Source organism: Scyliorhinus canicula, chromosome 12 (assembly GCF_902713615.1).
Source record: "Scyliorhinus canicula chromosome 12, sScyCan1.1, whole genome shotgun sequence".
NCBI classification, from domain to species: domain Eukaryota; kingdom Metazoa; phylum Chordata; class Chondrichthyes; order Carcharhiniformes; family Scyliorhinidae; genus Scyliorhinus; species Scyliorhinus canicula.
In genome coordinates, this window is record NC_052157.1 from 55,362,654 (window position 1) to 55,433,607 (window position 70,954).

At 50.1% G+C, this 70,954-nt stretch overlaps 1 protein-coding gene across 1 annotated transcript; it reads right to left on the reverse strand.

Annotated features, from left to right (window-relative positions):
* Positions 1 to 12,285: 12,285 nt before the first annotated feature.
* Positions 12,286 to 51,409, reverse strand: LOC119974873 (CD276 antigen-like). Its single transcript, XM_038814198.1, has 3 exons — positions 51,073 to 51,409; positions 24,423 to 24,567; positions 12,286 to 12,762 (listed from the first exon to the last, which is right to left on the reverse strand). The coding sequence occupies exons 2-3, from the start codon at positions 24,493 to 24,495 to the stop codon at positions 12,356 to 12,358; spliced, it is 480 nt and encodes a 159-aa protein (XP_038670126.1). The 5' UTR covers positions 24,496 to 24,567; positions 51,073 to 51,409; the 3' UTR covers positions 12,286 to 12,355.
* Between the last annotated feature and the right edge of the window lie 19,545 nt (positions 51,410 to 70,954).

Here is a 70,954-nt window from a genome sequence, read left to right on the forward strand (position 1 = left end):
CGGCGCTAGGTCCCGGAGGGATACAGTGTCCTGACGGCCGTCAGGGTACTCTATAAAGGCGTATTGGGGGTTTGAGTGTAGTAGAAGCACTTTCTCTATGAGTGGGTCAGTTTTGTGTGCCCTGACGTGCTTCCGGAGGAGTACCGGGCCCGGTGTCTTCAACCATGCTGGGAGCGAAGCCCCCGTGGTAGTGCCCCTGGGAAACACAAAGAGCCGCTCGTGAGGGGTCTGGTTAGTGGCGGTACATGGGAGGGACCTAATAGCATGGAGCGTGTCGGGGAGGACTTCCTGCCAATGGGAAACTGGGAGATTCCTGGACCGGAGGGTCAGTAGGACAGTCTTCCAGACCGTCCCATTCTCCCTCTCCACCTGCCCGTTCCCCCTGGGGTTATAGCTGGTAGTCCTGCTCGAGGCGATGCCTTGTCGAGCAGGTACTGACGCAGATCGTCGCTCATGAAGGACGAACCCCGGTCGCTGTGTACGTAGCTGGGGAAACCAAACAGGTTGAAGATACTATGCAGGGCCCTAATGACTGTGTGGGAGGTCATGTCGGGGCACAGGAAAGCAAAAGGGAAGCGGGAGAACTCGTTGATGACATTCAGGAAGTACACATTCCGATTATTCGAGGGAAGTGGCCCTTTGAAATCGATGGCGAGGCGTTCAAAGGGCCGAGAAGCCTTGACCAGGTGGGCCCTGTCTGGTCTATAGAAGTGCGGTTTGCACTCCGCACAGATTGGGCAATCCCTGGTGATGGCTTTTACCTCCTCAGTGGAGAAAGGTAGATTTCGGGCTTTGACGTAGTGGGCGAGCCGGGTGACCCCCGGGTGGCAGAGGTCATTGTGGTTGGCTTTCAGGCGGTCGCTCTGCGTGCTGGCACACGTGCCGCGGGACAGGGCATCTGGGGACTCGTTGAGCTTCCCTGGTCAATATGTGATATTGTATTTGTAGGTGGAGAGTTCGATCCTTCACCTCAGGATTTTATCATTTTAAATTTTGCCCCTTTGCGAGTTGTCAAACATGAAGGCAACCAATCTTTGGTCGGTGATGAGGGTGAACCTTCTACCTGCGAGGTAGTGCCTCCAGTGACGAACAGCCTCCACGATGGCTTGTGCTTCCTTCTCGACTGAGGAGTGTCGGAGTTCTGAAGCGGAGAGGGTTCGGGGGAAAAAGGCGACTGGTCTCCCTGCCTGATTCAGAGTGGCGGCGAGAGCGACCTCTGAGGCATCACTCGCCACCTGAAAGGGGACGGATTCATCCACCGCCTGCATGGCCGCTTTGGCGATGTCCTCCTTAATACGAGTGATGGCCTGACAAGCCTCATCCGATAGAGGGAAGAGTGTGACCTTAAATAGTGGGCGGGCTTTGTCCGCATATTGAGGGACCCACTGGGCATAGTATGAAAAGAATCCTAGGCACCGTTTGAGGGCCCTGGGACAATGAGGGAGAGGGAATTCTAAGAGGGGGCGCATACAGTCCGGGTCGGGGCCCTGGACTCCGTTTTCCACGACATAGCCGAGGATGGCTAGCCTGGTCGTGCGGAAAACGCATTTCTCCATGTTGTAAGTGAGGTTGAGTTTCTGGGCCGTCCGGAGAAATCGATGGAGGTTGGCATCGTGGTCCTGCTGATCATAGCCGCAGATGGTGACGTTATCCAAGTACGGAAACGTGGCCCGCAGCCTGTACTGGTCCACCATTCGGTCCATTGCTCGTTGGAGCACCGAGACCCCGTTCGTGACGCCAAAGGGGACCCGGAGGAAATGGAACAGGCGGCCATCGGCCTCGAACGCCGTGAAGTGGCGGTCCTCCAGGCGGATTGGGAGCTGGTGGTATGTAGGCTTCAGATCCACCGTGGAGAAAATACGATACTGGCCGATCTGATTCACCATGTCTGCAATCCTGGGGAGGGGGTACGCATCGAGGAGCGTAAGCAGATTAATGGTCTGACTATAGTCTATGACCATGCGGAATTTTTCCCCGGTCTTAACGACCACCACCTGAGCTCTCCAGGGGCTGTTACTGGCCTCTATGATCCCCTCACGTAGGAGCCTCCAGACCTCGGTTCTGATAAACACCCTGTCCTGTAGGCTGTACCGCCTGCTGCGAGTGGCTACGGGTTTACAGTCCGGAGTGAGATTGGCAAAGAGTGGAGGGGGGGGGGGGGAGATTCGCAGCGTGGCTAGGCTGCAGATGGTGAGTGGGGGTAGGGGTCCACCAAAGCTGAGGGTGAGACTTTTGAGGTTACACTGGAAATCGAGTCCCAGTAAGAGTGGGGCGCAGAGTTCGGGCAGGACGTATAGTTGAAAAGTAGAGTAGCTAACGCCTTGGATCGTTAGGGTCGCAACGGTGCGCCCTTGGAGGTGAACAGAGTGGGAGCCCGAAGCGAGGGAGATAGTTTGCCGTGCAGGAACAACAGGGAGCGAACAGCGTCTTACCAGATCTGGGTGTACGAAGCTCTCGGTGCTCCCGGAGTCGAAGAGGCACGGTGTACTGTACCCGTTGATTTTAACGGTCATCATGGAGTTGCGGAGGTGTTTCGGACGCGACTAGTCCAACGTGACCGCGCTGAGTTGTGGGTAGTCGGTGACTCGATCAGCTGTGCTGGAGTGGCCCCGTGATGAATGCCCGCTGAGGTCGCAGTCTTCGATCTGGGTTGCTGAGTTTAGAGAGGATGGAGCCCAAGATGGCCGCTCCCGTGGATCGCACGTGGTGGGTGGTGAGGAAGATGGCGTCCAAGATGGCGGCCCCCATGAGTCGCACGTAGCCAGCCGCGTGGTAGGTGTTTGCCAAGATGGTGGCCCCCATGGGTCGCACGTGGTGGGTGGGGGCAGAGTCAGAGTACAGGCGTTACGGGGCCTGCGAATTTAGGGAGCGAGTGCTCTGGGCTGCGGGAGGGTTTAAGGCTGGAGCTTTCTTCGCCAGACATACTCTGGCATAGTGTCCTTTGCGACCGCAGCTGCTGCAGGTCGCGTTGCGGGTGCTGGGGCTGGCCACAAAAGTGGCAGGCTGGAGTAGCATAGTGGATGGGTGGCCGCGCGGCGTTGGCCTGGGGTAGTCGCTGGTCAGGGGCCCATGACGGGGTCGCGGAGTCCGCGGGGAACGAGGTGAGGCTGCGGAACGAGACCTCCATAGTTGTGGCAAGTTCTACAGTGTCTTCTAAGTTTTGGGCCCCCTTCTCAAGCAACCGCTGGCGCGCGTAATTGGATCCGAGGCCTGCAACAAATACATCGCGGACAGCGAGTTCCCTAGGTTCTGCAGCATTTACAGCTTGGTAATTACAGTCCCGGGATAAGGTTTTTAAGTCTCTTAGGAATTCTTCTAGCGATTCTGTGGGGCGCTGGTGGCGAGTAGTAAAAACGTGGCGCGCGTAGACCTCATTGACGGGCCTCACATACATTCTGTCGAGTAGGGCCAGGGCCTCTGTATATGAGCCGGTACAATTAAGTTGAGTAGATATACGATGGCTCACCCTTGCGTGCAGTAGGCTGAGTTTCTGCTCCTCCGTAGTTTCTGTGGTGCTTGCTTCAGCCAGGTAGGCCTTAAAACATCGGAGCCAGTGTGAAAAGATTTATTTCGCCTTTGCATCCTGTGGGTCGAGTTCCAGTCGATCAGGTTTGAGGGCTGATTCCATGGTCATTCCTTACTGTTTCTTAAGACGATTAAATTGATGAGACCATCAATTCACGCGACACGTGGTTAGAAGCGAACAGTGGTTTTAATCGTCTTACAACAGAGCCTGCCTGTGACGAAGTGAACTCCAGATGAACTGGCAGGCAGGCTCACAACAGCAACCTATATACTTCCGGTTAGGGGGAGGAGCCATGGGTGGAGCCAAGGGTGGAGCCCAGGACAAGCTCCTCATCTCCCCCTATGGGTAGAGCCGCGCAACTACATATAATCTAGTACAGGTACAGGCTCAACACGTGTGGTACAATACAGTGTGGATTATTAGTGTTTATAATTCACCACACTCTCTCACTCTCCAGCCATTGCTCTCTCCAGCCATCTCTCTCTCTCTCCAGTCATCTCTCTCTCTCTCTCTCCAGCCACCTCTCTCTCTCTAGCCATCTCTCTCTCTCTCTCCAGCCATCTCTCTCTCTCTCCAGCCATCTCTCTCTCTCTCCAGCCATCTCTCTCTCTCTCCAGCCATCTCTCTCTCTCTCCAGCCATCTCTCTCTCTCTCCAGTTTCCCATCTCTCTCTCTCCAGCCATCTCTCTCTCTCTCCAGACATCTCTCTCTCTCCAGACATTTCTCTTTCTCTCCAGCAATCTCTCTCTCTCTCCAGCCATCTCTCTCTCTCTCTCGTCATCTCTCTCTCTCTCTCCAGTCATCTCTCTCTCTCCAGCCATCTCTCTCTCTCTCCAGCCATCTCTCTCTCTCCAGCCATCTCTCTCTCTCTCCAGCCATCTCTCTCCAACCATCTCTCTCTCTCTCTCTCCAGCCATCTATCTCTCTCTCTCCAGCCATCTCTCTCTCTATCTCTCCAGCCATCTCTCTCTCTCTCTCCAGCCATCTCGCTCTCTCTCTCTCCAGCCATCTCTCTCTCTCTCTCTCTCCAGCCATCTCTCTCTCTCTCCAGCCATATCTCTCTCTCTCTCCCCAGCCATCTCTCTCTCTCTCTCTCTCTCTCCAGCCATCTCTCTCTCTCTCTCTCCTGTTATATTACATGCTGCAATACATGTTACTCATTTGCTTTCTACCAAGATGATCTTAAACTTGATGTTGATTAACACTCGTAGACGTCCAATAAAAGCAAATAATTTATTGAGTAACTAAATAAATAAACTTGTGAGTTTGATGCTTCAATACTTTGACTAGCTATTAAATGAACAAGATAGAATAAGAATAAACTATGATTAACTACACTTGCACTCTGAGCTAACTCTCTCCACCTCTGGTCACTAGTCACACTACACACGAATAGGCAGGAACACAGATTGAATCTGTCTTTATACCCCTTGTTAGTGCTGGCATTTAGTGATCACTTAGCTGTAATGACTGTACATTAACCCCTTATGTGTATATATAGATCACTACATCTGCATATTCCCTCCTTCTCTATTCTTTCTCTCTTTCGGACTTCTCTGTCTCTGTCAGATGGCTCAGATCAAACGGGGAACTTCATTAAAAGGTAGAAACTGGATAGACAATGGCTAATATTTCAGGAACAAATGTATACATTGCAACAGGTCTACATTCCTTTCTGGTGCAAAGACACACCAAGAAAAGTGGCCCAATCATTGCTAACAAAATACATGAAGGATAGTATAGGATCCAAAAAGAAATCATAAACAGTGTGTTTCTGTCAATGTAAGTGTGTTTTTGTCAGTGTGAGTGTGTGTCCATGTCAGTGTGAGTGTGTGTCCATGTCATTGTGAGTGTGTTTGTGTGTCAGTGTGAGTGTGTTTGTGTGTGTGTCAGTGTGAGTGTGTTTGTGTGTGTGTCAGTCTGATTGTGTTTGTGTGTGTCATTGTGAGTGTGTTTGTGTGTGTGTCATTGAGAGTGTGTTTGTGTCAGTCTGAGTGTGTGTGTTTGTGAGTGTGTTTGTGTGTCTGTCAAGGTGACTGCGTTTGTGTGCCTGTGTCAGTGTGTGTTTTTGTGTGTCAGTGTGAATGTGTTTGTGTGTGTTGTCATTGAGTATGTTGTCTGTGTGTGTCAGTGTGTGTTTTTGTGTGTGTCAGTGTGTGTGTTTGTGTGTGTTGTCATTGTGAGTATATTGTGTGTGTGTCAGTGTGAGTGTATTTGTCTATATGTGTCAATGTGAGCATGCTTGTGTGTCTGTGTCAATGTGAGTGTTTGTGTCTGTGTTAATGTGAGTGTTTGTGTGTCTGTTAATGTGAGTGTGCTTGTGTGTCTGTCAATGTGAGTGTGTTTGTGTGTCTGTGTCAATGTGAGTGTTTGTGTGTCTGTGTTAATGCGAGTGTTTGTGTGTCTGTTAATGTGAGTGTGCCTGTGTGTCTGTGTCAATGTGAGTGTGTTTGTGTGTCTGTGTCAATGTGAGTGTGTTTGTATGTGTCAGTGTCTGTCAGTGTCTGTCAATGTGAGTGTGTTTGTGTGCCTGTGTCAATGTGAGTGTGTTTGTGTGTCAGTGTGATTGTGTTTGTGACTTGTGTGTCAGTGTGAATGTGTTTGTGTGTGTGTGTCTATGAGTGTGTTTGTGTGTGTCAGTGTGAGTGTTTGTGTGTGTCAGTGAGAGTGTTTGTGTGTCAGTGTGAGTGTTTGTGTGTGTGTGTGTGTCAGTGTGAGTGGGTTTGTGTGTGTGTGTCATTGTGTGTGTGTGTCATTGTGAGTGTGTTGTGTGTGTCAGTGTGAGTGGGTTTGTGTGTGTGTGTCATTGTGTGTTTGTGTGAGTGTGTTTGTGTGACAGTGTGAGTGTGTTTGTGTGTCTGTGTCAATGTGAGTGTGTTTGTGTGTGTCAGTGTGTGTGTTTGTGACTTGTGTGTCAGTGTGAATGTGTTTGTGTGTCTGTGAGTGTGTTTGTGTGTCTGTCAATGTGAGTATGTTTGTATGCCTGTGTCAACGTGAGTGTGTCAGTGTGTGTGTTTGTGTGTCAGTGTGATTGTGTTTGTGATTTGTGTCAGTGTGAATGTGTTTGTGGGCGCCTGTGAGTGTGTTTGTGTGAGTGTGTTTGTGTGACAGTGTGAGTGTGTTTGTGTGCCTGTGTCATGTGAGTGTGTTTGTGTGTGTCAGTGTGTGTGTTTGTGACTTGTGTGTCAGTGTGAATGTGTTTGTGTGTGTGTCTGTGAGTGTGTTTGTGTGTCTGTCAATGTGAGTGTATTTGTATGCCTGTGTCAATGTGAGTGTGTTTGTGTGTGTCAGTGTGTGTGTTTGTGTGTCAGTGTGAGTGTTTGTGTGTGTGTGTCATTGTGAGTGTGCCATGTGTGTGTGTCAGTGTGAATGTGTTTGTGTGTGTGTCTGTGTGTTTGTGTGTCCATATCAATGTGAGTGTTTGTGTGTCTGTCAATGTGAGTATGTTTGTATGCCTGTGTCAACGTGAGTGTGTTTTTGTGCCTGTGTCAGTGTGAGTGGGTTTGTGTGTGTGTGTCATTGTGAGTGTGTTGTGTGTGTGACAGTGTGAGTGTGTTTGTGTGTCTGTGTCAAAGTGAGTGTGTTTGTGTGTCTGTATCATCATGAGTGTGTTGTGTGTCAGTGTGAATGTGTTTGTGTGCCTGTGTCAGTGTGAGTGTGTTTGTGTGTGTGTTTGTGGGTGTGTATATGAGTGCGTTTGTGTGCCTGTGTCAGTGTGAGTGCGTTTGTGTGTGTGTGTCAGTGTGTATTTTTGTGTGTCAGTGAGTGTGTTGTGTGTCTATGAGTGTGTTTGTGAGTGTGTTTGCGTGTCCGTGTCAATCTGAGTGTGTTTTTTGTGCCTGTATCAGTGTGAGTGGGTTTGTGTGTGTGTGCCATTGAGAGTGTGTCTGTCAATGTGAGTGTATTTGTGTGTCTATATCATCATGTGTGTTGTGTGTGTGTCAGTGTGAATGTGTTTGTGTGTGTGTCAGTGTGTGTGTTTGTGTGTCTGTGTCAATGTGAATGTGTTTGTGTGCCTGTGTCAGTGTGAGTGTGTTTGTGTGTGTGTTTGTGGGTGTGTATATGAGTGCGTTTGTGTGCCTGTGTCAGTGTGAGTGCGTTTGTGTGTGTGTGTGTCAGTGTGTATTTTTGTGTGTCAGTGAGTGTGTTGTGTGTCTATGAGTGTGTTTGTGAGTGTGTTTGCGTGTCCGTGTCAATCTGAGTGTGTTTTTTGTGCCTGTATCAGTGTGAGTGGGTTTGTGTGTGTGTGCCATTGAGAGTGTGTCTGTCAATGTGAGTGTATTTGTGTGTCTATATCATCATGTGTGTTGTGTGTGTGTCAGTGTGAATGTGTTTGTGTGTGTGTCAGTGTGTGTGTTTGTGTGTCTGTGTCAATGTGAATGTGTTTGTGTGCCTGTGTCAATGTGAATGTGTTTGTGTGCCTGTGTCAGTGTGTTTGTTTGTGTGTGTGGTTGTGAGTGCATTTGTGTGCCTGTGTCAGTGTGAGTGCATTTGTGTGTGTGTGTCAGTGTGTGTTTTTGTGTGTCAGTGAGTGTGTTTGTGTGTTGTCATTGTGAGTATGTTGTGTGTGTGTGTGTCAGTGTGAGTGTGTTTGTGTGTCTGTGTCAATGTGAGTGTCTGTGTGTCTGTGTTAATGTGAGTGTGTTTGTGTGTCTGTGTCAATGTGAGTGTCTTTGTGTGTCTGTGTCAGTGTGTTTGTGTGTGTGTCAGTGTCAGTGTGGGTGTGTTTCAGTGTCTGTCAATGTGAGTGTGTTTGTGTGCCTGTGTCAAAGTGAATGCGTTTGATGTGTGTGTCTGTGTGAGTGTGTTTGTGTGTCTGTATCAATGTGTTGCGTTTGTCTGCCTGTGTCAGTGTGAATGTGTTTGTGGCTATGTCAGTGTGCGTGTTTTTGTGTGTGTCATTGTGAGTGTGTTGTGTGTGTCAGTGTGTGTGTGTTTGTGTGTCAGTGTGATTGTAATTGTGACTTGTGTTTCAGTGTGAATGTGTTTGTGTATGTGTCAATGTGAGTGTATTTGAGCACTCAGTGTGATTGTGTCTGAGTTGTGTGTCAGTATGAATGTGTTTGTGTATGTGTCAGTGCGTTTTTGTGTGTGTCTGTGTAAATGTGAGTGTGTTTGTGTGTCTGTCAATGTGAGTGTGTTTGTGTGTCTGTGTCAGTGTGAGTGTGTTTGTGTGTCTGGGTCAGCGTTAGTGTGTTTGTGTGCATGTGTCATTGTGTGTTTGTGTGTCTGTCAGCGTTAGTGTGTTTGTGTGCATGTGTCATTGTGTGTGTTTGTGTGTCTGTGTCAGCGTGAGTGTGTTTGTGCGCCTGTGTCAGTGTGAGTGTGTTTGTGTGTCTGGGTCAGCATGTATGTTTGTGTGCATGTCAGTGTATGTAGTTGTGTGTTGTTTTGTGTGTCAGTGTGTTGTTGTGTGTGTCAGTGCGAGTGAGTTTCTGTGTGTGTCAGTGCTAGTGTGTTTCTGTGTGTGTCAGTGCAAGTGTGTTTGTGTGTCTGTCTCTGTGAGTGTGTTGTGTGTCTGTGCCTGTGTTGTGTGAGTGTGTGTGCCTGTGTCAGTGTGAATGTGGTTCTGTGTGTGTTTGTGTGTGTGTCAGTGTGAGTGTGACTGTGTGTGTGTAAATGTGAGTGTGTTTGTGTGTCTGTGAGTGTGTTTGTGTGTCTGTGTCAATGTGAGTGTTTGTGTGTCTGGGGCAGCATTAGTGTGTTTGTGTGCATGTATCATTGTGTGTGTTTGTGTATGTGTAGCAGTGTGAGTGTGTTTGTGTGTCTGGGTCAGCATGTGTGTTTGTGTGCGTGTCAGTGTGTGTAGTTGTGTGTTGTGTGTGTCAGTGTGTGTTGTGTATGGCAGTGCGAGTGTGTTTCTGTGTGTCTCTGAGTGTGTTTGTATCTCTGTGTCAATGTGTGTTTGTGTCCTTGTGTGAGTGTGTTTGTGTGTGTGTCAATGTGAGTGTATTTGTGTGACAGTGTGATTGTGCCTGTGAGATGTGTGTCAGTGTGAATGTGTTTGTGTATGTGTCAGTGCGTTTTTTTATGTGTCTGTGTCAATGTGAGTGTGTTTGTGTGTCTGTGTCTGTGTGAGTGTGTTTGTGTGTCTGGGTCAGCGTTAGTGTGTTTATGTGCATCTGTCATTGTGTGTGTTTGTGTGCCTGTGTCAGTGTGAGTGTGTTTGTGTGTCTGGGTCAGCATGTGTGTTTGTGTGCATGTCAGTGTGTGTAGTTGTGTGTTGTTTTGTGTGCCAGTGTGTGTTGTGTGTGTCAGTGCGAGTGTGTTTCTGTGTGTGTGTCAGTGCAAGTGTGTTTGTGTGTCTGTGCCTGTGTGTGTGAGTGTGTTTGTGTGCCTGTGTCAGTGTCAGTGTGTTTGTGTGTATGTGTCAGTGTGAATGTGGTTGTGTGTGTATGTGTCAATGTGAGTGTGACTGTGTGTTTGTGTGTCTGGGGCAGCGTTAGTGTGTTTGTGTCGTGTGTGTTTGTGTGCATTTCAGTGTGTGTTGTGTGTGTCAGTGTGTGTTGTGTGTCAGTGCGAGTGTGTTTCTGTGTGTGTTTCAGAGTGTTTGTGTCTCTGTGTCATAGAATTCATAGACTTTACAGTGCAGAAGGAGGCCATTCAGCCCATCGAGTCTGCACCGGGTCTTGGAAAGAGCACCCTACCCAAGGTCAACACCTCCACCCTATCCCCATAACCCAGTAACCCCACCCAACACTAAGGGCAATTTTGGACACTAAGGGCAATTTATCATGGCCAATCCACCTAACCTGCACATCTTTGGACTTTGGACTGTGGGAGGAAACCGGAGCACCCGGAGGAAACCCACGCACACACGGGGAGGATGTGCAGACTCCACACAGACAGTGACCCAAGCCGGAATCGAACCTGGGATCCTGGAGCTGTCAAGCATTTATGCTATCCACAATGCTACCGTGCTGCCCTAATGTGAGTGTGTTTGTGTCCTTGTGTGAGTGTGTGTTGTGTGTATGTCAGAGTGTGTTTGTGTATGTCAATGTGAGTGTATTTGTGAGTTTGTATCAATGTGAGTATATTTGTGTGTCAGTGTGATTGTGTCTGTGAGTTGTGTGTCAGTGTGAATTTGTTTGTGTATGTGTCAGTGCGTTTTTTGTGTGTCTGTCAGTGTGTTTGTGTGTCTGGGTCAGCATGTGTGTTTGTGTGCATGTCAGTGTGTGTAGTTGTGTGTTTTGTGTGGCAGTGTGTGTTGTATGTGTCAGTGCGAGTGTGTTTCTGTGTGTGTCAGTGCAAGTGTGTTTGTGTGTCTGTGTCTCTGAGTGTGTTGTGTGAGTGTGTTTTTGTGCCTGTGTCAGTGTGTGTGTTTGTGTGTCTGTGTCAGTGTCAATGTGGTTGTGTGTGTATGTCAGTGTGTGTGTCTCAGTGAGTGTGTTGTGTGTCTGTATCAATGTGAGTGCGTGTGTGCCTGTGTAAGTGTGACTGTATTTGTGTGTGTGTGTGTAAGTGTGCATTTTTGTGTGTGCCAGTGTGAGTGTGCGTCATTTGATTGTGTTGTGTGTTTTTGTCTGAGTGTGTTTGTGTGTCTGTCTGAGTGTGTTTGTGTGTCTGCGTCAGCGTGTTTGTGTGCCTGCGTCAACGTGAGTGTGTTTGTGTGTCTGTGCCAGCTTGTGCGTTTTTGTGTGTGTCAGTGTGTGTGTTTGTGTCAGTGTGTGTGTTTGTGTATGTGTCAGTCTTGTCTGTTTTTGTGTGTCAGTGTGAGTATATTTGTGTGTCTCTCATTGTGTGTGTTTGTATGTGTCTGCGTCAGTATGAATTTGTCTGTGTGTGTGTCAGTGTGTGTTTTTATGTGTCAGTGTGTGTGTGTGTATTTGTGTGTGTGTCAGCGCGAGTGTGTTTGTGTGTCTGGGTCAATGTGAAGGTGAGTGTGTGTGTGTCTGTGTCAGTGTATGTGTGTGTCTGTGTGAGTGTGTTTGTGTGTCTGTGTCAGTGTGAATGTGTATGTCCGCGTCAGCGTGAGTGTTTGTGTGTCAATGTGAATGTGCTTGTGTGACAGTATACTTATGTGTGTGTCATGTGAGGGTGTGAATGTGTGTCTGCGTGAGTTGAGTGTATGTATGTGTCTGAATGTGTACATGTATGTACTTCTCTCTGTAACCTCCTCCAGCCCCACGACCTTCCCTATCTCTATGACTTCCTCCTGCCCCTACAATCCTCCTCATCACTGTAACCTCCTACAGCCCCTAAAACTCTCCCTATCTGTGTAACCTCCTCCAGCCCCTACAAGACTCCATATCTGTGTAACCTCCTCCAGCCCCTACAAGACTCCATATCTCTGTAACCTCCTCCAGCCCCTACAAGACTCCCTATCAGTGTAACCTCCTCCAGTCCCTACAAGACTCCATATCTGTGTAACCTCCTCCAGTCCCTACAAGACTCCCTATCTGTGTAACCTCCTCCAGCCCCTACAAGACTCCCTATCTGTGTAACCTCCTCCAGTCCCTACAAGACTCCCTATCTCTGGAACCTCCTCCAGCCCCACAACCCACCCTGTCTCTGGAACCTCCTCGAGTACCACAACTGTCCCTATCTAACCTCCTCCAGCCACTACATCCCTCCGAGATCTCTGCGCTCTTCCAATTATCATAGAATCATAGAGTTCCGGCCTCTTGAGCATCCCCGATTCCCATCGGTCCACCATTGGCAGCTGTGCCTTCAGCTGCCTGGGGGGTTGGAGAGGGTGTCTCAGTTCTTGTACTCCCTCCCTAAACATCTCCGCCCCTCTCTCTCTCTTTCTCTCTCTCACACTGTCTTTCTCTCTCCTTTTTGGTTCAAAGTTGGGCATGTGGTCCCTAATGCATGTATGACTCTAGGTTAAATGCATAATGTAAATGTAAGGTGTGGACTGTCAAATATCCACAGGTCACCTGCGACGAGCAGCTTCACGGTCCCAGAGCTGCTGCCAAACTCATTGCTGACCGTACACATGTACTGGGCCTCATCGTCCAGGCGCACAATGTTCAGTTGGAGCGAGGCATTCCCCTCCAGCAGCTCTTCTGGGAAGAGTTTGGTCCGGTGCAAATAGGCGGGATCCTGTCGGTCCAGTTGGTCTCGCTGGTAATAATAGCTGTGCACCACTGTGTCCGTGTCCAACAGTTGCCAGGTGACCACCATCCGGAGTAGGGTCATGCTGGGGTGAGGGGTGAAGGAGCAGGGTAGGATGACGTCACGGCCAAACAGGGCAACCATCGTCGAGGGAGCGAGTGATGCAATGGTAAAACCTAGAGACAGCAAGAGGAAACGGTCATCATGTTATCACATAATGTTACAGAGGGAGCTTTACTCTGTATCTAACCCCGTGCTGAACCTGTCCTGGGAGTGTTTGATGGGGACAGTGTAGAGGGATCATTACTCTGTATCTAACCCCGTGCTGAACCTGTCCTGGGAGTGTTTGATGGGCACAGTATAGAGAGAGCTTTACTCTGTATCTAACCCCGTGCTGAACCTGTCCTGGGAGTGTTTGATGGGGGACAGTGTAGAGGGAGCTTTACTCTTTTTCTAACCCGTGCTGTACCTATCCTGGGAGTGTTTGATGGAGACAGTGTGGAGGGAGCTTTACTCTGTATCTAACCCCGTGCTGTATCTGTCCAGGGAGTGTTTGATGGGGACAGTGTAGAGGGAGCTTTCCTCTGTATCTAACCCCATGCTGTGCGTGTCATGGTAGTGTTTGTTGGGGACAGTGTAGAGGGAGCTTTACTCTGTATCTAAAGCCGTGCTGTACCTGTCCTGCGAGTGTTTGATCGGGACAGTGTAGAGATAGCTTAATAATAATAACTTATTGTCACAAGTAGACTTCAAATGACATTACTGTGAAAAGTCCCTAGTCGCCGCATTCCGGCGCCTGTTTGTGAGGCCGGTACAGGAATTGAACCTGCGCTGCTGGCATTGTTCTGCATTACAAGACAGCTGTTTTGCTCACTGTGCTAAACCATCCCCTTAGCTTTACTCTGTATTTTATCCTGTGCTGTACGTGTCCTGGGAGTGTTCGATGGGGACAGTGTACAGGGAGCTTTACACTGTATCTACCCCAAGGACAGGTAGAGGACAGAGTTAGATACAGAGTAAAGCTCCTTCGATACTGCCCCCATCTAACACTCCCTAGACAGATACAGCATGGGGTCAGGTACAGAGTAAAGATCTCTCTACCCCCGTTCTGTACATGTGCTGGGAGTGTTTGATGGGGACAGTGTAGAGGGAGCTTTACTCTGTATCTAACCCCGTGCTGTACCTGTCCGGGAAGTGTTTGATGATTGTGTCTATTAAGAGGAAATTGTTTTGTTAATCAAAATTGTTCAAAATTTGACACAGGGTGTGCTGCTGGATACTGCAAAGGCTATGGATTCTGATAATATTCCGGCAATACTACTGAAGACTTGTGCTCCAGAACTTGCTGCACCCCTAGCCAAGTTGTTCCTGTACAGCTACAACACTGGCATCTACCCAGCAATGTGGAAAATTGTCCAGGTTTGTCCTGTACACAAGAAACTTAGGAGTTCATGTCTTGGTTCCAAAATGGACAAAAGAGCTGAATTCAAGAGGTGAGGTGAGAGTGACTGCCCTTGACATCGAGGCAACATTTCACCGAGTATGGTATCAAGGAGCTGTCCTCCCCAGCAGCAGTATGTGTACTGACACCACAGAGGGAGATAGAAATAGCTTCCCGGAATTGCTAAGGAATCATGGGTGTAGCGAAAAGGAGGAATTGAATTAAATTAGTATTACTGACAAAATAGTGGTGGAGAATTTTTCTTTTGTTATTTACAACACAGAAGGAGGCCATTTGGCCCGTCATGTCTGTACCAGCTCCCAAAAGAGCTACCCAGTTAGTCCCATTCTCCAGTCCTATCTCTGTAGCCCTCTAAATTAATCATTTACAAATATATATCCAGCTCTCTTTTGGAACCTCCTATGGAATCCACCTCCACCACTCTCCCTGGCAGCGCATTCCAAACCCCAACAACTCTGAGTAAAGTGACTTCTCCTCATCTCACTCCAAGCTCTGTTGCTGAACATCTTGAAATTGTGACCCCCTTAGTCACTGACACACCAACTAGTGGAAACGTAATGTCCTTCTTTACCGTCTAAATTGTTCATAATTTTAAACACCTCAATCAGGTCACCTTTTAAACCTCTCTGCTCCAAGGAGAACAAGCCTAATTTATCCAATCTTTCCTTGTATCTAAAATACCTCATTCCTTTTTTTTAATAAATTTAGATTAGCCAATAATTTTTTCCAATTAAGGGCAATTTTGCGTGGCCAATCCACCTACTCTGCACATTTTTGGGTTGTGGGGGCGAAACCCACGCAAACACGGGGAGAATGTGCAAACTCCACACGGACAGTGACCCAGAGCCGGGATCGAACCTGGGACCTCAGCGCCGTGAGGTGGTTGTGCTAACCACTAGGCCACCGTGCTGCCAAATACCTCATTCCTGGTATCATTCGTAAATCTCCTCTGCACTCTCTCTCGGGCTTTAACAGCCTTCCTTAAATAAGGTGCCCAGAACTGAACACAATACTCCAAATGTGGTCTGACCAATGATTCATAGAGGTGCAGTGTCCCTTCCTTGATTTTATACTTGTCACGAGAATGTTACTTTAAGAAATGTTTGTCTGCTCAAGTTACTGCAGTGATGTCAGAGTGTGGGTGGAGCTGAGCTCTGGCTCTGCTTTTTAGTTTCACTTTGAGAAAAGCTTGAGTGTGTCTGTGTCTTTTTGCTTTCGTTTCAGTGTTGGAGCTGAAGCCAGCCAAAGAAGCCAGCCAAAGAATGTGTAATGTTGTTCTCTCTGTCATGTAAAGACTATCTCTTGATCATTTGGTGAATTCAGAGTGATAACTGTTCTCAGTAGTGAATTTCAACCTGATGTGCTTCTGTTAAAAGTTCTTTTTAATGTCTTATGGATGTTAAAAGGAAAGCTTAAGGAATACTTAGTGTTGTATTCTTTGGGGGTTGTTGAATTTTATTTTATTTTTTTATAAATTTAGCATACCCAATTATTTTTTTCCAATTAAGGGGCAATTTAGCGTAGCCAATCCACCTAACCTGCACATCTTTTGGGTTGTGGGGGTGAAACCCATGCAGGCACGGGGAGAATGTGCAAACTCCACACAGACAGTGACCCAGGGCCGGGATTCGAACCCGGGTCCTCAGTACCGTAGGCAGCAATGCTAACCACTGTGCCACCGTGCTGCCCTTGGGGGTTGTTGAATTGATTGTTGCTAAGATGTTCACTATATGTTTTAAAAAGGTTAACTTGAGTTCATAGAATAAACATTGTTTTGCTTTAAAAAATACTTTTCGGCTTCTGCGGTACCACACCTGGAGAGTGGGCTGTGTGCTCCCCATACCACAATCTATTAAAAGTCATGGGTCAGGTGAACTCCATGATACACTTTTGGGTTCTCTAAACCCTGGCCCATAACAAACTGGGGGGTCGAGGGGGATAAAAGTCTATCTATTGGATTGGCTTAGTGAACTTAAAGACAGTGAGGGGTGAGCACATTGTGGTTGCTTTTCAGCTGTGGTATTCCAGTTTTAAGTAGGGAGTGTGTTGTGGACAATGGCTCTTTCAGAGGCTCTGAAGTTTTTGGGGGTGGAGACGGTCACATGCAGTACCTTACAGACAGAGACTAAAAGCAGACTGTTAGATTTGGCAAAAACAGTGCAGTTAACATTACCTGACAAAATGCAAAAAGATGAGGTAATTATGGCGGTGGCTAAGCATTTAAAATTGCCTGAGATACAGTCTGACTCATTGGAAATAGCAAAAGTTCAGTTACAAATTAAACAAATGGAGCATGAGAAAGAATTAAAGCAGCTTCAATACGAAAGAGATAGGAGGCAAAAGAAAGAGAGAGAGAGGAAAAAAAGAGAAAGTTTGAACTTCAGAAAATCGCCATGAAACATGACAGTCAGTTAAATTGGCGAATTTAAAGGGAAATGTTCAATTTGACAATAGTGATGAGGATAAAGAGAAAGAGGACCAAAGATGAAGGCTTGGTGGGGATCTATTTAAATATGTCCAAGCATTGCTAAGGTTTGATGAGAAGGAGGGAGAAGCCTTTTTCATTTCATTTGAGAAGGTGGCTAAACAAATGAAATGGCCACAGGACATGTGGGTATTACTGATTCAAATAAAGCTGTTAGGTAGGGCTAGTAAAGTTTCTGCATTACTACCGGAGGAGGTATCTGAGACGTATGAGGAGGTGAAAAAATCTATCTGAGGTGCATATGAACTAGTGCCTGAAGCTTACAGACAAAGGTTTAGAAATGTAAGCAAAGAATTTGGTTAAACATACATGGAGTTTGAAAGGATCAAACAGAGTAATTTTGATCGGTGGATGAGGGCTTTGAAAATAGACCAAACGTATGAAGCTCTCAGAGAAATTATACTTTTGGAGGAGTTTAAAAATACAATTCCTGATGTAGTGAGAACTCGTGTGGAAGTGCAGAGGGTTAAAACTGCGAGATTCGCAGCAGAAATGGCAGATGATTATGAATTAGTTCATAAATCAAAGTTTGGTTTCAGCCTGTGAGGGATGGAAACAGGGGACATGAGAAATACTCAAGTGGTAAAGGCAAAAGTGATCTGATGGGAGATAATAAGGAGAGTGTACCTCAGATTAAAAAATAAATCCAGGAGGGTGGAAAAGAAATGAAAAATTTCAATTTTTTTCACTGTAATAAACTAGGCCATGTAAAGTCACAGTGTTGGTGGTTGAAGAAAAGCACTGGAAAGGCTGATATGGTAAAACAGGATAAGTGGTAAAGGAAAGTGGTAAAGGAAAGCTCAAGTGAAGTGAAGGAGGTGCAAAAGATTGTACAGCCTGATCAACAGGTGATTGATAAGAAGATGCCAGACCTCTTTAAAGAATTTACTTGGGTGGGTAAAGGTTACTCATGTGTATCAGGAGGAGCAGGTAAAGCAGTGACAATTTTAAAAGATACGGAAGCTAGTCAATCTTTAATGGTAAGAGGTGAGGGGTTATGTAGTTTGGGAAGAATATTGCCAGAAAAGGTGGTAATATGTGGAATTCAGGGTGAGAGGAGTAGTGTTCCATTATATAAGGTAAGGTTGGAAAGTCCAGTGAGGAGTGGTTAAGTGGTAATAGGAGTAATAGAGAAACTATCTTGTCCAGGAATACAGTTTATTTTGGCTAATTACATAGCTGGATTGCAGGTGGGAGTGATGCCTACTGTGGTTGATAAGCCAGTGGAAAATCAGACAACTGAAGTGTTGAAGGACGAATATCCTGGGATTTCTCCGGATTGTGTAGTAACCCAGTCGCAACGGCACAGGTTAAGACAAGAGGAGAAATCAAAGAGTGAAGATAAAGTTGAAGTGCAATTATCAGAAATGATTTTTGATCAGATGGTTGAAAAAGAACAAGAACAGGTGGAGAATGAGGCGGATATTTTTAGGTCAGGAAAATTGGCAGAGTTACAACAAAAAAATGTAGAAATAAAACGGATGTATCAGAAAGCATATACGGAAGAGGAATCTGAGTGTATACCAGAGTATTATTGCCGGAAAGTGATGTCTTGATGAGAAAATGGAGACATTTACATATGCAGGCGGATGAAAAGTGGGCAGAGGTTCATCAAGTAATATTGCCGGTAGGGTAGAGAAAGGAGATGTTGCGAGTTGCACATGAGGGACCAATGAGAGGTCATTTGGGAGTAAGGAAAACTCAAGCTAAAATATGAAAACATTTTGATTGGCCTGGACTACATAAACCTGCAGTTAAATTTTGTCAATCATGTCACACATGTCTAGTGATAGGGAAACCTCAAGCAGTGATAAAACCAGCACCCTTAATACCCATTCCAGCATTTGAGGAGCCTTTTACAAGGGTCTTAATTGACTGCGTAGGACCGCTTCCAAAAACGAAAAATGGGAATCAATATATTTTGTCTATAATGGATGTGTCTACTAGGTTTCCAGAGGCCATTCCAGTACATAATATTACAGCTAAAAAGATGGTGGAGGAGTTACTTAAATTCTTTACTAGATATGGACTACCCACAGACATACAATCGGATCAAGGATTAAATTTTACCTCAAGGTTATTCAAAGAAGTTATGGATAGCTTAGGAATAAAACAATTTAAATCTACTGCATAACATCCAGAATCGTAGGGAGCGTTAGAAAGGTGGCATCAGACATTAAAGACAATGTTGAGGGCTTATTTTCAAGATTATCCAGAAGATTGGGATGAAGGAATTCCATTCGTGCTGTTTGCAATTAGGGATGCACCTAATGAGTCTACCAAATTCAGTCCTTTTGAACTATTTTTTGGTCATGAGGTAAGAGGACCACTTAAATTGATTGAGGAAAATTGGTGAGTGAGAAATCGGAAATTACATTATCGGATTACGTGTCAAATTTTAGGGAACGATTAAATAGAGCAGGTGAATTGGCTAGACAGCATTTAAAAGGTGAACAACATGTGATGAAACGGGTAGCGGACAAGAAATCCAAAGTTCTTAGATTTGCCAGTGGAGATAAAGTGTTAGTGTTGTTACCAGTGGTAGGTGAACCTTTAAAAGCAAAGTTTTGTGGACCTTATCAGATTGAAAGGAAATTAAGTGAGGTGAAATATATAGTACAAATGCCAGATAGAAGGAAAACTCACCGAGTGTGTCATGTGAATATGCTTAATAGGTACTTTGAAAGGGAAGGAGAGAAAAAGGAAGTTTTAATGATTCTAACTCAAAGTGTCGAACCAAATCCAGATGACCTGGAATTTGACATACCTCAGATTAAATTGGAAAATGAGGATGTTCTTAAAAATTGGGATAAATTGTTGAGTTACCTTCCAGAGGAAAAACGGACTGACCTGAAAGAGTTATTGATATCACGTGGGCAAGTTTGTAGAGATAAATTGGGAAGTACTAAAATGGCTATGGATGGTGTAGATGTGGGAAATGCTGTTCCAATCAAACATCCATATAGACTTAACCCTTTAAAATTGGCACAGGTTAACAAAGAGATTGAGAGTATGCTTAAAAATGGCATAATTGAAGTGGGTTACAGCCAATGGAGCTCACCCATAGTGATGGTACCTAAACCAGACGGTACCCAACGTTTGTGTGTGGACTATAGAAAGGTTAATGCAGTTACAAGAATGGACTCTTATCCTTTCCCACGTTTGGAGGATCGTATTGAGAAAGTGGGACAATCAGTTTTTATTTCCAAACTGGATTTACTTAAAGGTTACTGGCAGGTACCTTTATCCGAAAGGGCAAAGGAGATTTCAGCTTTTGTGGCTCCAAATGGTATATACCAATTCAAAGTTATGCCATTTAGCATGAAAAACGCACCAGCCACATTTCAACGGTTAACTAACAAAGCTGTAAACTGGTAAAGGAGATACTACAGGTCCACAGGAGGTATGCGGAGACTCCAGAGTAAGGGCTTTTAAGGTAACGGCGGAGGCTACAGGCGGAGTTCGGCTTGTTAACCACAGCAAGGACGGTAGAGCTGCTGAGAAAGGCGAGGGGGGCGATTTATGAGCATGGAGAGATGGCCAGCAGAATGCTGGCACAGCAGCTTAGAAAGAGGGAGGCAGCCAGGGAGATAGAGAAAGTAAAGGATGGAGATGGGAACCTGGTGGGAGACTCAGCAGGGGTGAACAAGGCGTTTAGGGATTTCTACAGTAGGCAGTGTGGGTCGGAACCCCCACCTGAGCCAGAGAGGATGAGGCACTTCCAAGGGGGGCTGAATTTCCCGAAGGTGGACGGAGAGCTGGTAGAAGGGCTGGGGGCCCTGATCAGGATCGAAGAGATAGCGGAGGGTCTGAAGGCCATGCAGTCGGGTAAAGCCCCGGGGCCGGATGGGTACCCAGTGGCGTTTTATAAAAAGTTATTTGAGATATCGGGGCCTTTGTTGATGAGGACATTCAATGAGGCAAAGGAGAGAGGGAGGCTTACCCCGACGATATCACAGGTCACAATTTCACTGATCCTGAAACGGGACAAGGATCTGGAGCTGTGTGGGTCCTACAGGCCGATATCCCTATTGAATGTGGACGCCAAATTGCTGGCCAAAATTGTGTCCTCTAGGATTGAATACTGTGTTCTGGACGTGATTGGGAGGACCAGACGGGGTTCGTTAAGGGAAGGCAGTTGGTGACCAATGTAAGAAGGTTGCTAAATGCGATCATGATGCCCCCAGAAGGTAGGGAGGTGGAGGTAGTGGTCGCAATGGACGCAGAGGAGGCTTTTGATCGAGTAGAATGGGAATATCTGTGGGAGGTACCGGGGCAGTTTGGGTTTGGGAGGGGCTTTATTGACTGGGTCAGGTTGCTGTATCAGGCTCCTGTGGCGAGTGTACGGACGAATAGGACAACATCGGACTATTTTAATCTACATCGGGGGACGAGACAGGGATGCCCCCCTATTCCCACTGTTGTTCGCGTTATCTATGGAACCACTGGCAATTGCACTAAGAGCCTCAAAAGGCTGGAAGGGGCTGGTCCGAGGGGGGGGGGGGGGGGGGGGTGGAACACAGTCTCGTTTTACACAAACAACCTACTCCTGTATGTATCGGACCCAGTAGAGGGGACGGATGAAATCATGAGGATTCTGGAGGAATTTGGCCGGTTTTCGGGGTACAAACTAAATATGGGGACAAGAGAGATGTTTGCAATCTAGGCGAGGGGGCAGGAGAGGTGACTGGAAGAGAATCCTGAACTAGAAATCCTAGGTCCCTTTTGTGCTTCAGATTTCTGAAACCTTTCCCCATTTAGAAAATAGCCTATGCCTCTACTCTTCCTCCCAAAGTGCTTTTTTCATTTTTTCAACTGCCGTTTAGAGTGGTGGAGGGGGGGGGGGGGGGGGGGGAAGCTTTAGGTGTCTAGACATCCAAGTGGCGCGGGAATGGGACCGGCTGCACAAACTTATTCTGGCCCAACCAGTAGACCAAATGAAGGATGATTTCCGAAGGTGGGACGCGCTCCCGTTGTCATTAGCTGGGAGGGTCCAGACGGTGAAGATGACGGTCCTTCCAAGATTCCTGTTTGTGTTCCGGTGCCTCCCCATCTTTATTCCGTGGTTCTTTTTTAAATGGGTCAAAAAAGTTATCACTGGCTTTGTCTGGGCGGGCAAGACCCCGCGAGTAAAAAAGGGGATGCTTGAGCAGAGCCGGGGAGAGGACAGGCTGGCTCTGCCAAACTTCAGTAACTGCTATTGGGCGGTGAATATAGCCATGATCAGGAAGTGGGTGGTGGAGGAGGGTCGGCATGGGAGCATATGGAGGCGGCTTCATATAAGAGCACCAGCTTGGGGGTGTTGATAACAGCGCCTCTGCCGTTCCCGCTGGCACAGGACTCCACCAGGCCCGTGGTGGTGGCAGCCCTGAGAGTCTGGGGGCAATGGAGGAGGCAAGTGGGAGCGGAGGGAGCATCTGTCTGGTCTCCAATCTGTAATAATCACTAGTTTGCCCTGGGAAGGATGGATGGGGGGTTTCAGAGAAGGCAGAGGGCAGGATTGAGAGGATGGGGGATATGTTTATAGAGGGGAGCATTCCTAGCTTGTGGGAGCTGGAGGAGAAATTTGGATTGGCAAGGGGGAAACAAATTCAGGTACCTGCAGGTGCGGGACTTCCTATTTAGGCAGGTTTCAACCTTCCCGTTCCTACCACCAAGGGGGATACAGGCAGGGTAGTTTCCAGAGGGTGGGTAGGAGAAGGGAATGTCTCTGACATCTATAAGGAACTCATGGGGTCAGAGAGCACACAGACTGAGGAGCTGAAGCGCAAGTGGGAGGAGGAGTTAGGAGGAGAGATAGAGGATGGTCTCTGGGCAGATGCATTGAGTAGAATCAACGCGTCCACAACATGTGCCAGGCTCAGCCTGATACAATTTACGGTCGTTCACCGGGCTCACATGACAGTGGCCTGGATGAGCAGGTTCTTTGGGGTAGAAGACAGGTGCGCAAGGTGTACGGGAGGACCAGCGAACCATGTCTACATGTTTTGGAAATGTCCAAAGCTCAGGGGATTTTGGCAGGGGTTTGCAGATGTCATGTCCACAGTGTTAAAACAAGGGTAGCACCCGAGTCCGGAGGTGGCGATTTTCAGGATGTCAGAAGATCCGGGAATCCAGGAGGAGAAAGAGGCAGACGTTCTGGCCTTTGCTTCCCTGGTAGCCCGGAGACGGATACTATTAGCTTGGAGGGACTCAAAGCCCCCGAGACATGGCTATCGGACATGGCTAGCTTTCTCTGTTTGGAGAAAATCAAGTTCGCCTTGAGGGGGTCACTGTTAGGGTTCGCCCAGAGATGGCAACCGATCGTTGACTTCTTTGCGGAAAATTAATCGTCAGCAGAAAGGAGGAGGGGGTTAGTTTAGCTTAGAGTAGGGGATTAATAAAGATGGGACCTGTAAGGGAGGAAGCAGGCTTTTTGCACTATGTTTATAGACTCATGTACATTGTTTATTTTGTTGTTGTTGTAAAACCAAAAATACCTCAATAAAATGTTTATTGAAAAAAAACATGTGTTGGAGAATTACAAGGGACTCTATGATCAGATTGAGCTAAAGTATTAGACTTTAAAGAGAAATGCCGAGGCGTAGAGAAATGGACGGACCTTCTTGTTCAAAGAGACTGTCAATCGAGAGGGATTTCAGTTGGAGGAAGAAGTGTGTTATTTTTTGAAACGAAAAGTATATTTACTGTGTGCATTTCTTAAAGGATTGGGGCAGCAGGGTAGCATGGTGGTTAGCATAAATGCTTCACAGCTCCAGGGTCCCAGGTTCGATTCCCGGCTGGGTCACTGTCTGTGTGGAGTCTGCACGTCCTCCCACTGTGTGCGTGGGTTTCCTCCGGGTGCTCCGGTTTCCTCCCACAGTCCAAAGATGTACGGGTTAGGTGGATTGGCCATGCTAAATTGCCCGTGGTGTCCTAAAAAAAAGTAAGGTTAATGGGGGGGGGGTTGTTGGGTTACGGGTATAGGGTGGATACGTGGGTTTGAGTAGGGTGATCATGGCTCGGCACAACATTGAGGGCCGAAGGGCCTGTTCTGTGCTGTACTGTTCTATGTTCTATGATAGTGAAATGGTGAAAAATAAAACCATCTTGAAGTTGATGGTTTATTTTTTTCTTGGGGGGAGGTGTCATGAGAATGTCACTTTCAGAAATGTTTGCCTGCTCATGTTACTGCAGTGATGTTAGAGTGTGGGTGGGTCTTCATTGCAAGTGGATTTGAGGGCGGGGGAAGGATGTCTTACTGCAGCTGTACAGGGCCTTGGTGAGACCACACCTGGAATTTGCGTGTGCTGTTTTTATCTCCTTATCTGAGAAAGGAAATACTTGCCACAGAGGGAGAGCAGCGAAGGTTCATCAGACTAATACTGGGATGGTGGGATTGTTGTACGGGGAGAGATTGGGTTAACTGGGCCTCTATTCACTGGAGTTTAGGAGAATGAGAGGGGATCGATTTGAAATGTATAAAATTCTGACAGTGCTGAACAGACTGGATGCTGGGATGTTGTTCCCTCTGTCTGGGGGCGGGGTCCAGAACAAGGGGTCACAGAGTCAGGATACGGGGCCGGCCATTTAGGACTGAGATGAATACAATCCTCTTCACTCAGAGGCTGGTGAACCTGTTGAATGCTCTGCCAAAGAATGTGGAGGCCAAGCCACTGAATATATTCAAGAAGCAAATAGATAGATTTCTAGAGTCGGAGGGGGTCAAGGGGCATGGGGCGAGCACGGGAATAGAGCTGAGATCGAGGATCGGCCGTAATCAGATTGAATGGCAGAGCCGGCTCGAAGGGCCGAATGGCCTCCTCCTGCTCCAGTGACAGCCACGGCCCGTGGATATTTAATGAAACTATGAATGATTGCGCACCTGGAAACAGAACTGAAATACTCACTGTGACAAAAGAGCAGCGGAAATGCAAAGAGGCATAAGAGGCTCAGGAAATGGCGACGACGGACTCCAGCCATGATCAGCAGCCCAGTGGAGCCCAGTGAAATGCCAGTGGAGCCAACGGTCTTCCGGTGCAAAGTGAGCACCAGCTGGATAGAAAACACAGACTTTTAGTTCTCTCAGTGCGTTCAAGATGTTCCCCAAGTCATTCCACCCAATGGGGGACTTTGACATCGCCAGGTGGAAAGGCAACGCAGCCAAATAGTGCACAGCAGGATCCTACCATTGAGAATTCAGAAACGGGCACATCTGCTTTGAGCAACCTGGACTTAGAGGTGGACTTGAGCCCAGGATACCGGGGAGGAGATCTCACCCCCAAACCAGCAACCCCACCCCCGGACAGTGCAGCACACCCTTGACACCGACATTCCGACAGTGCAGCGCTCCCTCAGTACTCACCCTCTGACAGTGCAGCACTCCCTCAGTACTCACCCTCTGACAGTGCAGCACTCCATCAGTACTGACCCTCTGACAGTGCAGCACTCCCTCAGTACTGACCCTCTGACAGTGCAGCGCTCCCTCAGTACTCACCCTCTGACAGTGCAGCACTCCCTCAGTACTGACCCTCTGACAGTGCAGAATTCCCTCAGTAGTGACCCTCTGACAGTGCAGCACTCCATCAGTACTGACCCTCTGACAGTGCAGAATTCCCTCAGTAGTGACCCTCTGACAGTGCAGCACTCCATCAGTACCGACCCTCTGACAGTGCAGCACTCCCTCAGTACTGACCCTCTGACAGTGCAGCACTCCCTCAGTACTGACACTCTGACAGTGCAGCACTCCCTCAGTACTGACCCTCTGACAGTGCAGCACTCCCTCAGTACTGACACTCTGACAGTGCAGCACTCCATCAGTACTGACCCTCTGACAGTGCAGCACTCCCTCAGTACTGACCCTCTGACAGTGCAGCACTCCCTCAGTACTGACCCTCTGACAGTGCAGCACTCCATCAGCACTGACCCTCTGACAGTGCAGCACTCCCTCAGTACTGACCCTCTGACAGTGCAGCACTCCCTCAGTACTGACCCTCTGACAGTGCAGCACTCCCTCAGTACTGACACTCTGACAGTGCAGCACTCCCTCAGTACTGACCCTCTGACAGTGCAGCACTCCCTCAGTACTGACACTCTGACAGTGCAGCACTCCATCAGTACTGACCCTCTGACAGTGCAGCACTCCCTCAGTACTGACCCTCTGACAGTGCAGCACTCCCTCAGTACTGACCCTCTGACAGTGCAGCACTCCATCAGTACTGACCCTCTGACAGTGCAGCACTCCCTCAGTACTGACCCTCCAACAGTGCAGCACTCCCTCAGTACTGACCCTCTGACAGTGCAGCACTCCTTCAGTACTGACCCTCTGACAGTGCAGCACTCCCTCAGTACTGACCCTCTAACAGTGCAGCACTTCCTCAGTACTGACCTTCGGACAGTGCAGCACTCCCTCAGTACTGACCCTCTGACAGTGCAGCACTTCCTCAGTACTGATCTTCGGACAGTGCAGCACTCCCTCAGTACTGACCCTCTGACAGTGCAGCCTCCCTCAGTACTGACCCTCTGACAGTGCAGCACACCCTCAGTACTGACCCTCTGACAGTGCAGCACTCCCTCAATCCCATCTCGGTCTGGCTTATATCTGGATTGGGAGTCGCAGTCACCAATCTTTCTCTCTTTGAGAGGGAGTAATGCTTGGCGTCTCTCTGATGTGACGGTATAACTAAGAATAAGTCTGACATCCTCAGGTATTCTTTGTATTCAACTCAAAGCCAGGAACTGTGCCAACAACTGTTATCTCAATTCTTTGACCGGGATTTGATGGGAAGCCAGGCAGTATTTTCTGTGTGTTCGCAATGGCTTACATTGAAACATGGAAAATAGGAGAAGCCCTACCACCCTGATCCGCCATTTATTATGATCATGGCTGATCATCCAACTCCATAGCCTGATCCTGCTTTCCTGCATATCCTTTGATCGCCTGAGCCCCAAGTGCAATGTCTAATTGCTTCTTGTGAACATACAGGGCACAATCCTCTGGCCACGCTGCTTCGGAAAAGCAGCTAGCCGCAGCGCAGCGTGGCCATTGAAAGCCGGGTGACACCGCTCCCGGGATCTATCCAGCTCGTAACGGTTTGCGAGATCCAACGCAATGTCATGAGCCGGTGCAATGTGAATCCTGCCCACAATGGGCGAGATCACTTTTTGATAAATCTGCACATTTGAGACAGTCAGCCTCACTGTAATGTGCAGATTCACAAGGTCCCTGAGGTTTTGGGAATCAATGCCTTCGCCTCGTGGACCTCGTGCAAGCGTCGATTGATACTGTTCCCCACAAACGGGGACAAGTGGAAACGGCACTTGTGGGGGGTCTCCAAGGGGATCAGTGGCCCCCAGCTGCATGCCCTTTGGGTGAATGGTGCTCTGGCACCTTTGGGCAGTGTGGTGCCAGCCTGGCATTGTAGCAATGCCAGTCTGGCACCTTGGCAGTGCCACCTGGGTGCCAGCCTGGCACTTCCTAGGTGGCACTGCCAGCTGGCAGGGGCACTGCCAAGGTGCCACTTTGGCATTTTTTGCGTGCTCGCAATTGGGTCGGGGCTGCCCAGTGTGGGTGTTGGGGGTGGCAGGGACCCTCCCATATTGGTTTTAGGCTGGGGAGGAGGTCAGGGATTATTTTGTGGGCCTCGGAGATTTAACAATGGCGTCCTGATCCCTCATTACAACGGGGAGTTCGGGCGGGCGGAGCTCCACGTTGTAAAAAATGGGTTTGTGCGACCTCGGCATTCCCCTTATTCAAAGCGAGTGCCGTTGAATAGCCTCAGGGTGCTCCGGTTTCCTCCCACAGTCCAAAGAATACAGGTTAGGTTGCCCGCAGTGACGAAAAAGGTTAGGTGGGGTTATTGGGTAATGGGGATAGGGTGGAAGTGAGGGCTTAAGTGGGTCAGTGCAGACTCGATGGGCCGAATGGCCTCCTTCTGCACTGTATGTTTCCAAACTCACCTGCTACGGAACTTTGTTCCCTTTTGGGAAGATCACGCCCACAATGTTTGGCCACAACTGCTTTCTGATGTAGGTTTTTAAAAATAAATTTAGAGTACCCAATTATTATTTTTTCTAATTAAGGGAAAATTTTACGTGGCCAATCCACCTAACCTGCACATCAAAGCTTTGACAAAGAGTCATTGGACTCGAAACATTAGCTCTTTTCTCCCCCTACAGATGCCTCCAGACTTGCTGCGATTTTCCAGCATTTTCTCTATGGTTTCAGACATGGGGAGAAAGTTTAAACTCCACACAGACTGTGACCCAGAACCTGGGACCTCAGGCCGTGAAGCAGCAGTGCCAACCACTGCGCCACCATGCCGCCCTAATGTAGTTTCAGTCGGTAACGCTCAACTCTGCAAACCAGATAGTTCTAAGTTACGATAGAAAATTGTCGCGATTGGGTTTGATGAGTCAATGCAGCATCAGAGTTTCCCATTAGCGTTGGATCCTAGCCAGGAACATATGCTGACAGGGCTGTTCAAATTTCTACTTTCTGAGGACTGCCTTGTTCACTCCACACTGAGAACTAATCTGCGATGCTTTTGGCAAAGAATAGCTTCTGTGTAGCTAAAATATTCCCACAAACACAGCATGTTTCCATAGCTACAGAGAGAGAGACACAGTGAGAGAGAGTGTGAGAGAGAGAGAGACAGACAGACAAAGACAGGAGACAGTGACAAAGAGAGAGAGAGAGTCGAGAAAGAGAGGGTGACAAGAGAGAGAGCAACAGAGAGTGACAGAGACAGAGAGAGAGAGTGTGAAAGAGAGAGGCAGGGAGACAGAGAGAGTCAGAAAGAGACAGAAAGATGAGAAAGGGAGGGTGACAGAGAGAGCAACAGAAGTGGGCGACAGAGAGAGAGCGACAGAGAGAGTGACAGAGAGAGCAACAGAAAGCGAGAGAGAGAGAGAGAGAGAGACAGAGAGAAACACACAGAGATACAGTAAGAAAAAGAGAGTCAGTAAGACAGAGAATCAGAGAGAGGAACAGAGTGAGACAGTGAGGCAGAGTGAAGAGAGAGACAGAGTGTGAAAGAGACAGAGAGAGAGTGGCAGGGAGAGAGAGGGAGAGAGTCAGAGGGAGAGGCAGGGAGACAGAGTGAAAGTAAGAGAAAGAAAAGCAGAGGGAGCCAGAGAGACAGAGGTAGAGGGAGAGAAGGCAGAGGGAGAAAGGGAGAGGCAGAAAGAGAAAGAAGGGCAGAGAGGGGGGAAGATAGATAGACAGTGACAAACAGAGAAAAGTGAGGCAGACAGAGAGAAAAGACAGAAAGAGAAGCAGACAGAGAAAGGGAAAGGGATGGAGGGAGAAATGGACAGAGATGGAGAAAGACAGGAAAGTAGGGAGGCAGTGACACACAGAGATAGACAGAGAGAAAAAAGGTAGAGAGAACGAGACAGAAATACAGAGAGAGAGAGAGACAGTTACAGAGATAGAAGAAATTAGAATACGAGAAAAAGCTGGCTGGAAATATTTTTAAAATCAAAGTTTCGACAGGTATTTTAAATGAAAAAGAGTTATTAAAGTGAGCACTGGTCGTCCAGAGAGTGAGAATGGGGGATTAATGATGGAAGATAAGGAAATGGCCGATGAACTGAACAAATATTTTGTGTCTGTTCACAGTCGAGGGTACAAAAAGCATCCCAGAAATAATGGCGAATCAGGGGGTGAAAGGGAGGAACTTCAAACAATGACAATTAGCAGGGACAGGATGCTGGGAAAATGATCGCAGCTGAATGCTGACAAATCCCCAGTTCCTGACGGACTCCACCCTAGAGTTGTAGCGAAGTGGCTGCGTCGGTTTTAATTTTCCAAAATTCCCGAGATCCTGGATTGGAAAATAGGGAATGCGGCTCCTCTATTCAAGATAAGAGGGAGACAGAAAGCAGGGCCACAATTCTCCGGTTCCGGATTACCGGTGGGCGGGATTCTATGGTCCTGCCGGCAGAGCACCTCGCCCCCCCCTAGCAACATGGGCCGGCTTCAGTGGGAAATCCAACTAACAAGTGGTGGGAGCGGAGAATCCCTCCGCCAGCGAATGGCACGCCACCATGCCCAGAATGTTCTGGAACAGTGGTCCCTCCACCTTGAGTTTCTTCTTCTCTGTGAAGCAAACTTTGCTGTCTTCAAACTTCTCAGTGCATTCTGATCTGGGGAAACCAATCATGCTGACACGTGACGCGTCTCCTTAGGGAGGAGGGGCTGTTTTGTCCCACAAAATGGGTGACGATACAGAGCGCCCTATTGCCTTTGCCTCAAGGACCCTTTCTGAAGCAGAACAAAACTATGCCCAGAATGAGAAGGAGGGCTTTGCGGTTATAATCGGTGTGAAGAAAGCCGACCAATATGTGTGCGGTCAACAGTTCGGCATGGTGACTGACTGCAAGGAATTGTTTGGCCTGTTAAGGGGTGCTAAGCCCAAACCACCCGTCACCTCAGTATTAATTTGCCTACCCCAGCCCAAGAGCATTCCGCCACCACCAGGATATCATTCTAGGTTTAAACTTCCCAGATACTGCCAGTGTCTGCAGGGCATATCCACAACTGGACTCAAAGAGACCCTATTCTTTCAAAGGTCAAACCATACAGTCCGGCTGGCGATAGAAGAAGTCTCAACAGCTGAGGCCCTAATTCGCCCATCAAGACGAGTTGGCATGTGAAGACGGAGTGATTCTGTTGGGATCACGGGTGGTCGTCCTGCCTCCTTCAAGAGTTACACAGCACCCGCCAGGGCAGATAAAGATGAAGATGTTGGCACACAGTTACATCTGGTGGCCAGGCATAGACAAAGCCATTGAAGAACTTGTACACACTGCCACCCTTGCCAAATGCAACAATCATTGCCACCTTCTACCACGCCCTTGCCAATGGCCAGGTTGTTCCTGGACCAGGGCTCACAATGTTTATGCGGGCTGCTCCTGGGAAAGATGTTTTTGGTGCTGGTAGATGCCCACTCGAAGTGGCTATCAGTTTAAGAGATGGGGACCACTACCTCAGCGCCCACAGTCGATGCCTTACGCATGCGTTTGCAATTCACGGGCTTCCCGAGTCGATTGTTTCCGACAATGGCGATGATTTTCAGTATTTTGCGACATACGAGGGGGTCACACCCCCTTACTCCACCCAGGGGGGGTCACACCCCCTCACTCCACCCCGGGGGGGTCACACCCCCTCACTCCACCCCGGGGGGTCACACCCCCTCACTCCACCCCAGGGGTCACACCCCCTCACTCCACCCCGGGGTCACATCCCCTCACACCACCCTGTGGGGTCACATTCCCTCACTCCACCCCGGGGGGTCACACCCCCTCACTCTACCACAGGGGGTCACACCCCCTCACTCCACCACGGGGGGTCACACCCCCTCACTCCACCCCGGGGGGGTCACACCCCCTCACTCCACTCCAGGGGTCACACCCCCTCACTCCACCCCAGGGGTCACACCCCCTCACTCCACCCCATTGGTCACACCCCCTCACTCCACCACAGGGGGTCACACCCCCTCACCTCACCCCGGGGGGTCACACCCCCTCACTCCACCCCGGGGCCCACACCCCCTCACTCCACCCTGGGGGGTCACACCCCCTCACTCCACCCTGGGGGGTCACACCCCCTCACTCCACCCTGGGGGGTCACACCCCCTCACTCCACCCCGGGTGTCACACCCCCTCACTCCACCCCGGGGGTCACACCCCCTCACTCCACCCCGGGGTCACACCCCCTCACTCCACCCCGGGGCCCACACCCCGTCACCCAACCCCGTGGGTCACACCCCCTCACTCCACCCCGAGGGTCACACCCCCTCACTCCACCCCGGGTGTCACACCCCCTCACTCCACCCCGGGGGTCACACCCCGTCACTCCACCCCGGGGTCACATTCCCTCACTCCACCCGGGGGGTCACACCCCCTTACTCCACCCTGGGGTCACACCCCCTCACTCCATCATGGGGGTCACACCCTCTCACTCCATCGTGGGGGTCACACCCCCTCACTCCAACCCAGAGGGGGGCACACCAGCTGAGCTGCTCATGGGTCATTGGTTGAGAACCCGATTGGAACTTCTATTTCCAAAATTGGCGTCAGGCCTTCCAGAAGAGTCAGTGGTCAGAGCAGAGAGTGGCTGGTCCTTCTGGCTGGGAAACCCAGTTTAGGTCCGTAATTCCACTGCCACTTCGCTTTGGTTAGAAACACGGGTTGTGGCCCAGTCTTACATGGCCGATGTTAATGGAAAGACCATCAAAATCCACTGAGGTGTCGTGGGGGGGGGGGGGGGGGGGGGGGGCTGGTGGTGGTGATGGATGTCGGCCCCCGATTGGGTGGGGGTGAAGGGCTCCTATAACTTGATCCAGCAAAGGGGAGTCGGGGGGGGGGGGGGGGGTTCCCATTTCTGTTCAACCTGCTGTGTCTGCCAAGGGCAATGAGGCTAGTTCGCCCATTGTGGAAGAGGGCGGTCCTGAGGTGGCATCAACTGTGGACCAACCAATCTCCCAAAAGAGCGCCCAGCCTGCGGCTGAACTGTGGGGGTCCGGGAGAACCCCGAGGTCTCCGGACCAGTTGACCTTTCAATGGACTCTCTTTCCTTGGTCATCCCTGTTAACTATTGTGATTTTTGTATATGGTTATGGGGGAAGTGTATTTACGGACTGAACGGCAGTTGGGGGGGGGGGGTAGTGGGAGAAATGTGATACTGTGGCACCTTTAAGGACGCAAGCTCCACAGACAATGCAACCAGCTCGGGCCAATTGTGCAGGAGCATGTGGGATCCTGGGAGCAGGACCCCAGGCAGAGTGGACCAGGAAGCTGAATGTAAAGACCTGGGGCGGGATTCTCTGACCCCCGCCGTGTCGGAGAATCCCCGGGGGGCGGCGAGAATTCCGCCCTGCCGCTCCGAAGCCGGCTGCTGTATTCTCCGCCGCCGGTTTTTGGGCGGGGGTGGGGATCACGCCACGCCGGTCGGGGGCCGGCCCCGGCAATTCTCCGTGCCCCGATGGGCCGAGCGGCCGTCGATTTCTGGACAGTACCGCCGGCGTGAATTGGACATGGTTCCACATGGCGGGGCCTGGCTGGTAGGCTGGCTGATACAATCCTCGGGGGGGGTATCCAGCCCCGGGTGGGGTCCCCTCGGTGGCCTGGCTTGCGATCGGGGCCCACTGATCTGCAGGCGGGCCTGTGCCGTGGGGGCACTTCTTCCTTCCATGCCGGCCATGGCGGCGCGGAGAAGACACCCCCCTGTGCATGCGCTAGAATACAGCGGCCAGTCTGCGCATGCGCGGAACCACGCCGGTGGCTCTGCGCATGCGCTGACTCGCGCTGGCCCTTCGCCGCCGGCTGGCGCGGCGCTAACCCCTCTGCCGCTGGCCTAGCCCCCGGAAGTGCGGAGGATTCCGCAGCTTCCGGTCGGCCCGACCCCGGATTGGTTCGCGCCGTTTTTTACGCCGGCGTCGGGCCATCGCGGGGATTTGGGAGAATCCCGCCCCTGTTGTTCTGCCAAAGGCTGAAACTATCTGTACAAGCTGCTGGACTCCTCGGGGGAATAAGGGGCAGCATAGCAGCACAGTGGTTAGCACAGTTGCTTCACAGCTCCAAGATCCCAGGTTCGATTCCCGGCTTGGGTCACTGTCTGCACGTTCTCCCCGTGTGTGCGTGGGTTTCCTCCAGGGTCTTTGGTTTCCTCCCACAGTCCAAAGATGTGCAGGTTAGGTGGATTGGCCATGCTAAATTGCCCCTTAGTGTCCAACAAGGTTAAATGGGGTTACGGGGATAGGGTGGAGGCGTGGGTTTGAGTAGGGTTCTCTTTGGAAGGGCCGGTGCAGACTCGATGGGCTAAATGGCCTCCTTTAGCACTGTAAATTCTATTTCTATGATTTTGCCATTGTTAAGGGAGTGTGTCCGAAACCAACTTCATGAAGGTCATTGTGGGATAGTAAGGATGAAGGAGATAGCCAGAAGCAATTTTGGTGGCCAGGACGCGATAGAAAAATTGAGGAGAAGGCAGGTAGGTGTTTAGCTTGTATAAAGGGTCAAAACCTGCCACCACTAGTAGCATAACACCCATGGGGTTAGCCAGAAGAGCCATGGGAAAGAGTTCATGTAGATTATGCTGGAGCATCCGAATGACGGATGTTTTTCATTGTGGTTGATGGGTACTTGAAATGACCTGAAGTCGCCATTACGAAGACCACATTCTTGGAGAGAACAGCAGAAAGACTGGGCGAGATTTTTGCAGGATTCAGTTATCCTGAACGACTCGTTAGCGAAAATGGTCCACAGTTCATTCCGCAAGAATTCACAAATTATCTGAAGGAGAACGGAATCCAACAGATATGATCCGATCATTATCACCCTGTCACGAATGGGCTGGGCTGAAAGGTTTGTTGAAAGGACAATGAAGCATTCATGGAAGGTAACTCGGGAGCAACGATCATTTTCGAAACGACAAGGCCAATTCTTACTGACATCCAGGAATACAACACATCCGACAACCCAAAGTTCTCCGCCATTTACTTATGGTAAAATGTCAGCTATGCACAGCGTTTGATTTGCTGAAACCGCCTAAGACAAGAGAGATTGTTGAGAGGAAACAGGAAAGTCAGGTTTTGCGACGTGAGAAGAGAGGGCGAAATGCCAGGAAGTATTGGCAAGGAACGATACCACCAGGGAGAAGTGGATACCTGCCATCGTATTAGCACAGACAGGGCTGGTCTCCTACACCATTCAAACTCGGGATGATGTAGCGTGGGAAAGACACGATGATCAACTTTTAGCAACTAGAACTAGTTTGCCAGAGATAGAGTCAACCAAGAGTCCGCAACAAACAGTGCCACGTGAAGACTTGGACATTCCTGAGAACCTTGACAATACCAGAAACAATCATGGAAGACAGTATCCCAGTTGAGGACACTTCAACACCGAGTCAACCTCTGAACATGACATCGACTCAGTTGAGACAACTGCAGACCACGTTCAAAAGACACCGAAAACAGCAGAGATTGACGTCAACGTGAAAATTTAGATGTCTGAGGTTCACCAACAGCCACAGGAATCGATGTCCTCCAAAATGTCCAACTTATTGACTGTTCTGTTTATTGATTGTTCATTTTGTACGTTATATTGAGCTGGATTCTCCATTCTGGAGACTAAGTGCTGACGCCAGCGTAGAATGTGTCAACTTTCATGACAGGAAATTCGGAGCCGACCCCTCACCGAAGGGCTAGCACCGGCACCGAGTGAAAGTCCCGTGGATTGCGCCGCAAACGTCCACAGAATTGTCGGGTCTCAGGCCTTGCATGCGGACGGCTGACAACCTGCACCGGCCGCGCCGCACAACATGGTGCCGGGCGCGCACCTAAAATAACCCTCAAGTCACAGCACCACAGCCCACCCCATGGCCACCCCCCACCAGTCCCCCCAGCCCTAGCAGATCCCCTCCACCCCGGCCAGCGGCATGGATCCCGGTCGAGTGTGGCAGTATTGGACGCAGTCCACAGCGTGACCTGCGCGTCGGGAACTTGGCTCATCGGGGGCGGAGCATCGTGGGTGGGCCAATGAGGCGCCAACAGCCTTGCGACTGTGCGACATGATGACGCTGGTTTGGAGAGGGCAGAGAATCGCAAACAGGCGTCAAACAGGCCCCGACTACAGGGTCGGAATCGATTCTCCGCCCAATCGCCGATTACAATTTCGGCATCGGGCAACGCAGAATCCTGCCCATTGTGTTTCAATGATGTAAAGGAAAGTGTTGTGAATTCATGTTTGTGCCCAAATGGGAACAAGGTCATTTTAAGAGTCCGACCACATGATGCATTGATGCCATCAATGGCAGTCAAGACCATTCCAGCAGCCTGTGTGAAAACACCTTTCCAATAAAGTTCTTGTTTGTTTGCACCTTTGTGGTCTGCAAGCCTGTACTTTTAAAATACCACAGAGAAGGGTTCACTGGATTGATACCTGCGATGTGAGGCTTATCTGAGGGGAAACGGTCAGAGAGCGTGGGGCCAGTACCCATTTGAGTTTAGAAGAATGAGAGGTGAACTTACTGAAACATGTTAGATTCTGAGGATGGACTGTCTTCTCTCTGAGGGTGGTCAATCCATGGAATTCTCTCTGCCATCCCCCACACCCCAGAGAGCGGTGGAGGCTGCGGTCACTCAATATACTCAAGGCCGAGTTAATAGAATCACCATTATCAAGGCACTGGCCACGCTTGACCAGCTGCGATGGGCGGGCCACATTGTCCGCAAGACTCCCGAAACAAGTGTTCTACTCTGAGCTCCGCAATGGCAGGCGATCACTAGGAGGGCAGAGGAAATGCTGCAAGGACACTCTGAAAGCCTCCCTGAATAAATAAAACTGTGCCACTGACACATGGGAATCGCTTGCCTTCGAATGCACATTCTGGAGAAAAAGCAACCGCGAACGCTTCAATCAGCTCGAGCGTCTCAGGGTAGAGCACACAGCGGAAAGGGAGCGCAGAATCCAGAGCATCCCACCCACCTCATCAAACATCACCTGCCAAACCTGTGGCAGAGTCTGCGGATGCAGGATCGGACAATTCAGCCACCTCCCCAGAATGGAAGCAAGTCACCCTCAACCCTGAGGGACTGCCCAAGACATAGAATCCCCACAGCGCCCGAAGGAGGCCATTCAGCCCATCGAGTCTGCACTGACCCTCTGAAAGTGCAACCCATCCAGACCCACAGCCCCACCCTGCCTGCCGCAACCCCAACCAAACCTTTTGGACACCAAGGGGCAATTTTAGCATGCTCAATCCACCAAACCTGCACATCTGTGAACTGTGGGAGGAAACCGGGGCATCCGGAGAAAACCCACGCACACACGGGGAAAAAGTGAAACCCCCCCACACAGAGTCAGACAGATTTCTGATCGACGGGGGTGTCCAAGGGTTATGAGGAAGAGGGGGGGGAGGGAGATAGGCAGGGATTGTAGAGTTAAGAACACAATTGAATCGGCCACGATCTTATTGAATGGCGGAGTTGGCTCAAGGGGCAGAATAGCCGACCGCAACTCCTTCCCAACACATTCGGATAGAGAGGGAGGGAGGGAGAGAGAGAAAGAGAGAGCGATAGAGAGAGAATTTTCCTGCCTCCCCTGGACCTTGCGATGAGGAAACAGCGTGGAGGTTCGACGGGAATTATGATCTTTCAGAGCATTAACAGGGAAACTGAATATCAACAGAAGAGACTGGAGGGGGCGGCGACTCCACCCCACCCCCCACCCACCCCCCAAATAAGAAAGGAGCTTGTGTTAATCGTCACTTATAACATTCCAATGGTAACGACCAGAAGGTCAGGAAAGTAAGAGACACAAACCCAGCCAATCAAATCAAAACGTTCTCACGGAGTGGGGGGGGGGGGGGGGTGGAGAGAAAGTGTCTGGAAACCCCCCCCCCCCCCGCCCCTGACCGGCCACACGTCGCACAGCATTTCTCAGCCAACAAAGGACTTTCATTTGGAAGCGAAGTCACAGTTGTGATGTAGGGAAGATAGCGCACAATATAAACACGGCAAGATCCCATAGATAGGCAATTTAAAAAGGAACCAGACCATCTGTGTTTTGTTTACGGTGATGTTGATCGAGGGATAAATACTGGGTCCCGGACCACTCCCTCAGTATTGACTTTGTGATAGTGAAGCAATCCCTCAGCACTGACCCTCTGGCACAGCAGCACTCCCTCAGCACTGACCCTCTGGCACAGCAGCACCCCTCAGCACTGACCCTCTGACAGTGCAGCACTCCCTCAGCACTGACCCTCTGACAGTGCAGCACTCCCTCAGTACTGACCCTCTGACAGTGCAGCACTCCCTCAGTACTGACCCTCTGACAGTGCAGTGCTCCCTCAGCACTGACCCTCTGACAGTGCAGCACTCCCTCAGTACTGACCCTCTGACAGTGCAGCACTCCCTCGGTATGTGACCCTCTGACAGTGCAGCACTCCCTCAGTACTGACCCTCTGACAGTGCAGCACTCCCTCGGTACTGACCCTCTGACATGCAGCACTCCCTCACTACTGACCCTCTGAGAATGCAGCACACGCTCAGTACTGATCCTCTGACAATGCAGCACTCCCTCAGTACTGATCCTCTGACAGTGCAGAACTCCCTCGGTACTGACCCTCTGACAGTGCAGCACTCCCTCAGTACTGACCCTCTGACAGTGCAGCACTCCCTCAGTACTGACCTTTGACAGTGCAGCACTCCCTCAGTACCGACCCTCTGACATGCAGCACTCCCTCAGTACTGACCATCTGACATACAGCACTCCTTCAGTACTGACCCTCTGACAGTGCAGCGCTCCCTCAGCACTGACCCTCTGACAGTACAGCACTCCCTCGGTATGTGACCCCCTGACAGTGCAGCACTCCCTCAGCAGTGACCCTCTCACATGCAGCACTCCCTCAGTACTGACCCTCTGACAGTGCAGCACTCCCTCAGTACTGACCCTCTGACAGTGCAGCACTCCCTCAGTACTGACCCTCTGACAGTGCAGCACTCCCTCAGTACTGACCTTTGACAGTGCAGCACTCCCTCAGTACTGACCCTCTGGCACAGCAGCACTCCCTCAGCACTGACCCTCTGACAGTGCAGCATTCCCTCAGTACTGACCCTCTGACAGTGCAACACTCCCTCAGTACTGACCCTCTGACAATGCAGCACTCCCTCAGTACTGACCCTCTGACATGCAGCACTCCCTCAGTACTGACCGTCTGACAGTGCAGCACTCCCTCAGTACTGACCCTCTGACAATGCAGCACTCCCTCAGTACTGACCCTCTGACATGCAGCACTCCCTCAGTACTGACCGTCTGACAGTGCAGCACTCCCTCAGTACTGACCCTCTGACATACAGCACTCCCTCAGTACTGACCTTTGACAATGCAGCACACGCTCAGTACTGATTCTCTGACAATGCAGCACTCCCTCAGTACTGATCCTCTGACAGTGCAGCACTCCCTCAGTACTGACCCTCTGACAGTGCAGCACTCCCTCAGTACTGACCTTTGACAGAGCAGCACTCCCTCGGTACTGACCCTCTGACATGCAGCACTCCCTCAGTACTGACCCTCTGAGAATGCAGCACACGCTCCGTACTGATCCTCTGACAGTGCAGCACTCCCTCAGTACTGACCCTCTGACAGTGCAGCATTCCCTCAGTACTAACCCTCTGACAGTGCAGCACTCCCTCAGTACTGACCCTCTGACATACAGCACTCCCTCAGTACTGACCTTTGACAATGCAGCACACGCTCAGTACTGATCCTCTGACAATGCAGCACTCCCTCAGTACTGATCCTCTGACAGTGCAGCACTCCCTCAGTACTGACCCTCTGACAGTGCAGCACTCCCTCAGTACTGACCTTTGACAGAGCAGCACTCCCTCGGTACTGACCCTCTGACATGCAGCACTCCCTCAGTACTGACCCTCTGACATACAGCACTCCCTCAGTACTGACCCACTGACAGTGCAGCATTCCCTCAGTACTGACCTTTGACAGTGCAGCACTCCCTCGGTACTGACCCTCTGACATTCAGCACTCCCTCAGTACTGACCCTCTGAGAATGCAGCACACCCTCATTACTGACCCTCTGACAGTGCAGCACTCCCTCAGTACTGACCCTCTGTCAATGCAGCACACGCTCAGTACTGACCCTCTGACAATGCAGCTCTCCCTCAGTACTGACCCTCTATTGCACTCCCTCACTATTGGCTTTGTTACAGTGCAGCGCTCCCTCAAACCTCTGACTCGGTGACGAGTGTGAATCACGGGTGTGGCTTGAATTGGTGTGCATCATCACATATTCTGATGAAAAGCAACTCATTGTTTGGTGTTTACCTCCATCTCCCAGAACGTGTGATAAACAGGAGAGCATTGTTCAATCTGGACGAATAACTGGCTAATTTACCAATCAAAAAAGCTGCAGATAAAAATCTTTCTGCTGAATAACTCCACATTTCCACGCAGAAGGCATTGAAATAGGCACAGAAGGAGGCCTGTTCAATCCCCTCGAGCCTGTTACACAGCAAAAGGAGGAGGCCCAGTAAACCCCATCGAGCCTGTTACACAGGAACAGGAGGAGGCCCATTCAGCCCCCATGGAGCTTGTTACACAGGAACAGGAGGAGGCCCATTCAGCCCCCATGGAGCTTGTTACACACAAACAGGAGAAGGCCCATTCAGCCCCCTCGAGCCTGTTACACAGAAACAGGAGGAGGCCCAGTAAACCCCATCGAGCCTGTTACACAGGAACAGGAGGAGGCCCATTCAGCCCCCTCGAGCCTGTTACACAGAAACAGGAGAAGGCCCATTCAGCCCCCTCGAGCCTGTTACACAGAAACAGGAGGAGACCCAGTAAACCCCATCGAGCCTGTTACACAGGAACAGGAGGAGGCCCATTCAGCCCCCATGGAGCTTGTTACACAGGAACAGGAGAAGGCCCATTCAGCCCCCTCGAGCCTGTTACACAGGAACAGGAGGAGGCCCAGTAAACCCCATCGAGCCTGTTACACAGGAACAGGAGGAGGCCCAGTAAACTCCATCGAGCCTGTTACACAGGAACAGGAGGAGGCCCGATCATCCCCTCGAGGCTGTTACACAGAGATAGATAGAGAAATACAGCACAGAACAGGCCCTTCGGCCCACGATGTTGCGCCGAACTTTTGTCCTAGGTTAATCATAGAATTTTGGACAATTTGTCATGGCCAATCCACCCAACCTGCACATCTTTGGACTGTGGGAGGAAACCGGAGTACCCGGAGGAAACCCACGCAGTCACGGGGAGGATGTGCAGACTCCACACAGACAGTGACCCAAGTCGAAATCGAACTTGGGACCCTGGAGCTGTGAAGCAATTGTGCTATCCACAATGCTACCGTGCTGCCCTTAAGAAGTTAACCTACACTCCCTTATTCTACCCTAATCCAAGTACCTATCCAATAGCCGCTTGAAGGTCCATAAATTTTCCGACTCAACTACTACCACAGGCAGTGCATTCCATGCCCCCACTACTCTCTGGGTAAAGAACCTACCTCTGACATCCCCTCTATATCTTCCACCATTTATCTTAAATTTATGTCCCCTTGTAATGGTGTGTTCCACCCGGGGAAAAAGTCTCTGACTGTCTACTCTATCTATTCCCCTGATCATCTTATAAACCTCTATCAAGTCGCCCCTCATCCTTCTCCGTTCTAATGAGAAAAGGCCTAGCACCCTCAATCTTTCCTCGTATGACCTACTCTCCATTCCAGGCAACATCCTGGTAAATCTCCTTTGCACCTTTTCCAAAGCTTCCACATCCTTCCTAAAATGAGGTGACCAGAACTGCACACAGTACTCCAAATGTGGCCTGACCAAGGTTTTGTACAGCTGCATCATCACCTCACGGCTCTTAAATTCAATCCCTCTGCTAATGAACGCTAGCACACCATAGGCCTTCTTCACAGCTCTATCCACTTGAGTGGCAACTTTCAAAGAACAATGAACATAGACCCCAAGATCTCTCTGCTCCTCCACATTGCCAAGAACCCTACCATTAACCCTGTATTCCGCATTCAGATTTGTCCTTCCAAAATGGACAACCTCACACTTGTCAGGGTTAAACTCCATCTGCCACTTCTCAGCCCAGCTCTGCATTCTATCTATGTCTCTTTGAAGCCGACAACAGCCCTCCTCACTATCCACAACTCCACCAATCTTCGTATCATCTGCAAATTTACTGACCCACCCTTCAACTCCCTCATCCAAGTCGGTAATGAAAATCACAAACAGCAGAGGACCCAGAACTGATCCCTGCGGTACGCCACTGATAACTGGGCTCCAGGCTGAATATTTGCCATCCACCACCACTCTCTGTCTTCTATCGGTTAGCCAGTTTGTTATCCAACTGGCCAAATTTCCCACTATCCCATGCCTCCTTACTTTCTGCATAAGCCTACCATGGGGAACCTTATCAAATGCCTTACTAAAATCCATGTACACTACATCCACTGCTTTACCTTCATCCACATGCTTGGTCACCTCCTCAAAGAATTCAATAAGACTTGTAAGGCAAGACCTACCCCTCACAAATCCGTGCTGACTATCCCTAATCAAGCAATGCCTTTCCAGATGCTCAGAAATCCTATCCCTCAGTACCCTTTCCATTACTTTGCCTACCACCGAAGTAAGACTAACTGGCCTGTAATTCCCAGGGTTATCCCTATTCCCTTTTTTGAACAGGGGCACGACATTCGCCACTCTCCAATCCTCTGGTACCACCCCTGTTGACAGCGAGGACGAAAAGATCATTGCCAACGGCTCTGCAATTTCATTTCTTGCTTCCCATAGAATCCTTGGATATATCCCGTCAGGCCCGGGGGACTTGTCTATCCTCAAGTTTTTCAAAACGCGCAACACATCTTCCTTCCTGACAAGTATCTCCTCAAGCTTATCAGTCTGCTTCACGCTGTCCTCTCCAACAATATGGCCCCTCTCATTTGTAAATACTGAAGAAAAATACTTGTTCAAGACCTCTCCTATCTCTTCAGACTCAATACACAATCTCCCGCTACTGTCCTTAATCGGACCTACTCTCACTCTAGTCATTCTCATATTTCTCACGTATGTGTAAAAGGCCTTGGGTTTTCCTTGATCCTACCCGCCAACATTTTTCATGCCCTCTCTTAGCTCTCCTAATCCCTTTCTTCAGTTCCCTCCTGGCTATCTTGTATCCCTCCAGCGCACTGTCTGAACCTTGTTTCTTCAGCCTTACATAAGTCTCCTTCTTCCTCTTAACAAGACATTCAACCTCTCTTGTCAACCATGGTTCCCTCACTCGACCATCTCTTCCCTGCCTGACAGGGACATACATATCAAAGACACGCAGTACCTGATCCTTGAACAAGTTCCACATTTCACTTGTGTCCTTCCCTGACAGCCTATGTTCCCAACTTCTGCACTTCAATTCTTGTCTGACAGCATTGTATTTACCCTTCCCCCAATTATAAACCTTGCCCTGTTGCTCGCACCTATCCCTCTCCATTACTAAAGTGAAAGTCACAGAATTGTGGTCACTACCTCCAAAATGCTCCCCCACTAACAAATCTATCACCTGCCCTGGTTCATTACCAAGTACTAAATCCAATATGGCTCCCCTCTGGTCGGACAATCTACATACTGTGTTAGAAAAGCTTCCTGGACACACTGCACAAACACTACCCCATCCAAACTATTTGATCTAAAGAGTTTCCACTCAATGTTTGGGAAGTTGAAGTCGCCCATGACTACTACCCTGTGACTTCTGCACCTTTCCAGAATCTGTTTCCCAATCTGTTCCTCCACATCTCTGCTGCTATTGGGGGGCCTATAGAACACTCCCAACAAGGTGACTGCTCCTTTCCTATTTCTAACTTCAACCCATATTACCTCAGTAGGCAGATCCCCCTCGAACTGCCTTTCTGCAGCTGTTATACTATCTCTAATTAACAATGCCACCCCCCCCACCTCTTTTACCACCCTCCCTAATCTTGTTGACACATCTATAACCAGGGACCTCCAACAACCATTTCTGGCCCTCTTCTATCCAAGTTTCCGTGATGGCCACCACATCGTAGTCCCAAGTACCGATCCATGCCTTAAGTTCACCCACCTTATTCCTGATGCTTCTTGCATTAAAGTATACACACTTCAACCCATCTCCTTGCCTGCAAGTACTCTCCTTTGTCATTGTTACCTTCCCCACTGCATCACTACGTGCTTTGGCGTCCTGACTATCGTCTACCTTAGTTGCTGGACTACAGATCCGGTTCCCATTCCCCTGCCAAATTAGTTTAAACCCTCCCGAAGAGTACTAGAAAACCTCCCCCCCAGGATATTGGTGCCCCTCTGGTTCAGATGCAACCCGTCCTGCTTGTACAGGTCCCACCTTCCCCAGAATGCGCTCCAATTATCCAAATACCTGAAGCCCTCCCTCCTACACCATTCCTGCAGCCACGTGTTCAACTGCACTCTCTCCCTATTCCTAGCCTCGCTATCACGTGGCACCGGCAACAAACCAGAGATGACAACTCTGTCTGTCCTGGCCCTTAACTTCCAGCCTAACTCCCTAAACTTGTTTATTACCTCCACACCCTTTTTCCTACCTACATCGTTGGTACCAATGTGCACCACGACTTCTGGCTGCTCACCCTCCCCCTTCAGGATCCTGAAGACACGACAGGAACAGGAGAAGGCCCATTCAGCCCCCTCAAGCCTGTTGCACAGGAACAGGAGGCGGCCCAGTAAACCCTATCGAGCCTGTTACACAGGAACAGGAGGAGGCCCATTATAACCCTTCAAACCATTTTGTCCATTCAATTAGATTACCGTGAAGTGTCTGTGTGTGGGTTTGGGTGTGCCAGTGTTGAACTCTCACATGGAGAATGGGGTGTCCAAAGGGATATCAGAGGGAGTGTCTGTGCCTTCAAGAATATCTGGCATAGTTCCAAGTAAACACTGCATTTTTCCACCCAACCACAATTCAGAAAAGCTAAATATAAACACGCTATTTAGGCTACTCCTGAACTCAACTCCAAACTCATAAACAAGCTGTCTTACACAGTGGGGAATAATTACCCCGTTTCTAACCCTGTGCTTATACCTGTCCTGGGAGTGTTTGATGGGGACAGTGTAGAGGGAGTTTTGCTCTGCATCTAACACTGAGAGTGCGGTGAGGGAATGGGATTAGAGAGAGGAGGGTTGGGGAAGTGGTTTTGGAGAGAGTGGGGGGGTTGGGCAGTGGGATTAGAGAGAGTGGGTGGTTGGGGGAGTGTGATAAGAGTCAGTGGGGGGTTGGAGGTGTGGGATTAGAGAGAGTGGGGGGTTGAGGATTGGGATTAGAGAGAGTGGGGGGTTGAGGATTGGGATTAGAGGAGTTGGGGGTTGGGGATTGGGATTAGAGAGAATGGGGGTTGGTGGAGTCGGATTAGAGAGAGTGGGGGTTGGGGAGTGGGATTAGAGAGAGTGGGGGTTGGGATAGTCGGATTAGATAGAGTGGGGGTTGGGGCGTGGGATTAGAGAGAGTGGGGGGGGTTCGGGAGTGGGATTAGAGAGAGTGGGGGGTTCGAGAGTGAGATTAGAGAGAGTGGGGGGTTGGGGGAGTGTGATTAGAGTCAGTGGAGGGTTGGAGGTATGGGATTAGAGACAGTGGGGAATAATTACCCCGTTTCTAACCCCGTGCTATACCTGTCCTGGGAGTGTTTGATGGGGACAGTGTAGAGGGAGTTTTACTCTTCATCTAACACTGAGAGTGAGGTGAGGGAATGGGAATAGAGAGAGAGGAGGGTTGGGGAAGTGGTTTTGGAGAGAGTGGGGGGGTTGGGGAGTGGGATTAGAGAGAGTGGGGGGTTGGGGAAGTGTGATTAGAGTCAGTGGGGGGTTGGAGGTATGGGATTAGAGACAGTGGGGTTTGGGGAAGTGGGATTAGAGAGAGTGGGGGGTTGGGGAGTGCGATTAGAGAAAGTGGGGGGTTGGGGGAGTGGGATTACAGAGAGTGGGGGGTTGGGGGAGTGGGTAGAGAGAGTGGGGGGTTGGGGGAGTGGAATTAGAGAGCGCAGGTGGTTGGGGGAGTGGAATTAGAGAGAGTGGGGGGTTGGGGGAGTGGAATTAGAGAGCGCGGGTGGTTGGGGGAGTGGGATTAGAGAAAGTGGGGGGTTGGGGGAGTGGAATTAGAGAGAGTGGGTGGTTGGGGGAGTGGGATTAAAGAGAGTGGGGGTTGGGGAGTGGGATTACAGAGAGTGGGTGGTTGGGGAGTGGGATTAGAGAGAGTGGGGGTTGGGGGAGTGGGATTAGAGAGAGTGGGGGTTGGGGGAGTGGGATGAGAGAGTGGGGGGCTGGGGCAGTGGTATTACAGAGAGTGGGAGTTGGGGGAGTGGGATTAGAGAGAGTGGGGGGTTGGGGGAGTGGGATTAGAAAGAGTGGGGTGGTTGGGGGAGTGGGATTATAGAGAGTGGGGGTTGGGGAGTGGGATGAGAGAGTGGGGGGTTGGGGAGTGGGATTAGAGAGAGTGGGGATTGGGGAGTGGGATTAGAGAGAGTGGGGGGTTGGGGGAGTGGGATGAGAGAGTGGGGGGTTGGGGAGTGGGATTACAGAGAGTGGGGGTTGGAGAGTGGGATGAGAGAGTGGGGGGTTGGGAAGTGGGATTAGAGAGAGTGGGGGGGCTGGGCAGTGGGATTATAGAGAGTGGGGGTTGGGGGAGTGGGATTACAGAGAGTGGGGGTGGGGGGAGTGGGATTAGAAAGAGTGGGTGGTTGGGGGAGTGGGATTATAGAGAGTGGGGGTTGGGGGAGTGGGATTAGAAAGAGTGGCGGGTTGGGGTAGTGGGATTCGAGAGAGTGGGTTTTGGGGGAGTAGGATTAGAGAGAATGGGGATGGGGTAGTGGGATTAGCGAGAGTGGGGGTTGGGGAGTGGGATTAGATAGTGTGGGGAGTTGGGGGTGGGATTAGAGAGTGGGTGGTTGGGGTAGTGGGATTAGAGGGGGGGGGCTGGGGAAGTGGGGTTAGAGAGGGGGGTTGGGGAAGTGGGGTTAGAGAGGAGGGGTTGGGGAAGTGGGTTTAGAGAGGAGCTTTCGGGAAGTGGGGTTAGAGAGGGGGGCTGGGGAAGTGGGATTAGAGAGGAGGGTTGGGAAAGTGGGATTAGAGAGGAGGGGTTGGGGAAGTGGGGTTAGAGAGGGGAGGTTGGGAATTGGAGTTAGAGAGGGGGTTGGGGAAGTGGGGTTAGAGAGGGGGTGTGGGGGAAGTGGGGTTAGAGAGGAGGGGTTGGGGAAGTGGGGTTAGAGGGGAGGGTTGGGGAAGTGGGGTTAGAGAGGGGGGGTTGGGGAAGTGGGGTTAGAGAGGGGAGGTTGGGGAAGTGGGGTTAGAGAGGGGGGGTTGGGGAAGTGGGGTTAGAGGGGGGGGTTGGGGAAGTGAGATTAGAGAGGAGGGGTTGGGGAAGTGGGATTAGAGAGGGGAGGTTGAGAAGTGGGATTAGAGAGGGGGGCTGGGGAAGTGGGATTAGAGAAGGGTTTGGGGAAGTGGGGTTAGAGGGGAGGGTTGGGGAAGTGGGGTTAGAGAGGGGGGGTTGGGGAAGTGGGATTAAAGAGGGGGGGTTGGGAAGTGGGATTCGAGAGGGGAGGTTGGGGAAGTGGGATTAGAGAGGGGGAGTTGGGGAAGTGGGATTAGAGGGGGGGGTTGGGGAAGTGGGATTCAAGAGGGGAGGTTGGGGAAGTGGGATTAGAGAGGGGGTTTTGGGGAAGTGGGTTATAGAGGGGGGTTGGGGAAGTGGGATTAGAGGGGGGGGTTGGGGAAGTGGGATTAGAGAGGTTGGTTCGGGAAGTGGGATTAGAGAGGAGGGTTGGGGAAGTGGGGATAGAGAAGAGGGGTTGGGACGTGGGATTAAAGAGGTGGGGTTGGGGAAGTGGGATTAGAGGGAGGGGTTGGGGAAGTGGGATTAGAGAGGGGGGGTTGGGGAAGTGGGGTTAGAGAGGAGGGGTTGGGGAAGTGGGGTTAGAGAGGAGGGGGTTGGGGAAGTGGGGTTAGAGGGGAGGGTTGGGGAAGTGGGGTGAGAGAGGGGGGGGTTGGTGAAGTGGGGTTAGAGGGGGGGTTGGGAAAGTGGGGTTAGAGAGGGGAGGTTGGGGAAGTGGGATTAGAGAGGGAGGTTGGGAAGTGGGGTTAGAGAGGGGAGGTTGGGAAGTGGGGTTCGAGAGGCGTTTGGGGAAGTGGGGTTAAAGAGGGGGGTTGGGGAAGTGGGGTTAGAGAGGGGGGGTTGGGGAAGTGGGATTAGAGAGGAGGGGTTGGGGAAGTGGGGTTAGAGAGGGGGGTTGGGGAAGTGGGGTTAGAGAGGGGGGGTTGGGGAAGTGGGGTTAGAGAGGGGAGGTTGGGGAAGTGGGGTTAGAGTGGGGGGTTGGGGAAGTGGGGTTAGAGAGGGGTGTTGGGGAAGTGAGATTAGAGAGGAGGGGTTGGGGAAGTAGGATTAGAGAGGGGAGGTTGGGAAGTGGGATTAGAGAGGGGGGCTGGGGAAGTGGGATTAGAGAGGAGGGGTTGGGGTGTGGGATTAGAGAGGAGGGTTGGGGAAGTGGGGTTAGAGAGGGGGTTTGGGAAGTGGGATTAGAGAGGGGGGGTTTGGGGAAGTGAGGTTCGAGAGGTGTGGTTGGGAAGTGGGATTAGAGAGGGGGGGTTGGGGAAGTGGTATTAGGGAGGGGGGGGTTGGGGATGTGGGGTTAGAGAGGAGGGGGTTGGGGCAGTGGGATTAGAGAGGGGGGGGTTAGGGAAGTGGGATTAGAGAGGGAGGCTGGGGAAGTGGGGTTAGAGGGGGATGTTGGGAAGTCAGATTAGAGAGAGGGGGTTGGGGAAGTGGGATTAGAGAAGAGGGGTTGGGGAAGTGGGGTTAGAGAGGGATGGGTTGGGGAAGTGGGGTTAGAGAGGGGGGGTTGGGGAAGTGGGATTAGAGAGGAGGGGGGAAGTGGGATTAGAGAGGGGGTTTGGGGAAGTGGGATTACAGAGGGGGGGTTGGGGAAGTGGGATTGGAGAGGGAGGTTGGGGAAGTGGGATTAGAGAGGGGGGGTTGGGAAATGGGATTAGAGAGGGGGGTTGGGGAAGTGGGGTTAGAGAGGAGGGGGAAGTGGGATTAGAGAGGGGGGTTGGGAAGTTGGGTTAGATTGGAGGGGGAAGTGGGATTAGAGAGGAGGGTTGGTGAAGTGGGATTAGAGAGGAGGGGTTGGGGAAGTGGGATTAGAGAGGGAGGTTGGGGAAGTGGGATTAGAGAGGGGGGTTGGCGAAGTGGGTTTAGGGAGGGGGGGTTTGGGGAAGTGGGGTTAGAGAGGGGGGGTTGGGAAGTGGGATTAGAGAGGGGGGTTGGGGAAGTGGGATTAGAGAGGGGGAGTTGGGGAATTGGGATTAGAGAGGGGGGTTGGGGAAGTGGTGTTAGAGAGGGGGGGTTGGGAAGTGGGATTAGAGAGGGGGGGTTGGGGAAGTTGGGTTAGAGAGGAGGAGGGAAGTGGGATTAGAGAGGGGGGGTTGGGGAAGTGGGATTACAGAGGGGGGTTGGGGCAGTGGGATTAGAGAGGGAGGTTGGGGAAGTGGGATTAGAGAGGGGGGTTGGGAAGTGGGATTAGCGAGGAGGGTTTGGGGAAGTGGAATAAGAGAGGGGGTGTTGGGGAATTTAGGTTAGAGAGGGGTTTGGGGAAGTGCGGTTAGAGAAGGGGTTGGGAAGTGGGCTTAGAGAGTGGGTTGGGAAGTGGGTTTAGAGAGGCGAATGGGATTAGAGTGGGAGGGTTGGGGAAGTGGGATCAGGGGAGGTTGGGGAAGGAGGATCAGTGAGGGGGGAGTGCGATCTGGGAGGTGGGAGTGGGATCAGGGAGGGAGGAGTGGGATGAGGGGAGTGGGATCGGGGGGGGGAGTCGGATGAGGGAGGGGGTGTGGGGTGAGGGAGGGTAGAGTGCGATCCGGGAGGGGGGAGTGCGATCAGGGAGGGGGGAGTGGGATGAGGGAGGGGGAGTGGGATGAGGGAGGGGGAGTGGGATGAGGGAGTGCGATGAGGGAGGTGGGAATGGGTTGAGGGAGGGAGTGAGATCAAGGGGGAAGTGGGAGCATGGAGGGGGAGTGGGATGAGGGAGGGAGTGGGATGAGGGGGGAGTGGGATGAGGGGGGTAGGATGAGGGGGGAGTGGGATGAGGGGGAGTAAGTGGGATGAGGGAAGGGTCAGTGGGATGAGGGAAGGGTAAGTGGGATGAGGGGGGAGTGGGATGAGGGAGGAGTGGGATGAGGGGGGAGTGGGATGAGGGGGGAGTGGGATGAGGGGAGGAGTGGGATGAGGGGGAGTGGGATGAGGGGGAGTGGGATGAGGGGGAGTGGGATGAGGGGGAGTGGGATGAGGGAGGGGGAGTGGGATGAGGGAGGGGGATCAGGGAGGGGGGAGTGGGATGAGGGATGAGGGAGGGGGGAGTGGGATGAGGGAGGGGGGATCAGGGAAGGGGAGTGGGATGAGGTGGGGAGGGGGAGTGGGATGAGGTGGGGAGGGGGAGTGGGATGAGGGGGGAGTAGGATGGGAGGGAGTGGGATGGGGGAGTGGGATGAGGGGGGAGTGGGATGAGGGGGGAGTGGGATGACGGGGGGTGTGGGATGAGGGTGGCAGTGGGATGAGGGGGGAGTGGGATGAGGGGAGTGGGATGAGGGGGGAGTGGGATGATGGGGGAGTGGGATGAGGGGGGAGTGGGATGAGGGAGCGGGGAGTGGGATGAGGGAGGGGGAGTGGGGTGAGGGAGGGGTAAGTGGGATGAGGGAGGGGGGATGAGGGGGGAGTGGGATGAGGGAGGGGGAGTGGGATGCGGGAGGGGGAGTCGGATGAGGGAGGGGGGAGTCGGATGAGGGAGGGGGGAGTGGGATGAGGGAGGGGGGAGTGGGATCAGGGGGGGATCAGAGAAGAGGGAGTGGGATGAGGAAGGGGGAGTGGGATGAGGAAGGGGGAGTGGGATGAGGGAGCGGGGAGTGGGATGAGGGAGGGGGAGTGGGATGAGGGAGTGGGATGAGGGAGGGGGGAGTTGGTTGAGGGAGGGGGATCAAAGAGGGGGGAGTTGGCTGAGGGAGGGGGATCAGGGAGGAGGGAGTTGGTTGAGGGAGGGGGATCAGGGAGGGGGGAAGTTGGTTGAGGGAGGGGGATCAGGGAGGGGGGAGTTGGTTGAGGGAGGGGGATCAGGGAGGGGGGAGTTGGTTGAGGGAGGGGGATCAGGGAGGGGGGAGTTGGTTGAGGGAGGAGGATCAGGGAGGGGGGAGTTGGTTGAGGGAGGAGGATCAGGGAGGGGGGAGTTGGTTGAGGGAGGGGGATCAGGGAGGGGGGAGTTGGTTGAGGGAGGGGGATCGGGAGGGGGGAGTTGGTTGAGGGAGGGGGATCAGGGAGGAGGGAGTTGGTTGAGGGAGGGGAATCAGGGAGGGGGGAGTTGGTTGAGGGAGGGGGATCAGGGAGGAGGGAGTTGGTTGAGGGAGGGGGGAGTTGGTTGAGGGAGGAGGATCAGGGAGGGGGGAGTTGGTTGAGGGAGGGGGATCAGGGAGGGGGGAGTTGGTTGAGGGAGGGGAATCAGGGAGGGGGGAGTTGGTTGAGGGAGGGGGATCAGGGAGGGGGGAGTTGGTTGAGGGAGGGGGAATCAGGGAGGGGGGAGTTGGTTGAGGGAGGGGGGATCAGGGAGGGGGGAGTTGGTTGAGGGAGGGGAATCAGGGAGGGGGAGTTGGTTGAGGGAGGGGGATCAGGGAGGGGGGAGTTGGTTGAGGGAGGGGGATCAGGGAGGTGGGAGATGGTTGAGGGAGGGGGATCAGGGAGGGGGGAGTTGGTTGAGGGAGGAGGATCAGGGAGGGGGGAGTTGGTTGAGGGAGGGGGATCAGGGAGGGGGGAGTTGGTTGAGGGAGGGGGGAGTTGGTTGAGGGAGGGGGATCAGGGAGGTGGGAGATGGTTGAGGGAGGGGGATCAGGGAGGGGGGAGTTGGTTGAGGGAGGGGGATCAGGGAGGTGGGAGATGGTTGAGAGGGGGGGGGGGGGGGGACCAGGGAGCGGGGAGGGTACATACCTGTGTGTCTGCCTGTCTCCCCAGTCAGACAGTGAGCTGCTCGCTCCACCGGGCTGTGCTGTCTGTCTGCCTCTCGTCTCTCTCCTCGCTTCCCTCTGTATGGTTAAATATTTCCCTCTGTCCCGTATACTCACTGACTCTTTGTAAATGCATCCGGCTTACTCACACAACGGGCACCCTTTGAAAGTTCTGCTGTCAATGTGGGAAGTTAATTATAGCCCAATCAACTTTACCCAGACAAGGATCGTCGAAAGACGAGTGTGGTGAACACAGTCTGTTTAAATTGCATGATGAGTGTATTGAAACTATGAAGTCTGCAGTTATTTCAGAATCAATAACACCGTCACAGCCTCAGGAAAAGGTGTGTCCATTCCAGACACAAATATTGGATTCCGGGCCAACACTGAGGGAGTGTTAACTGGCGGAGGATCAACCCTCGCTTCCCGTGTAACCTCCTTCAACCTCGACAGCCTCCCTATCTCTGTAACCTCCTCCAACCCCTACAGCCTTCCCTATCCTTGTAACCCTCTCCAACCCCTACATCCATCCCTCCCTATCTCTGTAACCTCCTCCAATCCATCCATCCCTCCCTATCTCTGTAACCTCCTCCAATCCATCCATCCCTCCCTATCTCTGTAACCTCCTCCAATCCATCCATCCCTCCCTATCTCTGTAACCTCCTACAACCCTCCCTATCCCTGTAACCTCCTACAGCCCTCCCTATCTCTGTAACCTCCTCCAACCCCTACATCCGTCCCTCCCTATCTCTGTAACCTCCTCCAACCCCTACAACCCACCCTATCTCTGTAACCTCCTCCCCGCCTACAACCCTCCCTATCCCTGTAACCTCCTCCAACCCCTACAGCCCTCCCTATCCCTGTAACCTCCTCCAACCCCTACAGCCCTCCCTATCTCTGTAACCTCCTCCACACCGACAACCCTCCCTATCTCTCTAGCAACTAGCCCCTGCAACCTTCCCTATCTCTGCCCAGTCGGTGACACACCTATCCCATGGAAAGAATTTTAAACCGTTAAAAAAAAAATCATGACGTGGAGATGCCGGCGTTGGACTGGGGTGAGCACAGTAAGAAGTCTTACAACACCAGGTTAAAGTGCAACATGTTTGTTTCAGAGCACTGCTCCTTCAGGACCTCAGGAAGGAGCAGTGCTCCGAAAGCTAGTGTTTGAAACAAACATGTTGCACTTTAACCTGGTGTTGTAAGACTTCTTACTAAAAAAAAAATCATCCTTCTAGAAGCTGGTAGTTCCTGCGGTGAAGAAGCCTACAGCTCTTCCTACGCCCCAAAGCTTCTGATGTGAGTCTTCAAAGCGCAGTGTGTGTGTGATCCCACAGTGAGCCCACCCTGAAACAGGAGGTTATCCAGGTGGTAGCCAGAATATGGCTGTCTGTCGGGGAGATCAGAGCAATTTTTTAAATATAAATTTAGAACATAGAACATAGAACGATACAGCACAGTACAGGCCCTTCAGCCCTCGATGTTGCACCGACATGGAAAAAACTAAAGGCCATCTAACCTACACTATGCCCTTATCATCCATATGCATATCCAATAAACTTTTAAATGCCCTCAATGTTGGCGAGTTCACTACTGTTGCAGGTAGGGCATTCCACGGCCTCACCACTCTTTGCGTAAAAAAACCACCTCTGACCTCTGTCCTATATCTATTACCCCTCAATTTAAGGCTATGTCCCCTCGTGCTAGCCACCTCCATCCGCGGGAGAAGGCTCTCGCTGTCCACCCTATCTAACCCTCTGATCATTTTGTATGCCCCTATTAAGTCACCTCTTAATCTTCTTCTCTCTAACGAAAACAACCTCAAGTCCATCAGCCTTTCCTCATAAGATTTTCCCTCCATACCAGGCAAAATCCTGGTAAATCTCCTCTGCACCCGTTCCAAAGCTTCCACGTCCTTCCAATAATGAGGCGACCAGAACTGTACGCAATACTCCAAATGCGGCCGTACTAGAGTATTAGAGTCCACAATTCTTTTTTTCCCAAATTAAGGGACAATTTAGCATGACCAATCCACCTACCCTGCACATCTTTGGGTTGTGGGGGTGAGACCCACACAAACACGGGACGAATGTGCAAACTCCACACGGACAGTGACCTGGGGCCGGGATTGAACCTGGGTCCACAGCACCGTGAGGCCCAAGATCAGAGCAATGTTGCAGGGTGGGGGCTCGGGCAAGCAAAGAGATGGAGAGATGGGTAGACTGACCCATGGAATGTAGAATTCATTGTGAGCATGAGGTGTCTGTGTGTGGGAGTGCAGGGGGTTTTAAGTATGCATCTGCGCACATGGCAGGGGTATTTGTGTGTGAGTATTTTGTATGTGTGTGGGTATTTATGCGTGTGTGGGGGGTATTTGTGTGTGTGAGTATTTGTATGTGTGTGGGTATTTATGTGTGTGTGAGGGGTATTTGTGTGTGTGGGGGGTATTTGTGAGTGTGGGTATATGCGCGTGTGTGTATTTGTGTGTCGGGGGGTCATCTCTGTGTGTATGGGCAGCACAGTGGCCAAGTGGTTAGCACAACCGCCTCACGGCGGAGGTCCCAGGTTCGATCCCGGCTCTGGGTCACTGTCTGTGTGGAGTTTGCACATTCTCCCCGTGTCTGTGTGGGTTTTGCCCCCACAACCCAAAAATGTGCAGAGTAGGTGGATTGGTCACGCTAAATTGCCCCTTAATTGGAAAAAATAATTGGGTAATCTAAATTTAAAAAAAAATCTCTGTGTGTATGGGGGGGGTTTGTGTGTGTGAGTATTTGTGTGTGTGTGGGGGGTATGTGTGTGTATCTGTAGGTATTTGTGTCTGTGGGTATTTGTGTGTGTGGGTATTGGTGTGTGTGTGGGAGGGTATTTGTGTGTATCTAGGTATTTGTGTCTGTGGGTATTTGTGTGTGTGTGGGTATTGGTGTGTGTGTGGGAGGTATTTGTGTGTATCTGTAGGTATTTGTGTCTGTGGGTATTTGTGTGTGTGTGGGGACTTGTGTGTGTGTGTGTGGGGGGGGGTATTTGTGTGTATCTGTAGGTATTTGTGTCTGTGGTATTTGTGTCTGTAGATATTTGTGTGTGTGGGGGGGGGGGGGGGGGGGGTGTTGGCAATTAATAATGATGCTCTTTAGAGTCGCTAGGTATCAAATGAGACCACCACAAGGCTTCACCGGATATCGATCAAAGGACCACACAACCAGTTAGTCAGTTCAAGTTCAAAGATGGTTTATTTACACACAAGGATTACTTCGACATGCAACACAAAACGCTATAAGTTAAACTACACCTAACAACTCCAATAACCTATACTTAACTTCAGGGCAACCGGCTCTATGCAGATGGACAAGTCCTTTGTCCGGATCCTGCGTGGCTGGTGGAAGAAGTGGTTCTGTTTCTGCAGGGCTCATCCGTCTGGTAGTGATCGTTGGTCTTGAACTTGTCTGTCTGGTCGTTACGCTGCACTTGGGTTGGCATAGGCCGGATCTAAAAGAGACCGAGCACATGCTGTGTCTCTTCTTCTCCCTCTGGGATTTTGTGCCCTTTGGAGCGGTCCTTAACTTGGACCCAACAATTCGACAGGCTTCGATCACTACCTTCGATTTTGGCCAATAAAGGGGTGGGTGCCTTGATGGCTGGGCGTGTCCTTAGCGGTCATTGATCTTGGCTGTTTGGGCTCCCTGAGTAAAGGGAGTGGCGCCGATTAGTCTGTATCTGTATCGGTTACCTGAGTACAGTTCTTTTGTTCTGGGGAAATGGGCCATTAGAGTGGGAGTTATGAGCGCGTCTAGCCATCTGGGTTGCAAACATACACACACAAGCTCTGAGTCTGTCTGAGTCCTGGGTTCGCCATAATTCCCATGGTCGTTTGCAGGTGGCCATCTGAGATGGCTACTGGGTGTATTTGTGTGTGTGTGTGGGGGGGGGGGGGTTGTATCTGTGAGTGTGTGGGGGGATATTTGTGTGTGTGAGAGGGGTATTTGTGTGTGTGGGGTATTTGTGTGTGTCTGTGAGTATTTGTGAGTGTGGGTATGTTTGTGCGGGTATGTGCGCATATGCGTATTTGTGTGTGTGTATTTGTGTGTGTGTGGGTATTTGTATGTGCATGTGAGTATTTGTATATGTGAGTATTTGTGTGTGTGTGTATTTGTGTTTGTGTGTATTTGTGTGTGTGTGTGTTTGTGTGTGTGAGGGTATTTGTATGTTTGTGTGAGTATTTGTGTGTGTCTGGATATTTGTGTGTGTGTAAGTATTTGTGTGTGGGGGTGTGTGTGTGTGGGGGTTTTGTGTGTATGTGGGGGTATTTATGTATGTGTCTGTGTGTGTGGAGGTATTTGTGTGTGTTTGTGGGTATGTGCGTGTGTGGGGGGGTATTTGTTTATATGTGGGGGGTATTTGTGTGTGGGGGGTATTTGTGTGTATGGGGGTATTTGTGTGAGCGATATTTGTGTGTGTGGAGGTATTTGTGTGTGTTTGTGGGTTTTTGTGTGTGTGGGAGGGGGTATTTGTTTGTAGGTGGGGTATTTGTGTGTGTGTGTGGGTATTTGTGTGTTTTTGGGGTATTTGTATGTGTGTGGGTATTTGTGTGGGGGTATTTGTGTGTGTGTGTCTACAGTTATTTGTGTGTGGGGTTATTTGTGTGTGTGTGGGTATTTGTTTGTGTTTTTGGGGTAATTATGTGTCTGTGGGTATTTGTGTGTGGATATTTGTGTGTGTGTGGGGGTGTATTTGTGTTTGTGTGGGGGGGCATATGTGTGTGTGGGTACTTGTGAGTGTGGAGGTATTTGTGTGTGTTTGTGGGTATTTGTCTGTGTGAGTATTTGTGTGTGGGGGTACTTATGGTGTGTGGGTATTTGTGTGTGTGGAGGTACTTGTGTGAGTGAGTATTTGTGTGTGTGTGGGGGGCTATTTGTGTGTGTATAGGTATTTGTGTGTGTTTGTGGGTATGTGTGTGTGTGGGGGTATTTGTTTATATGTGGGGGGTATTTGTGTGTGGGGGGTATTTGTGTGTATGGGGGTATTTGTGTGAGCGAGTATTTGTGTGTGTGGAGGTATTTGTGTGAGCGAGTATTTGTGTGTCTGTGGGTATTTGTGTGTGTGGATATTTGTGTTTGTGTGGGGGTATTTATGTGTGTGGGGGGCTATTTGTGTGTGTGGGTATTTGTGTGTGTGTGGGGGGGTATTTGTGTGTGGGGTGGTATTTGTGTGTGGGGGGTATTTGTGTGTGTGGGTATTTGTGTGTGTATGGAGGTATTTGTGTGTGTTTGTGGGTATGTGCGTGTGTGGGGGGGTATTTGTTTATATGTGGGGGGTATTTGTGTGTGGGGGGTATTTGTGTGTATGGGGGTATTTGTGTGAGCGATATTTGTGTGTGTGGAGGTATTTGTGTGTGTTTGTGGGTTTTTGTGTGTGTGGGAGGGGGTATTTGTTTGTAGGTGGGGTATTTGTGTGTGTGTGGGTATTTGTGTGTTTTTGGGGTATTTGTATGTGTGTGGGTATTTGTGTGGGGGTATTTGTGTGTGTGTGTCTACAGTTATTTGTGTGTGGGGTTATTTGTGTGTGTGGGGGTATTTGTTTGTGTTTTTGGGGTAATTATGTGTCTGTGGGTATTTGTGTGTGGATATTTGTGTGTGTGTGGGGGTGTATTTGTGTTTGTGTGGGGGGGCATATGTGTGTGGGTGGTATTTGTGTGGGGGGTATTTGTGTGTGTGGGTACTTGTGAGTGTGGAGGTATTTGTGTGTGTTTGTGGGTATGTGTGTGTGTGGGAATTTGTGTGGGGGGTATTTGTGTGAGTGTCTATAGTTACTTTTGTGTGGGGGTATTTGTGTGTGTGGGTATTTGTGTCTGTGTGTGGGTATTTGTTTGTGTTTTTGGGGTAATTGTGTGTCTGGGTATTTGTGTGTGTGGGGGTGTATTTATGTGTGTGGGGGGGGGTATTTGTGTGTGGGGTGGTATTTGTGTGTGTGGAGGTATTTGTGTGTGTTTGTGGGTATGTGTGTGTGTGGGGGGGTATTTGTTTATATGTGGGGGGTATTTGTGTGTGTGGGGGTATTTGTGTGTGTTTGTGGGTATGGATTGGATTGGATTTGTTTATTGTCACGTGTACCGAGGTACAGTGAAAAGTATTTTTTTCACACACATTTTTTATGTGTGTGTGTGGGGGGTATTTGTGTGTGTGGAGGGGCTGGTTTAGCTCACTGAGCTAAATTGCTGGCTGTTAAAGCAGACCAAGCAGGCCAGCAGCACGGTTCGATTCCCGTACCAGCCTCCCCGGACAGGCGCCGGAATGTGGCGACTAGGGGCTTTTCACAGTAACTTCATTGAAGCCTACTCGTGACAATAAGCGATTTTCATTTCATTTGTTTGTATGTGGGGTATTTGTGTGTGTCTGTGGGTATTTGTGTGTGTTTTTGGGGTATTTGTATGTGTGTGGGTATTTGTGTGTGTGGGTATTTGTGTGGGGGGTATTTGTGTGTGTGTCTATAGTTATTGGTGTGTGGGGGGGTATTTGTGTGTGTGTGGCTATTTGTGTTTTTGGGGTAATTGTGTGTCTGTGGGTATTTGTGTGTGGGTATTTGTGTGTGGTGGGGGTGTATTTGTGTGTTGGGCGGGTCTTTGTGTGTGTGTGTATTTGTGTGTGTGTGTATGTGCGCATGTGTCTATTTGTTTTGTGTGTATTTGTGTGTGTGAATATTTCATAGAATTTACAGTGCAGAAGGAGGCCATTCGGCCCATCGAGTCTGCACCGGCACTTGGAAAGAGCACCCTACCCAAGGTCAACACCTCCACCCTATCCCCATAACCCAGTAACCCCACCCAACACTAAGGGCAATTTTGGACACTAAGGGCAATTTATCATGTCCAATCCACCTAACCTGCACATCTTTGTGACTGTGGGAGGAAACCGGAGCACCCGGAGGAAACTCACGCACACACGGGGAGGATGTGCAGACTCCGCACAGACAGTGACCCAAGCTGGAATCGAACCTGGGACCCTGGAGCTGTGAAGCAATTGTGCTATCCACAATGCTACCGTGCTGTGTGTATGTTGGGGGGTATTTGAGTGTGTGGGTATTTATCTTTGTGAGTATTTGTGTGTGTGTGGAGGTATTTGTGTGTGGGGTGGTATTTGTGTGTGTGGGGTATTTAAGTGTGTGGGTATTTGTGTGTGTGTGGAGGTATTTGTGTGTGTTTGTGGGTATGTGTGTGTGAGGGGGGTATTTGTTTATATGTGGGGGGTATTTATGTGTGTGGGGGTATTTGTGTGTATGGGGGTATTTGTGTGAGCGAGTATTTGTGTGTGTAGACGTATTTGTGTGTGTGTTTGTGGGTATTTGTGTGTGTGGGGGGTATTTGTTTGTATGTGGGTGTTTTTGGGGTATTTGTATGTGTGTGGGTATTTGTGTGTGTGGGTATTTGTGTCTGTGTGTGGGTATTTGTTTGTGTTTTTGGGGTAATTGTGTGTCTGTGGGTATTTGTGTGTGTATTTGTGTGTGTGGGGGGTGTATTTGTGTGTCGGGCGGGTTTTTTTGTGTGTGTGTGTGTGTATATGGGTATGTGCGCGTGTGTCTATTTGTTTTGTGTGTATTTGTGTGTGTGAATATTTCATATAATTTACAGTGCAGAAGGAGGCCATTCGGCCCATCGAGTCTGCACCGGCTGTTGGAAAGAGCACCCTACCCAAGGTCAACACCTCCACCCTATCCCCATAACCCAGTAACCCCACCCAATATTAAGGGCAATTTTGGACACTAAGGGGAATCGAACCTGGGACCCTGGAGCTGTGAAGCAATTGTGCTATCCACAATGCTACAGTGCTGTGTGTATGTTGGGGGTATTTGAGTGTGTGGGTATTTATCTGTGTGAGTATTTGTGTGTGTGTGAGTAGTTTTGTGTGTGTGTGTGTGTATTTGTGTGTGACTGTGTGTATTTGTATGAGTATTTGTGTGTGTGTGTTTGTGGTTATTTATCTGTGTGTGAGAGTATTTATGTGTGTGTGAGTATTTGAGTGTGTGGGTATTTGTGTGTGCGGGTATGTGCGCATGTGTGTGTGTGTATATGAGTGTGCGGGTCTGTGAGCGTGTGTGTATTTGTGTGTGTAAGTATTTATGTGGGGTCTTTTTTTGTGTGTGGCTATTTGTGTGTGTGAGTATGTGTGTGTGTGGGGGTATTTGTGTGTGTGTGTGAGTATTTATCTGTGTGAGTATTTGTGTGTGTGTGGGGGTATTTGTGTGTGTGTGTGAGTATTTATCTGTGTGAGTATTTGTGTGTGTGGGTATTTGTGTGCGGGTATGTGCGCTTGTGTATTTGTGTGTATGTGTGTGTATTTATGTGTGTGAGTATTTATGTGAGGTCTTTGTTTTCTGTGTGGCTATTTGTGTGTGTGTCTATAGTTATTTGTGTGTGTGGGGGTATTTGTGTCTGTGTGTGGGTGGGGGTGTATTATTGTGTGTGGGGGGTATTTGTGTGTGTGTATTTGTGTGTTTGTGTTTTTTTTGTGTGTGGCTATTTGTGTGTGTGAGTGTGTGTATGTTGGGGGTATTTGAATGTGTGGGTATTTATCTGTGTGAGTATTTGTGTGTGTGAGAGTACTTTTGTGTGTGTGTGTATTTGTGTGTGACTGTGTGTATTTATATGAGTTTTTGTGTGTGTGGGTATGTGTGTGTGCGGGTATGTGTGTGTGTGCGGGTATTTTTGTGTGTGGGTATGTGAGCGCGTGTGTATTTGTGTGTGTAAGTATTTATGTGGCTATTTGTGTGTGTAAGTATGTCTGTGTGCGGGGGTATTTATCTGTGTGAGTATTTGTGTGTGTTGGTATTTGTGTGCGGGTATGTGCGCGTGTGCATATTTCCCGTACCAGCCTCCCCGGACAGGCGCCGGAATGTGGCGACTAGGGGCTTTTCACAGTAACTTCATTGAAGCCTACTCGTGACAATAAGCGATTTTCATTTCATTTTCATTTGTGTGTGTGTGTGTGTGTATTTGAGTGTATGAGTATTTAGATATAGATATAGAATAGTACAGCACAGAACAGGCCCTTCGGCCCTCAATGTTGTGCCGAGCAATGATCACCCTACTCAAACCCACGTATCTACCCTATACCCGTAACCCAACAACCCCCCCCCCCCCCACCCACCCCCCTAACCTTACTTTTTAGGACACTGCGGGCAATTTAGCATGGCCAATCCACCTAACCCGCACATCTTTGGACTGTGGGAGGAAACCGGAGCACCTGGAGGAAACCCACGCACACACGGGGAGGACGTGCAGACTCCGCACAGACAGTGACCCAGCCGGGAACCGAACCTGGGACCCTGGAGCTGTGAAGCATTTATGCTAACCACGATGCTACCGTGCTGCCCCCAAATTTTATGTTTATATTCATGTGGGGTCTTTGTTTTGTGTGTGGCTATTTGTGTGTGTGTGTTTGTGTGTGTGTGGGTATTTATCGATGTGAGTATTTGTGTGTTTGTGTGTGTGGGGTATTTGTGTGTGGGGGTATTTGTGTGTGTGGGGGGGGCTATTTGTGTGTGTGGGTATTTGTGTGCGGGGGGTACTTGTGTGTATGTAGGGATATTTGTGTGTCTGTGGATATTTGTGTTTGTGTGGGGGGTATTTCAGTGTGTGGGGGGGCTATTTGTGTGTGTGGGTATTTGTGTGTGTGTGGGGGGTATTTGTGTGTGGGGTGGTATTTGTGTTTGTGGGGGTATATGTGTGTGTTGGTATGTGTGTGTGCGGGGGTGTATTTGTTTATATGTGGGGGGTATTTGTGTGTGGGGGTATTTCTGTGAGTGAGTATTTGTGTGTGTGGAGGTATTTGTGTGTGTGTGTGTGTATTTGAGTGTATGAGTATTTATGTGGGGTCTTTGTTTTGTGTGTGGCTATTTGTGTATGTGAGTTTGTGTGTGTGGGTATTTATCGATGTGAGTATTTGTGTGTTTGTGTGTGTGGGGGGTATTTGTGTGTGGGGGGTATTTGTGTGTGTGGGGTACTTGTGTGTATGTGGGGATATTTGTGTGTCTGTCTGTGGATATTTGTGTTTGTGTGGGGGGTATTTCAGTGTGTGGGGGGGCTATGTGTGTGTGGGTATTTGTGTGTGTGGGGGGTACTTGTGTGTGGGGTGGTATTTGTGTGTGGGGGTATTTCTGTGAGTGAGTATTTGTGTGTGTGGAGGTATTTGTGTGTGTTTGTGGGTATTTGTGCGTGTGGGGGGTATTTGTGTGTGGGGGTGTGGGGGTATTTGTGTGAGTGTGTATTTGTGTGTGTATGTGTGTGTGTGCGTGTGTGTATTTGTTTGTGTGTGTGGGTATTTATGTGTTTTTTGTGTGTGTGGCTATTTGTGTGTGTGAGTATGTGTATGTTGGGGGTATTTGAGTGTGTGGGTATTTATCTGTGTGAGTATTTGTGTGTGTGAGTACGTTTGTGTGTGTGTGTATTTGTGTGTGACTGTGTGTATTTGTATGAGCATTTGTGTGTGTGGTTATTTATCTGTGTGTGTGAGTATTTGTCTGTGTGGGTATTTGTGTGTGTGGGTATGTCCGCGTGTGTGTATTTGTGTGTGCGGGTATTTGTGTGTGCGGGTATGTGAGGGTGTGTGTAAGTATTTATGCGGGGTCTTTTTTTTGTGTGGCTATTTGTGTGTGTGAGTATGTGTGTGTGGGGGGGTATTTGTGTGTGTGGGTATTTATCTATGTGAGTATTTGTGTGTGTATGTAAATATTTGTGTGTGTGTGGGGGTACTTGTGTGTGTGTGGGGGGGGGGAGTATTTTTGTTTGGGGGGTATTTGTTTGTGTGGGTATTTGTGTATGTTTGTGTAATCCAACCCCTTCAGCTCTGGGATTAACCTAGTGAATCTCCTCTGCACACCCTCCAGTGCCAGTACGTCCTTTCTCAAGTAGGGAGACCAAAACTGAACACAATACTCCATGTGTGGCCTCACTAACACCTTATACAATTGCAACATAACCTCCCTAGTCTTAAAGTGAAGGCTGGCACCTGTTTTGTCAGGACTTCTCGCACCTGCAAATACCTAAAACCATTCCCTGCTGGCAATTTAAATTTATCCTCCAAAGCTTTCAAGATGGGAAAGCTCCCATCTATAAATAGATCCCCATCCTTCTAATTCCTACCCTCCGCCAACTCCAGAACCCGTCATCTAGCCTACCCGGTACAAACCTGTCGTTGTTATAAATCGGGGTCCAAACCGATGCTCCCTCCACTCTCTTATATGTCCTCCATTGCCCCCAGATCCTCAGAACCGCCACTACCACCGGACTTGTGGTGTATCGGGCCGGCGTGAACGGCAGAGGTGCCATTACCAATGCTCACAGACTGGTGATAGTTATTGTTATTAATAAAATTAATGACATTTAAATTTACATACCATACAATATGGCGCCGGCTCTCTGCGGTCACGATCCGCCAAGTGTGTGATCTCACAGGCCACCCCTGGCTACCCTCCACCAGTCCTTCCAGCCCTCGGGGAAGCGCCCCCGGCCAGCGGCACGGATCACAGTCGAGTGTGGCGGCGCTGGATACAGTCCGCAGTTGCCACAGCGGGTTCCAGACCCCTCAGACCACACGTCATCAGCGCAGTCAGGAACTCAGCCAATCGCGGGGGGGGGGAGCATTGCAGGAGGGCCTTCCAATGACGTGCCAACGCCGTATCAACAGCATGCGACGCACAATGCAATGACGTCATTTCGGAGAGGCAGAAACTTGACAACTGGCATCAAACCAGCGGCGCCTCCAATTTGGGCGTCGGAAGGGATTCTCCGCCCGATCGCCGATTACGATATTGTTTGTTTTTTATTTGGATTAAGACAGGTTCCCTCTGGAGTAGTTAATTGGATATATTGGGCTAGATTCTCCGATTCTGCGGCTCTGTCCAGAAAGTCGGCGCCGTTCCCACACCGATGCTCCACCCGGTGGGGGGCTAGCAGCCGCGCCATATATAGCCCCCGTTATCTGCTGATACAGACGCAGAATGGCAGGTCCAAGGCTGCTCATGCACACGCCGGCGGCCACGGATTCGAGACGTCATTTCTGAGGGAGCGGAGCATCAGAAAAATGGCGCTGTGCCCAATTCTGGTGTAAAAAGATTCTCCGGCGGATCGCCAAACGCGATTTTGGCTTCGCCGATCGGAGAATCCAGCCCATTGTGTTTCAGCCTGGTAAGGTGATGTAACTAATGGGGAGGAGCTAGAGTACCCGGCCTTTTAGCAGAGGAGCAGAGCTGTTGGGAGATAGAAGTCAAACTATGAAAACAGTTCCTGAAGACTTCAGCTAGAGATCCTGAATTGTTCTGACAGGATTCTCGTTTATCTCATAAAACAGTCTCAAAGAGCATCTCTTAAGCAAGTACGCCTGGGTCTGCAAACTGTGTTTAAAAGGGGATTGAGAGCTGGGATGGTTTTGTTGTTTGAGTGGGAATAAAGATAGCAATTAAGGGTTATTGGCTCACTGTATTAATTAGCATTGTTTAAGGGGTAATTGTCAGCTATTTTCTTTTGTTATGCTAAAGATATTTTAAAACTGTGTTAGTAATAAAGTTTGTTTTAATAAACCATATCCCTATTTCTTTGTGAAATCACTCCCGGTACAAGATATCCTTTCCTCACAGTCTCACAAAGTTAAAATTAAATGGTAGGGTTTCTGTCCAGTATCCTAGCCACTGTTGGGGTCTGGTCCGGGATCACCTCGGTGATGTCCTCTGAACGCAGTATGTTAATATTCACACACGCGGTGCCCTCTCCCATTACTACCTCTCTCCGCTCCCTCTAAATGATCAGACTGCTCACCAGACCCCTAGCACCTGGGTGATAGGAAATGAACCTTCATTAAATATTGCGAAGACAGGGACTTCTGGTGGCAACCACGGAGTGAGTGGTCACACTCAGGGAAGCTCCGGCTCGAAGGCTGAGATTTGAGGTCTTTTTACCGGAAAACAGGAGAATTTTGATGGCAAAGTGGAGTTGAAGGTGTGGAGGTGAAGTTCCCCCGGGGAGTGGCAGTTCTCCCCAGGAGTGGCATGTCCGCTGGTTATCAAACCCGGCAGAAGATGGTGAAAGACCTGGCCAGGGAGATGGAAGAGACCTGCGGCACAGTAGCAATTGGAAAGATAGCGGAGGGGAAAGTGCTGTCGCAGGTCGGGAAACCCCAGATGGAGCCACTGATGGCGTTTATCAAAGAGGAGCTTCACCAACAAAGAAAGGAGATGCAGGAAGAGCGATCGAAGGCCATCAAAGGAGCGGTTCCACCCCAGCTCAATGGAGAGAGTTGAGAAGTGCTTGGAGACACAGGGCTGTCAGATCCAGGAAATGGAGAGGGTGATGTCAGACCACAGTCATCGGGTAATGGCATTGGAGGTGGTGGTGGGCCTCCTGGGGGATTTTGCAAGTCGTTGGGAGCAGCAACGGTAGGAGAGCAGGAGAACAGGTCTGCATATCGTCAGCCTGCCTGAAGGTGTGGAAGGCACGAGTGCCACGAGATATGTCTTGAGTTTGCTGGCAGGGCTGGTGGCGGAGAAGGAGCTGGACAAGGCCCCAGAGGGGGATAGAGCACACAGGTCTCGAAGGCAGAAGCCAAGAGTGGGGGTGCCGCCACAGACGGTGATTGCAAGGCTCCACAGTGGGCCAGGGAGAAATGGAATTGTGAATGGAAGAGGAATAGGATCTGAATATGTCAGGATATTGGAGTGCAGCTGGCAAAAAGCATGCTAGGTTCAACAGGGTCAGGGCGGCTCTCTACCTTAGATGACTGATCAGGTTTGGGGTACTGTACCCAGCAAAACTGTGGGTGACCTTCGAAGGCCGGGAGAATTATTTTGAAACCCCAGAGGAGGCCATGACTTTATTAAAGAGCATAAACTGGGGGAAAACTGAGCTTTGATGGGAGACGGAGCAACAACGGCCTCCGACCGGCGCGGCGTGATCACCGCCCGACAACCGGCAACGGAGAATTCGGCAGCCGGCGTCGGAACGGCAGGGCAGATTCACCCCCCCCCCCCCACCAATGATTTTCCAACCCGGCGGGCAGTGGGTGAATCCCGCCCATAGTTTCATTGGCTCTAATTCTCAGTTGAGGCCCCCTTGATTCGTTCAGGAAAGTGTCAGTCACTTAACAGGCGATTGGTTAATTAGACATTAATCAATTACTCCAAATTAATTATCTCTCCCACGACTCTTGTCCCACGTTCAAACTCCCGACGTCACATCTGGGCTCACTTAGTTACTCTTTCAGTAAGAGTACTTGCAGTACATTATTCGTAACATTTGAGACAGTCATGGACAATATTCAAAAGATTAGACAATTTTATAACTTACTCATATTTCTACAAATTTAATAATTTTAAAGAATCATTTTATTTTCTAGAATATTTTAGCTAATATTTTAAAGGACCCTCTCTTTAATTGTTGAATCCCAACACCATGGAACCGAGGATATATACTGAGAGCCTGGTTGAACAGTCCACAATAAAGGTGTGGAAACAGCTGAGAAGACATTTTAGGATGGAGGGGATGTCGGTGTTAACACTGGTGTGTGAGCACCACGGGTTCAAACCGGGGGAGATGGATGGTATGTACAGGAGATCGAGGGAGGTGAGGCTGGTGAGGGCGAGGGATTTGTATCTGAAGAGGTTCGCAAGACTAGAGGAGATGCGGAAGAGGGTAGAGCTCCTGAAGGGAAGTATTTACAAGTCGAGGGTAGCATGGTGGTGCAATGGTTAGCACTGTTGCCTCACAGCGTCGAGGACCCAGGTTCGAATCCGGTCCTGGGTTACTGTCCATGTGGGGTTTGCACATTCTCCCTGTGTTTGCATGGTCTCACCTCCACAACCCCCAAAAGATGTGCAGGGTAGGTTAATTGGACGAGCTAAATTGACCCTAAATTGGAAAACAAAAGGTATTTACAAGTGAGGGACTTTGCACGGAAGGTGTGGAAAGGGTTTCCCAGGCTGCTGAAGTATGCCCTATTGGAACGGTTGCTGCGTCCGGAGAAAAGGGAGGAGGAGTTTGGGGAGGAGATAGGTTGGGGAGTGTGGAGTGAGGAGATACATCAGGTGAATTCGACCTCCTTGTGTGCAGGGATGAGCTTGACACAGTTTAAGGTGGTACACACGGTGCACATGACTCGCGTGAGGATGAGTGGGTTCTTCCAGGGAGTGGCAGAGGAGTGTGAGAAATGTGGGCGGGGGCCAGCAAATCACACGCGCATGTTCTGGGGGCGTGAGAAGTTGGAAAAATACTGGGTGGGAGTGTTCGGGACGCTAACAAAGATTGTGGGGGTGGAGGTCGGGCCAGACCCAATGGTGCCGGTTTTTGGGACATCGGAAATGCCGGAGCAGATGGAAGGGAGGAAGGCCGACGTCGTGGCCTTCACCTCTCTGGTTGTCCGGCAAAGAATTTTGCTGGAATGGCGGTCGGCTACACCGCCGGGGGTGGCGGCCTGGCTATGGCATCTGTGCAACTTCCTCCGGTGTGGGAAAATTATGTTTGAATTGAGGGGTTCAGCGGAGGGTCCTGAGGCACGGTGGGGATTGATTGTGGCCATGGTTGAGGAAATGTTCGTCTTGCAGGGGGCGGGGGTTGAAAGAGGGAAAAATTAGTTGGGGGAGAGTGTTCCCCGGATTATTTATGTTTCTGTATTTTTTGAATAAGTTTGGAATAAAATAATTTTTTTTTAAATTGCGAAGATAGGGTGGCACGGTGCCACAGTGGTTAGCACTGCTGTCTCACGCCACCAAGGACAGCGGCTCGCTTCTGGTCCCGGGTCACTGTCCGTGTGGAGTTTGCACATTCTCCCTGGGTCTGCTTGGGTCTTACCCCCACAACCCAAAGATGTGCAGGGATTGGCAAGGCTACATTGGCCATTAATTGGAATTAAAAAAAAATAAATATTGCGAAGACTGAAACCACTGTGTTCTGCCCTTACCACAAATCCACACCCTCGCCACAGAATCCATTCCACTTCCCGGTCACAGGCTAAGACTCAACTTTTCCCTAATTACGCAAGTGACCACAGTTCAAAACAAGGCGTCAAATGTCTGAGAAACAATGTGGGATATCAGTGAGGAGGCAAAGGGGCGAGAGAGAGAGAGAGAGAGGGAAAGTCGCAAGTTTCATGCTTTTTTTTCCTGAAGGACATCACAGGTCATCCCAAAACAATGACATATTTCAAACATATGGTGCTGAATTCTCTGCCAGCGGGATGCTCCGTTTTGCCAGCAGCCTGGGGGTTTCCTAATGGCGTGGAGCTGCCCCCCCCCCCCCCCCCCCCCCATTGGGAAACACCATTGACCAGCCGGCATAACGGAGCATCCTGCCGGCGGGCTTAAACAGAAATATGGCGTGGCGGAGAATCCAGCCCATGGTCTGGGTGGGGCAGTGCCACCAACAACAAAAGTAGGAATGGCAAGTTCATCATTATCGACATACAGATCAGGAGTTAGATACACAGTAAAGTTCCCTCTCCACTGTTTCCATCAAACACTCCCAGGACAGTTAGATAGAGTAAAGCTCCCTCCACACTGCTGTTGGGGGGTGGTGGTGGGCTGGTGGGTGGTGGGGAGAGAGAGAGAGAGAGAGAGACAGTGGTGTGGTGGTTTGGTCACTGGTCTCGTAGTCCAGAGACCCCAGGCTAATGCTGGGACATGGGAAAAAGCCCCAGTTGCTGGTGGAATTGAAAGGTTGCCTCAGTGGTAGTGAAGTTCCGAGCTGATAAAAATGTGATTCAGGAATGTCCTTTTGGGATGAAACCGCCGATTTACCCAGTCCTACTGTGTCTGTGATTCCCCTACACGGTGATGGGACGGGGGTCTGTGATTCCCTCACACGGTGATGGGACGTGGGTCTGTGATCCCCCCACACGGTGATGGGACGTGGGTCTGTGTCTGTGATTCCCCCACAAGGTGATGGGACGTGGGTCTGTGTCTGTGATCCCCCACATGGTGATGGGACGTGGGTCTGTGTCTGTGATTCCCCCACACGGTGATGGGACGTGGGTCTGTGTCTGTGATCCCCCACATGGTGATGGGACGTGGGTCTGTGTCTGTGATTCCCCCACATAGTGATGGGACGGGGGTCTGTGTCTGTGATTCCCCCACACGGTGATGGAACGTGGGTCTGTGTCTGTGATTCTCCACACGGTGATGGGACGTGGGTCTGTGTCTGTGATTCCCCCACACGGCGATGGGACGTGGGTCTGTGTCTGTGATTCCCCCACACGGTGATGGAACGGGGGTCTGTGTCTGTGATTCCCCCACACGGTGATGGGACGTCGATCTGTGTCTGTGATTCCCCCACATGGTGATGGGACGTGGGTCTGTGATCCCCCCACACGGTGATGGGACGGGGGTCTGTGATTCCCCCACATGGTGATGGGACGTGGGTCTGTGTCTGTGATTCCCCCACACGGTGATGGGACGGGGGTCTGTGATTCCCCCACATGGTGATGGGACGTGGGTCTGTGATTCCCCCACACGGTGATGGGACGGGGGTCTGTGTCTGTGATCCCCCCACAGGGTGATGGGACGTGGGTCTGTGTCTGTGATTCCCCCACACGGTGATGGGACGTGGGTCTGTGTCTGTAATCCCCCCACATGGTGATGGGACGTGGGTCTGTGTCTGTGATTCCCCCACACGGTGATGGGACGTGGGTCTGTGTCTGTAATCCCCCCACATGGTGATGGGACGTGGGTCTGTGTCTGTGATTACCCCACATGGTGATGGGACGTGGGTCTGTGAATCCCCCACACGGTGATGGGACATGGATTTGCGTCTGTGATTCTGTGTTGGGTATCACACAGTCTGCAGAATTCAATTTGGAATAAGGACCTGTATAAGCAGCAGAATTTAATATACAAATTGTTTTAATTCAAAGTGGAATAAAACCACTTTCACAGAAAGGACTTCCAAAAGTCTCTGCAGGCTGCAAAAACTTTAGCTGCCCCCTAGGCTCATGAAGACACCTCCAACAAATGCTTTGCTTAAGGAAGATCCTAGAGAATTGACAGCCCATAAATTCTTCAAATTACGTCCCTGCAATTATTTATTTTAAATAAATTTAAAGTATCCAATTTCTTTCCCAATTAAGGGGCAATTTAGCATGGCCAATCCACCTACCTTGAACATCTTTAGGTAGTGAGATGTATTGGGAGTGTCCCTTTAAGAAATGTTTTTTTCTTATCACATGGCTGGAACCAACGTCCTCCGGAGGGGGGGGGGGGGGGTTGCTCGTGCTGTTGGGGAGGGTTTAAACTAATGTGGCAGGGGGATGAGAACCGATACAGCAAGTCAGAGGGAAGTAAAACGGGGCCTCAACAAAAAGCATTCAGGGGGAAAAGTGTAAGGCAGAGAAGCCATCATCAGAAGTCAAAAAGGGCCACAGTACAGGGTACAGTGACTGAGGAGAGTGTGAAAAGGGCGGTGGCCAATGCAGGATTGAGGGTGTTGTACCTAAATGCACGCAGTATACAGAACAAGGTAAATGAGCCTGTTGTGCACATTGAAATTGGCCGGTACGATGTTGTGGGCATCACAGAGACGTGGCTGCAAGGGGATTAGGAGTGGGATCTAAATATCCACGGATATGTGTCCTATCGAAAGGACAAGCAGATGGGCAAAGGGAGCGGGATTGCACTGTTGGTAAGGAATGAAGTTAAATTGATAGCGAGGAGCAATATAGGATCACCAAAAGAAACAAAACAATCCAAAGGTATTCTCAAGAGAACGAGTCAGGAGCTTGTCACAATTAATCAGATCAAAGATCAGCCCTTACGAACATTCATAACAACTGCAGCCAGTCCGCCCCGAGGACGGATGGATAGCTCAGTTATCACAAAACATACTTCTGTGGAAATGATTCTTGAGAATTTAAACCCATCACAAGTAACTGATCAGAGGGATAAGACATGCCGTACCCTAAGAAGATGGCTCAATAAGGATGTCAAGGTTTTGTCGACGTTGTACACTAATATTACTTTTAATCATTGTCATCATAGCTTTAATTATATGGACAGTAGTAATCGTGATAGGGAATGAAACCCTCCAACAAAACATTTTGGTAGGTGAAGAACCTCAGGCCCCGGCACAATTATCTTCCGGCCAAACTATTCATAGAGTTGTGAGTTCCGCAGCTCATAGACTGAACTATACAATAGTTTGCATTTCCGCCGGAAATTTATGGACACCAGTCCTAGAGCCAACCTATCTTTCACCAGGAAAGGTTGTAATTCTGCTAAATATAATTGTCAATTCAGGAAAATTGATAGATAATCATCAAATAATTTTCCATGACGGACAGATTTTCATAATGAAGGAATTAGAGGAAATGATGACGGTTCTAAATATCTTCTCCAGAAATAGTCTATGACATGATTGATCCATCTCTTACAGATCCTGAGGAACACCTTTTGGATCAGTATAGACATTGTTATTTCATAGAATGGACAGGAATTAAAAAGATAGAGACGTCTCTTGGCTCTCACTTTAAATTCTCTCATTGTGCACCTGTACTAGGTGACTATAAATGCTATGTCATAGGACATTGTTATGGGCCAGGGCTTAGAAACACCAAAGTGTATTATGAAGTTCACCTGAGCTACAACTTTTATGTTGAATTTGGCTAGGATGAGCACAAAAGCCTTCACTGTAGGTGTGATTCATCAGACTTCCTGGACACTTTCATCAAAACAAGGTTTATTCTAAGAATGTAGTTAACATACATATACATATATATATATATATAAACACAGCAAGAATTTTTTAACAATTACAAACATAAAGACAACACAACAGCTACACTAATCTATGTATAACACTTAATGAATTCTCCCTTAGCTGTTCCAATTCAATAACAAAATCCAAT

Excerpts from the sequence above, each read along its gene's own strand:
- LOC119974873 (XM_038814198.1), bottom strand. The coding sequence starts at position 24,495 with ATGGCTGGAGTCCGTCGTCGCCATTTCCTGAGCCTCTTATGCCTCTTT. Across the intron at positions 12,763-24,422 it reads TCCGCTGCTCTTTTGTCACA|GTTTTACCATTGCATCACTC; the intron begins GTGAGTATTTCA and ends TGCTGTCTCTAG.